Below are 72,089 nucleotides of genomic sequence, written 5' to 3' on the forward strand. Positions count from 1 at the left end.
GCTTGTTAACCCATTCCTGGGTTGGTGGGTATTTAGGTTGTTTCCACATTTTGGAGATTGTAAATTGAGCTGCAATAAACAGTCTAGTACAAGTGTCCTTATGATAAAAGGATTTTTTTCCTTCTGGGTAGATGCCCAGTAATGGGATTGCAGGATCAAATGGGAAGTCTAGCTTGAGTGCTTTGAGGTTTCTCCATAAATCCTTCCAGAAAGGTTGTACTAGTTTGCAGTCCCACCAGCAGTGTAAAAGTGTTCCCTTCTCTCCAAATCCACGCCAGCATCTGCAATTTTGAGATTTTGTGATGTGGGCCGTTCTTGCTGGGGTTGGATGGTATCTAAATGATTTGCATAAATGCCTATTTTTTAAGCCAGCTAGTCTATAGTATTTTGCATGAGCAGCTCTAGGCACCTATAAAGGAGAATTTGACCAAGAGTCACTTGAGCCTCCCAACTCTGCTAGCCTCCATCTCCCCAACAATATCCCTCTCCTCCTGCACTTGGTTCCCCTACCACAATCCGATGACTTCTAATAGGTTCCTCAGTGGTCCTTCCCCTGATGGTTCATCAGAGAGCTTTCTTTATGATTTCAAAAGGAACACATTTTGGCTGGGCTCACACCTGTAATTCTAGCACTTTGGGAGGCTGAGGTAGGAGGATCCCTTGAGCTCAGGCATTTAAGACCAGCCTAAGTAAGAGCAAGACCCCATCTCTGCCAAAAATAGAAAAACCATGGTGGGCACCAGTAGTCCCAGCTACTTGGGAGGCTGAGGCAAGAGGATCAATTGAACCTAGGAGTTTGAAGTTGCTGTGAGATATGATGCTATGGCACTCTAGCCTGGGCAACAGAGTGAGGCTATGTCTAAAAAAAAAAAAAAAAAAGAACACATTTTGAAAATAGAAAAAATATATAGCAAGGAACCAAAAAATGGTCATTCATAAGTCTCCCAAATAAACCAAACTACTTTTATTTTGCTCGTTCCTTTCAGTACCTTCTTCATGCACGTTGACTTATTCTATATAGTAACCACCAGAGACTGATTTCGTATTCTACTTTTGCTCTGGACAGAACATAGTAAGTATTCTTCACTTTGCTGTAGCCTGCTTGGTATGTTAATAGCCGCATAATAATCCTCAAATTTGTTTCACCATAATTTGCTTAACAAATAAGTGAGGTTTTCCCCAACTTTTTGTCCTTGTAACTAATGCTGCCATAAACATCTATGCATATTGTTTGTTTTTTTTGTTCTCGTACTGAATGTTAGTTTTAAAGCAGTCTGGACACCCGTGTCAGCTCTGGGCTGGCAGCTTGCATTGTCCTGTCCACCCTGAATCCCTAGGCCACCAGATGGAGAAGCTGCCAGGTTTTCAACTTCTCTCTGGTCAGACTCTCAGCTGACCACAAATGAGCTGGGAACAGCATGGTCCCCTACTGAATGACATGTCTGAAGAGAGAGGGTTGAAAATCCACCTCTACTTCTGGAAAAAACTAGCCAGTGTTCACCTGCCAGGAAATGGGATCAGGACAACCTGCATGGGCTTCCCCCTGCAGTAGAAAAAAAGCTGCCCTTGCCTGTCCAGTACCCACTGAGCTGTGTTAGCCCCATAGGGGGCACTATTCCTCCTCCAGTGGATGCTCCCTTGGCCAGGCTGATAGCTAAGGTAGTCCTACAGCCAAGGTACAGGCACCTGACTCAAGACAGGTGAGATACTTTCTTTCCAGAGCAATGCAATGCTGGCTTAGCAACAGCAGCATCCTACAGAAGTTACCCTCAGTTCCAGCTGCCCAAATCTCAAAGCCATCTGGATGCCATCCTTTCTGAGCCTAACCTGTTCCCTTCAGCTGCCCTGAAGCCTTCTAAAGGAGTGTGTTTCTGTGCAAGTTGGACCAAGTCTGTCTCTTCTGCCTGTGAGCAAAGGAACCTCCTGGATACAGCAGGCTGCCTGGTGGAGGGATACACAGGACTCTAGGGATCACTCCTGCAGGTCATCCTGAGTGTTAGCCGTCAGATGTGGTGGCCACTGGCCTGAGGCCGGCCTCAGCCCGGCAGGCATCTCTTCTCTCTCAGCATTTTGTGGCTCAGCCATTCATCATTCTGACCAAACAAATCTTGACAAAGAATAAAGCAATGCCTTCGATCTTGCTAAGAGGCAGCCATCCTGCTCAACATCCCCAAGGAGGGATCGGTTCTAAAGCCCCACCCAAATTCCTGGACAGAGCTGAGCCGTGAGCCTCTGGCTGGGCCAAGTGCAAGGAAATCCAGAAGTTGTTTGAATCCTACACCTGGTGCCAATCTGCAGTAGTGAGATGAGTGAGGGTCCTGAAGCCTCGCCCCCTGACACCTCTCATCAGCTGGACATAAGGCTTCAGTACTCTGAGCTTCAGTTCCTTGATCTGCAAAATGGGCATAATAGCCCCTAGGTCTGAGAATTCTCATGACAATCACATTTTGGTCTCTGGAACACGACAGCCTCTAAATCTGAGCCATTTTGTCTGTCACTTCCAGGTCTAGAGGGCTTTTCGCAGTGTCACCCCACCATACCGTCACTTGTGTGGCCTGTGAGCAGCGGGTAGTCTTCCCTCCCCATGTCCCTGCCCTCACCTTCCTAATGAGACCCCACAGGGAAGGGAGGAGGTACACATGTAATTTTAAATACTTGTTTTAAAGTTTTGGCTTTTTTGTATTCTGTGCTCAAACGTTTCCATACACTGTTGGAAAGCTCCTGGGCTCTAGGCCCAGTGACTGTCACCCCTGCCAAACAAATAGGATCGAGCGCGGGTGCAAAAGGTTAGTGGTCGCCTCAGACCCTCGTGCAGGCAGGCGGGAGCGGGCATGTCTTGCACGCATGCGCGCGGGGCGGGGCTGCGCCTCAGGCCTGCGCGTTGCCGTCAGGTCGGCTGGGCAGGGCAGCGGCCGAGCGGACCAGATCGTACGCCTGAGCCCAAGCTCGGGGCGCATCCTCACAGAGCTGCCCCTCTATACCCCGGCCGCATCCAGGCGAGGCGGCCCCCTCTCAGAGGGATGGAGAGGGCCACCCCCCTTAGTTCTTGCGGGACCCCGAGTAAACGACTGCGTGCGGCCTGAACCGCGGTCCTGGGCGAGAGACCGATGGGCGCGTCCCCGTAAGCGGACCGCGGACGTGAGGGCGGCGGGCGGCGGGGCCGCGGCGAGGAGAGCCGTGCTCGTGCTCGCGCCCGCACAAGACCCGGCCGCGCCCGCCCCGCCTCTCGGAGCCGGCCGCAGAGCCCCCTCCGCGAGCGGCCCCAACAGCTGCCAGAGGGACGATGAGCGGCGCGGCGCCGGCGCTCACACTGCTGACCTGCAGCCTGTGGCCGGCGCGGGCGGACAACGCGAGCCAAGAGTACTACCCAGCGCTCATCAACGTGACGGTGCAGGAGCCCAGCCCCGGTGCCCCGCTCAACGTTCCGCATTGACCGCGGGCGCTACGTGCTCGACTCGCCAAAGGCGGAGGTGCGCGGTCAGGTGCTGGCAACGCTGCCCCTGCACGGAGGTGAGTTTGGGGCCGCGGAAAGGGCAGCCTGGGATGCGGCGGCGGCCCGGCCCCCGGCCCGGTGCGGACTGGCCGCGGTGCGCCGCTCGGCAGACGGCCGGCAGGGTAGGGGTTCTGTGGTGTAGAGCCGGCCTGCTCGTGCCTGGCAATGAGGCTCCAGAGGCGGTATTGGGTTTTCCCCCTTCTTTTAAGAAAGACTTGGAACGTTCTTTTTTCGGTTTAAGTAGCTTGTTTAGTGGAGGGCATTGAACTGCGAGTTTGTAGGGACAGCTAGACAAAGGAGGTGGTGCAAGAGTGCAAAACTAATTCATGGTGGATGAGATCGCAACCTGTGCTTTGGAATCTGCAGTTTGTTCCCGAAATCAAGGACCTAACCCTGGATTGGCTCTCCAAGTCTGAAATCTTTTTCTGGTGGAAAAAACGTGCCATTTTTCTTAAATGGTCATGGGGCGGTGGGTAGGAGAAAATGGGCATCTTCCCTGTTGCTTTTGGCTCTTATTCTGCCCCGGTGGTTTTGTAATTTGACGCCTGAAATTTTCACATTATGAATAATCTGATGCTAATTGGAACTACTAACGAAGTCTTCGTTCGGTTTACAGTTGACAACCAAGAAGGAAATAGCTAAAATTTTCAAGAATTGTCTTTGAAACCGTTTGCCTTAACGTCGTGTTCCTTTTTTTTTTTTTAATAAAGCGGGGTTCTGTTTAATTATTTGGTGTAAAACATACATATATGTATATATATATATATATATTTTAAATTGCTGGTCATATTTTTAAGGAAATATTTTCCACGTTGTGTAATATGATTTTGGGGGGTTTTGGCCCACTTGGAACTTTTGGGGAATGTTCACCACCGCATTCTCATCCTGAGAAAGCTGAAAGATTTTTTTTTTCACTGCTGTTCATGTTAGGATGACCTAAACTAGGCAACCTAAATAAGGTAATGGTGTTTGTTTTTATACTCTAAAATATTAACATATCGTGCCCTTCTGAGATCTGTATCTGTGTGCTAAAGTACTAAGCTGTTTCTTCTTTGAAGTAATCGGGCTGGGAAAAAAGAATCACAGAAGGCTTTTTGTGTAGCTTGTCTCTAACATAGGCTAGGCTTTTCCAAGTTTTTCACCTTAATGTGCATTTTTCATCTCCACTTTGTTAAAAATGGCAGTCAGGATGCCATCTTGGCCATAGAAACAACTTTTGTCTTGGGTTCATTCAGTAAACATTTGTCTGCCTGCTCTATGCCAGTCACTGTGGTTGGGATGCATAATGTCTGCAAACTAGGGCAATAACAATGGTAGCCTATTTTCTGGTGGGGGAAACCATGGAGTCACGTGGAAGAGTAGAAAGAGGAAGAGAGGCAAGCAGTTCTGGAGCAAGAGCTGCTGGCCCTGTGCAGTGTTTTGAAATCTCTGGTTTGTCTTTGAGGGAGGCTTGGTTCTCTCAAGCACTACAAATCCATAGCCTTAACTTTGGATTGTTGCCTCCAAAGTGTTCCCAATATGCTTAAATTACTTGTTGCTTACCTCCCACCCCAAACAAAAACTCCCATATCTTTGAGAAAGCAAAGCTATTTTAGGTGTTTCGATAGAAGGGAATTGGAAACTAGCTGATGTGAACTGATGTGTGGGTGAAGGCTAGTCTTCATATGGGAAGAGCATTATAGGAGTAAAGGTTCTGAGTCACACCTGTGTTATATGCCTGTGTGACATTGGAAAAAGTAATTGTGCATAGCCTCAGTTCCTTCATATAAACTGGAATGATGGAGTACTTACCTCTTCAGGTTTTCGACTGATTTAAATGGTTGCTTAATTCTGAAAAGAGGAGATATGTTAACCTAAAGAAATCTCTATTGGTGGAGTTTTAGACACTGCGGCAAAATGAACAAATTTGTACAGTGTGTGGAGATTTGAGTGTGAGATCAGTTCCTCCGAGTTTCTTTCTTCCTTTCCTTGATTCTCAAGGGTGATCATTTTGTATGTTTCCCACCTGGTTCCAAAATGAGTTTGCTTCAGGTTTTCTCTTGGTGTTGGTGGTGGTATCTATCCTACAGGTCAGTGGTTCTCAACTGTCCTAATGTCGCAACCCTTTAATACAGTTCCCACAGGTTGAGAACCACTGCTATAGGTAATCTGAGTCTGGCTTTGTACCAAGGAGTATTCACACATGAGATCTTTCAGTTCAACAAATACTAATTGAATCCTACTGTCAGCACCAATCAAGAAACTACTGAAGAAGGAAGGGTAACAGCAGTGAGAAAACAGTGGTGAGAAAACATAAAAAGTTTTTATAAGTTAGACTACCTGTAAATTGTTTCTAAGCCTATGGGTTTATGTGAAATCCAAGGCGTTCTGCTTTTGCAGTAGGAACTTTGAAATGTATTTTAGAAGCAAGAATGGTGATAGAAATCTGTAAAATTATTCATGTATAAAGTAATGGTTTGAAATTTTAACAATATTTGGGTATTTCACATTATAGTATTGTTTTAGTGAGTTTCAAAGTTTCTTTTACTTTTGGGAAAAATATTTCATTCCTATGCTCTTTATGTGCTTATAATTTTGAATTGAGTTCTTGGTATTTATTGAGGATTTATTGTGTGTTGACATCAAGCAAAGTGATGTTCAAATTACACAAACATGAAAGTAATGAGGCAGATTCCTGGCTCAAAAACAGCTATAGTCAATAATGTGAAATTTATGAAACTTCATCTTGAGGTTAGGTGTTTGGTACAAATGTAAAAACAGAAGAACTTTATAGTTTTCCTAGAGCTTTAAAATGATGGCTCATTTTAAATCTTTTTTTTTTGAGACAGAGTCTCATGTTGCCCTGGGTAGAGTGCTGTGGTGTCACAGTTCACAGCAACTTCAGACTCTTGGGCTTAAGTGATTCTCTTGCCTCAGCCTCCCAAGTAGCTGGGACTAAAGGTGCCCACCACAACACTTGGCTATTTTTGTTGTAGTTGTCATTGTTGTTTAGCAGGCCTGGGCTGTATGTGGTCGCCACCCTAACCACTGAGCTATGGACCCAGAGCCTCATTTTAAATCTTGATTTGTGAAATTAGTAAGTTTTCTGTTTTGCAGCAAACTACTACATATGTGAATTACAAAGGTAGGCATGTGTGAATTATTGAATAAGATTTATTTGTCCTATACTTTTAAAGGGGCAAACTGGCAATTTTTTATTAGACTCTTTGATATTTTGGGTTGGGCAGGACTCAATCCTGTAATCCCAGCACTGTGGGGAGCCAAGGGGGGAGGATCCCTTGAGGTCAGGAGTTCAATACCAGCCTGAGCAAGAGGGAGACCCTATCTCTACTAAAAATAGAAAAATTAGGTTGGGAGGCTGAGGCAGGAGGATCGCATGAACACAGGAGTTTGTGAACTGGCTGACTCCACTGCACTCTATCCTGGGGAACAGAGTGAGACTCTGCCTGCCCCCCCTGCCTCCCCAAAAAAGTACATTTTGAAAAACGTCACACTTTACATAGTACACTTTATGGAGTACTTCATAAACAAGTGCTGTACTCTGAAAATAATATCTGTGTGCTTAGTGAAATGCTCTGGTGAGTGGAGATGCTTTTTTGAGGGGGCTTACAATTTTTGTATTTTTTTTTAACCAAAAAACAGAAATTTATTCTCTCTTAGTTCTAGAAGCTAGGAGTTGGAAATGAATATGTCAGCAACCTCCAGAGGTTCTAGAAAAGAGTCCTTGTCTCTTGCAGCTTCCGGTAGCCCTAGGCATTCCTTGGCGGTGGCAGCACCAACCCAGTTTCCGCTTCTGTCTTCACGTGGCAGTTTTCCTGTGTGTCTGTGTCTCCAATTCTCCTTCTCCTCATCAGGACACCAATATCTGGACTTGGGTCCACCCCAATCCAGTATGATCTCGTCTTTACTTGGTTGCATCTCTTTGGAGTGCCAGGAACTGGTGGTGAATGAGTTAAGCCACAGCAGTCATGTCACTTATAGTCATACCTCCATTACGCACTCATGTCACAGCAGAGACATCGTCACTTGTCAGGGAGCCTCTGGAAAACTGTGCAGTATATCCCTGTGAAGTGTTTCGGTGTTCTTGGACTTGGCACTCAGTTGAACTGCCTTGGGGAGAGCTTGAGCAGGAGTGTGGAGAACTTTGGGCATTGTCTGGGGCCCCAGACTGAGCCACTGAGCTGGGCGCAGGAAGCCATTGTGAAAGAACTGCCCCACAATTTTTGTATTTTAACTGTTAAAGAATTCATTCTTAGAAACTGAGTTTTGAAAAGAGTCTGTCTTGTGTTTATGCACAGATTTACAGTTGCTTTTTTACTACTTAAACAGTAAACTTAGAACTAGGAACAAATTTTTGAGACAGAGTCTCACTCTGTTGCCCTGGGTAGGGTTCTGTGGTGTCATAGCTCACAGCAACCTCAAACTCTTGGGGGTTCAAGTGATACTCTTGCCTCAGCCTCCTGAGTATCTGGGACTACAGGCACCTGCCACAAAGCCCAGCTAGTGTTAGAGACAGGGTCTCACTCTTGCTCAAGCTGGTCTCCAACTCCTGAGCTCAAGCAATCCACCTGCCTAAGGCCTTCCAGAGTGCTGGAGGAGTGCTAGCATTATAGGCGTGAGCCACTGGGCCCGGCCTCTTAGGTACAAAACTTTTAATACCTTTGCAGAGCACACTTGCTAGTGTCTGCTGTGGAGCAGATGTTGTAAATGTGCTTTTTATGTATATGCACACTAACTTCTTGTTTGGGCACAGAGTAGGGCTTGGGAGAGGAGAAGGCTCTATGTTGATGATGTGATTATGTATGTAGATGTTCTGGTGGAAAGAATTGCTTTGAATAGAAATGTTCAGGATTGGTTGTTCAGCCTTAGAGAATAATTTGACCCAACGATAAACCTTTTCTGCTAACTTGCTGACTGTAGGAATGCAATAAATTTCAAAAAAAAAAAATCTTTGTTCTTTATATTTTTAAAAAGTGATCCTATTAGATGAACCTGTAATTGGTTTTAGAACTTCTCATAAGCAGTGCAGAAGATTGATGCGAAATAGGAATTTGGATAAAAAGGGTTATGTTAGAATTCATAATGGCAAAAGCAAGGGCTTTCAGACACAGAGATTTGAAAATATTCAGAGAAAAAGTGTATATATGATCCTGGGAGCAAGAATGCTGAACATTCAGAAGGAGAATTCAGAAAGAGCTGGAGGCTCTCAAAACCAAATTTTGACGTAAGTTAAATAACCAGGAAAGAAGAAAGAGGAGATATATACAATAAATTATATTGAAGTTACAGCTTTGAAGATGTGTTACATAGTGTGTTTTTCCTTCATTCGTGGATGATTTCCATTAGCACGTAAATATTAGAATGTTTTTAAAAAGCCACTCAATCTCCCCACCAAATCCTTCTCTTGCTGTCATCCCATTTCTCTGTTAAGAGAAACAGAGGCTTCTCAGAAATGTTATCTATACCCCAATTTTTTTTTTTTTTGGCAGTTTTTGGCTGGGGCTGGGTTTGAACCAGCCACCTCCGGCATACGGGGCCGGCGCCCTACTCCTTTGAGCCACAGGCGCCGCCCTATACCCCAATTTTTCTTCCTGCTGTTCTTTGTATTGTGAAGATCTTTGATTGTCATGCGGGTGATTTTGGTAAAGATGTGGTATATTTAACTGATATAGTTGATGACAGGGTAAGGATTCCAAAGATCTCAACGTGTGGAATGGTGGACTAGAGCTAACAAAAGAAGTTCATGGGAAGAAATATATAGTACTGAATTTGGTTTAAAAAAAAAAAAATCACCTGCCTTGAGGGAGATGAGGCTTAGCTATGATGTCACTAGCTAAGCAAAGCTTATGTATGAGCTGTTTCTGACTTTGCCGTGTCTAGTCTTGTGCTGCATTTGGGAATCTGGATCGAAGGCAGCACTAGTCCCACTTCATGTAGGCTAAAACATGCACCTTCAGTTTATGTTTAGCTCTGAATACTAGTTTTAAGAGATGAACAAACCACAGAGAAAGCATCATTTTGATTGTTTAAAAGGAAACTCTTCATTTGAAAGAAGGTTAGACTAAATAGCATCTAAGATTCCTCTACCTAGTAACAAGACAAATCTTAAACAAATCTGCCAAAATATACCATTTAAAGATAGTGGTGACTATGGGGAAAGGGCCAAGGAAGGGGAAGGGAGGGGGGAGGTTTTGGTGGAGGGAGGGTAATAGGTGGGGTCACATCTACGGTGCATCTTAGAATGGGTACAGGTGAAACTTACTAAATGCAGAATACAAATGTCTACATACAGTAACTAAGAAAATGCCACGAAGGCTACGTTGAACAGTTTGATGAGAATATTTCAGATTGTATATGAAACCTGCACATTGTACCCCTTGATTGCACTAATGTACACAGCTATGACTAACAATAAAAATAAATAAATTAAAAAAATAAATAAAGATAGTGGTGGTCTTTTCAAACCAGTCATACTGGGAGAGTGTGCCTGTGTACATATTTATACACATAATATGCAGCAATGAAAACATTAAACATTGTTAGCATTCATTTTGTGAGACCTTTTTGATCAAACAATTAAAAGTATCTTCAGCATATTAAATCTATGTCTTTTCTAGATAGATTCGAATTTTGACAATAATCATGAGTTATTCAGTGGCTGTTGTGTTGAATAAGGTGCCTGCCTAAGCAAGGTAATGAGAGTTTTGTTTAAAACGAGAGAAGCTATAAGAAAAGGAATTTATTTTGATGTGCTTCTGAATCCTTTCTTTACACAATTCACAAAGGAGGAAATCCAGCCATGTCCACATCAGTGGGATGAATGAAGAGTCTTCAGGGCTAGTTCTCTAAAGTATAGTAATCTTGATTTATTTACAAAATGAAACTATTGGGTTTTTCGAGACCATTAGCATTTGTTTGTTTTGTCAGTCTTATGTTATTTTTCAATACTAGGCATTCATTATTTTCCATAAACTATAATAGTGTAGTTTCTTTACTGTTGGAGGCAATTTTGAATAAAACAAAAGGAGCTCTTCAGCTTCAACGTCAAATGAAATAAATTAAAAAATACTTAATAAGCACCTGCTCCATTCTTGTGTTTTGCAAGTCCTGTGGTGCATGCAGAAGACATGGTATATAATTTCCAATCTGGGAGAGCTTGGATGCCTTGAGATCAGTTTTGTCTGAGTAGTACGACTAGGACATGCTACTGTAAAAGTCGGTGGAAGCTGTCTTCAACTTACGGTGGATTTACTTCTGAAGCAGAGCTCTTTAGAACTAAAGGGGACCACAGCTTGTTATTGTAAGTAATTTTCTTGGAACACAGCTAGGCCCACTTGTTTATATGTTGTCTGCAGCTGCTTTTTGCTACAGCCACAATTGAGTGGTTGTGGGAGACTGCAAGTCTAAAAGATTTACTCTTTGGCCCTTTAAGAAAAAGTTTGATTATCTCAGTTTTAAATGTTCACTATACTTTTCCTTTAAAAACTATCTTAGGGAAGATTTGATTCCTAAATTATCCCAAACTGTGAACTTCTGGAAGTTAGATAGAATGTCGTCTTTGTTTTAGCCAAGCACCTAAGACTGTACCTGACACTAGCAAGCCACAGGAATGTGCAATTGCATTTAATCCTGTGGGACTTAGTCTGCTACTGAAACTGATGGCATTGACAAGTGGAGGGGGTGAGGGCAATAATGGACAGAGCATACTGTATAGGGCCTCTGTTTTTTGTGCTAAATTGTAAATGATATAGAAACCAAAGGAACAATAGCAACAAATTTGGATTTGTCTAGAAAGGTTTCTTAGAAAAAGTGGAATTTTAACTCAAAAACTTGGGAATTTCTGCTTCCACTCATAATAGAGTGATGAGCACTGGGTTACATTCCCACTTTAGTTGATGCAAAAACCTAAGTTGTTTATAGAAATCAGTTAATAAGCAGCACAGGACATTGATCCCTAAGAAAAGGGAAATCAACAAGGGAGTCCTATCAACACTGCAGGTTATTGCCTGAAATTTCCAGGCTGCAGAGGAGGATGGAGGAACCCTCCGTAGAGTCTGGTGGTCTTGCAGAGTTGAAGAGGGCATTCAGAGCTTCTGGAGGCTGATGCAGTATGCGTGTCCAAGATTAGGATACCGGAGAGCTGGGAGTTGCACAGGAGAGCCACTGTGGGGAGGGGGAAGTCCTGTGAAGGTTTGGTTTAGCATGAATCTGTGAATTTCATGAAGAAACTGCCAGAGGCTGGGAAGAAGAATGGCCAGAAGTTGGCAGGTGGAAAAATTTTTAGAGTTCTCACAAGGCTGGAATAGTTCTTACTGTTACTAATCAAAGTAGAAAGACCTTCTCATGCACAGTACATGGACTGAGGCCAAAATAACCCTGAGACTCTTCCTGACAAACCTTCAAAAGAAACCATAAAAATATCTGATTGCACTTAACTGGTCCCAGAACAAAACCCAATAATATTTCAAGGAATATATCAAAATTCAGCTGCCCCCTCCCGCCCCCCCCTCCATCAACCCCCACCCCCAGCATTCAATCAAAAATTACCAGGCATGGGAAAAAAACAGGAAAATATAACCCATAACTGTAAAAAGGTCCAGAAATTACATAAATGCCAGAATTCCAGATGAGGATGTTAAAACAGCCATTACGAATAACGCTAATTATGTTCACAGAGCTAAGCGAAAACGTGAATATGAGGGCAGAAATGGATATAAAAAAGACACATCAAACTTCTCAGCCTTGAGAAAGTGTGGGATTTATACTGACAGAAAAAAGAAGAAAGAATATAATGAGAAGATGATAATTCTTGTTTTGCTCTCAGTTTACATGGATTGGATACGTACTGTGTACCAGGAATGGTGCTAAATATTTCATATGGGTCGCATTTACTCCTCGTAACAGCCCTGGCTTGTTACCCTCCCTCTGTGGATAGACAATTCAGAGCACTCGGGTCTCCCATTTAGTGCCTTTTTTCTTTATAGCACTTAACATGATTGGAAATTAGATATCTACTTTCTTGTTTGTTTCTGAGGGTAGGGATCCTGTCTCTTGTGTACACTCTTGTTTGTATATTCAGGGATTAATGTGGCACTTGGGACATAATGGGGTGGTGCTGAGTCATTAGTGTTGGGTGAATTAAAGAGAGGGAGGTGACTCAGTGGCTGTGCAACCCTGGGGACTTGGCAGAGCTGGGCCTTCCTGCAGGTCTGACTTTAGTGCCCACATTGTAACCACTTGTTTATACTGCTTCCCAAGTGGGTTAAATAAATGATGATCTAGCCACTCAGTGACTGTTACACAGCCATAAAAGGGGATCATTGTGAAAGCTGTGCGTGTGCTGCAAAAGTAAAACAAGGTGATTGACCCATGACTGTGCTGAATTTATTTACAGTGGACAAGGACCCAGAGTAATATGCAAAAATGAAAATTATTATGTTATATAGATTAGGTCATGAGAAATATTTCTCTATTTTAAAATAATTATTGTTAATTTTCACTACAAAAGGGGGAAAGTTATGTTCTCTGAAAAGGATAACCATGAACAAGTAAGTCTTTGCAGGTTGACTCTTTTTTTCTTTTTAATTCCCTAGCTTTAAGTAAAAAAGAATGATTCCCAAGCATTTTTTAGGATAAGTAGGGAACTGGAAGATAGTAGGGATATATTGAAAAAGGCGTGTTTCTCTAGACCAGGGCTACTTGGTCCAAATAGGAAGCAAGCCAAAACATGGCATGAGTTTGAGCAGTTAGTGAATCCTAGCAAAGAAAATGGGATCCTAGTACAGGACTTGACTTTTTTGTAATATTTATTTGCTTATTATGTTAATGTTTTTACTGGTTTTGTTGGTTTTCCTGTTAGAATGAACCAGGAAAAGTAGTTTAGTTAAAAGTACTAAAGACTTAATTCTAGGTGCAGAGCAGAAACCTTGAGAATATATAAACATAAATAACAAAGGTGGAGGAATGGAAAAGAAAGAAGATTGTGGGGTAAGGAGATTTAAGGGATAGTCTGTAGTTGCAGAAACTAGAAAGGCTTAATTGGCCACAGAGGAAAACAATGAAATGCTAAAATGAGGAGAAAGGGGAGATGGAGAAGAATAATTGAGCAGAATTCTGACTTACGACATCATGTATCCACAGATAATGTCCAAAGTCAACAAGCCAAGAAATAGTGGCTATAGCCAGTGTAGAACTGTGGGGGCAGGCCACCAGAAGACCTATTAGTAGAAAGTAGTTGCCTATGGGAGTAGGGGCGGGTGGGATTGATGAGGCAGTTGCACTTCATTGTAGACATTGGATGAGATTACTATGCGTACAGTAAGATTCCCACTCTTTCTCCTCTGCTCACTGTAGGTGAGTCTGCTATATATTTTTTCTCCTTTGAAGAAGCTCCTTACTTTTCCAACATCTGAGCTCTTCTCTGCCTCTACTGACATGCTGTGGAATTTAGGATTCTGCACAAACTCAGGAGATCTCTTCCTATGGAATCAGGAAAGGCTACTGGTGAATTAAGTCATTTTGTTTCATTAACTTACTGCAATAGCTCCTGTGTTGTCTGGCTTGTAGCGTTTCTCTTTCCTCTGGCAACTCCCTCCCTCCTTTTTGTGGTATTCTTTGTATTGAACACAGTGTGAACCTGTTCCCTGATCTCCATCAGATAGCTGTGAGTTTCCTTTCTGCCTCCTTCTGCCTTCTCTCTTCTCTTCTTATTTGGTGTATGTAATTCCATGATTCTTACTGATAATCACCCCTTTTCCTTCGGTCCTCTAAAAATACTTTGTATTTACAAAAACATTTTATAAAATTCCATCCTGTGTAAACCATGCACCATTCACCTTCCCCATGCCCCCAAACTAAGCACCTGAATGTTGCTGGAACAAAGTTCTAGAACCCAGCTGCTTGAAGTTTGAGTTTATACACTTTAAGCAAAACGAAATGGGCACTTAACAATGACCAATAATCCAAAAATGTTTTCTTATGAAGAAATAAGACAACCCACAGAGACAATATTTTTTTCTCTCCACATGCCTCCTGTGATCTCTTTCTGTGCCTTTAATTTTGGCCTTGACCTGTCCTCTAAGCTCTAGATTTATACATTCATTTGCCTACTTGGTATCTTAAATATCTCAAAGACATCTCTAAATCCATAAGCTCCTAATGCAGCTTTGACTTTTTTTTAACCTTCCAGTCTATACCACTGCTCCCCAGTTTTTCCCACCTTAGGAAGTGGCATTGTTTGTTATTTAAACAAACTTAGTAGTCATCTTTTGCTGCTTTTCCTCACACTCAACGTGTAATCCATCTTCCACAATTTACCTTTAGAATATATCGTATCTTTCGTGCCATTTTCACAGCTGCCATCTTAGTTCAGGCAACTGTCATTTCCTACTCTTTCTTGGGCTCTGGCTGCAGCCAGAATGATCTTGAAGGTTCATGTGGGCATTTCGCTCCTTGCTGAAACCCCGTTAGTGACTTCCTGTCACCCTGAGAATGGGCATTTTCTGTGCCATCTAAGGTGCTCCCTGCTTGGGCTGGCTTCAGGCTCTGTGTCCCCCTCCCTCAAGCCATCTCCCTCTTGCTCACTTGAAACCATTCTGATATTCTTTCAGTTCTTGGACTTCTGAGTTTTCTTTGCAGTGTGTACCTTCTGGCTGGCATCCCACCCATCTCTACCTCCTTTTCCCCTACACAGTGTTACCAGTATTAGTGGAATCTTACAGAAGTTCTTTAGTTATATAAAATGGTCAGTTAAAGAGAGAGAGATAAGGGAGGGGAAATATAGAATCTTAGAATTTAAGGGTTATCAGTGATCAGTAAGTCTGGCCTCTCACCTGAGGCTTCAACATTCCTATCAGATGATTGTACAGCTTAAGCTTGAACAAATGCAGTGACAGAAAGCTGCCACATTTGTCTCTTGAGAACAGTGTTAGTCTTTTTCATCCGAAAAAGAAATTGGTTCAGGTATTTAATACAGTCATTAATTTCTTTGTTTGACTCAAGTCCTCTAGTGACTAACCTTTGGGCTTTGTATCCCTACTTCTTTTGATTATGGTAATCTATTAATATCCCACTTAAAGGATGTCTGTGGCCTGAGTATTGGTGTCCCCACCAAATTCGTATGTTGAAACTTAGTCACCAATGAGATAGTATTAAGAGGTGGGGCCTTTAGGAAGGGATTGAGTCATGAGGACAGAGCCATCATTAATGGGATAATAGTGCCCTTATACAGAGGTTGGAGGGAGGGCATATATTTACCCTTCCTCTCATATGAGGAAGGCACCATCTGTGAATAAGGAAGTGGACCCTCACCATACCCTGAATCGGCACCAGCCTTGATCTCACAGCTTCCAGAACTGTGAGAAATAAACTGATGCTATTTATAAATTACCCAAGCTAAGCTATTTTGTTGTAGCAGCTCCAATGGTCTAAAATGGGGTTGAATGGTGTCTTGCAAAAATTCATGAGTACTTAACAACCTCAGAATGTGACTGTATAATGTATACATGATCTATGTGTTCATGATTTAATAAAAAAAAAAAAAGAATGACTTTATTTGGGAATAGAATCTTTGAAGATGTAATTAGTTAAGGAAGATGAGATCCTGTAAGTTTCCAGTGGGCCCTAAATCCAATGACTAATGTCCTAATAAGAAGAGAGAAAGATTACAGAGAGAGACAGAGAAGCAGAGAAGGTGGCTGGGGGAAGGAGGAGGTAGACAGAGATGATTGCCACAACCGGGTAGTAAGTACCAAGGATTGCAATTACCAGAAGCTAGAGGACAGGTTTGGTTTCTTCCCTGAACCAGAAACAACCAGTCTTGCAAACACCTTGGTTTTTGGACTTCTGGCCTCCAGAACTGTTACAGTAAAAAGACTGTTTTAAAATGTTGGAAAATTTTTTTGATTTTTTTTTTTTTTCTTTGAGACAGAGCTTCAGTCTCTTGTGATAGGCTAGAGCAGTGGTTCTCAACCTTCCTAATGCTGCAGTGTATTTTCATTGTTAAAAAGGGGTCGCAACCCACAGGTTGAGAACCGCTGGGCTAGAGTGTTGGTGTTAGCCTAACTCACAGCAACCTCAAATTCCTGGGCTCAAGCAATCCTTTTGTTTCAGCTTTCCAAGGAGCTGGGACTATAAGCACCTGCCACGACACCCAGCTAATTTTTCTGTTTTTATAGAGATGGGGTCTCTTGCTCAGGCTGGTCTTGAACTCCTGAGCTCAAGGGACCTCCCACTTCAGCCTCCCAGAGTGCTAAAATTATAGGTGTGAGCCACCCTACCCAGCCTGTTGGAAGATTTTTTATTGCTGCTTAAATTTTGTTACATGACATTGGTCTGTTCAGTTGTTTCTTCCTGATTGAGCTTAGGGAAGTTGTGTGTTTCCAAGAATTTTTCCATTTCCTTAGTGTTTTCAAGTTGATATGCATAGAGACTTTCATAATCAGAGATGATATTTTGTATTTCTGTGGTATCAGTTGTATCTCCTTTTTTCATTTCTGATTGAGTTTATAAGGGTCCTTTTTTGTTTCTGGAACAAGAAGTTTGTCAATTTTGTTTATGTTTTCAAAGAACTAATTTTTTGTTTTATTAATCTTCTGTGTAATTCTTTTGGAATCATTTTCACTGAGTTCTGTTCTAATCTTCCTTTGCTGGGTTTAAGATTGGTTTACTCTTTCTCTTCTAATTCCTTAAGACAATTCATTAGATTACTGATTGGTGATCTGTCTTTGGACAAAGGCATTGAAGGCTGTGAATTTTTCTCTTAGGACTGCTTTTGCAGCATCTCACAGATGTTGGTTAATTTGTGTCCCCTTTGTCTTTTTGCTTAAAAAATCTTTTGATTTTCATTTTAATTTTTTTCCTTAACCCTGTGATTGTCCAGGAGTAACTTGTTTAATTTCCATGACTTTATGTAGAGTTAGTGTTTCTGCTGGAATTGATTTCTAATTTTATTCCACTGTGGTCTAAGAAGATATGTGGGTTTTTTTTTTTTTTTTTTAATTTTTTGAGACATGTTTTTTTTTTTTTTGGCCGGGGCTAGGTTTGAACCCGCCACCTCCGGCATATGGGACCGGCGCCCTACTCCTTGAGCCACAGGCACCGCCCTTTTGAGACATGTTTTGTGGCTTAGGATGTGATCAGTCTTAGGGAGGGGGGTGGGGCCTTGGTGTGTGCCACACCTTTTGGCTGCAAGGCACGATTGCAAGAGGGACTTTACCTAACAAATTCAATCAGTGTAACCTGGTTTATTGTACTCTCAGTGAATCTCCAACAATAAAAAAAAAAAGAATGTACATTCAGTAGTTTGGGGGTAGAATGTTCTGTAAATATTTGTTAGGCCTGTTCGTTTTAGAGTCCTGTTTATATATATATATATATATTTTTTTTTCTGCTTTGAGGTCTGTCCTATCAGTGTAGTATTGAAGTCCCTGGCTATTACCATCCTGCAGTTTATCATTTTATTTAGATTAGGTAGGATTTGCTTTATGAATCTGGGAGCACCTGTGTTAAATGCATAGATATTTGGGATTGTTCTAGCTTCTTATGAATTGAATTCATTATTCTATAATGACCATCTTTATCTGTCTTTCTTTTTATTGCTTTTAAGTCCATGTTAGCGGATACGAGCATGGCCACAACAGCTTTCATTTGGTTTCCATTTGCATGGAGTATTGTTTCCATCCCTTCACCTGGAGTCTGAATGAGTCCTTGTGGGTAAGATGTGTTTCCTGGAGACAGTAGGTACTTGGCTTGTATTTTTTTTATCCATTTAGGCAATCTTAAGTGGGGATTTCAAGCCATTCACATTTATTGAAAGAATTGATAAGTGAGATGGATTTCTATTCATCCTGTTGTGTATAACTTTATTGCTTTATTTTAGCTCTTGAGCCGTTGTGGTGTCTGGGCTCTAAACTTGAGCATTTGGATGGTTTTACTCTGCTGAGTGTTATTGTGTTCATCAGTTATAATGCTGATCTGACACTTTCCACAGGTCTGGTCTTGACAGTTTCCCTCAACATTTGCTATTCTGAGAAAGTTTTCATTTCTGTCTCAGATAAGGAACTTAGTTTTGCAGGATACAAAATTCTAGGCTGTCTGTTCTATTTGAGAAGACAGAGAATGGGACTCCAGTCCCCTCTGGCATATAAAGTCTCAGTTGAGAAGTCTTCAGTTTGTTGGATGGATTTTCCTTTGTTAGGCCACATGATGCTTTCACCTTACTGTTCATAGGAGTTCTGTTGTGTTAACTTTGTCCAGTCCCATGACTGTATGTTATGGTTATGTCTCTTGATGATGAATCCTATTGTGCTTCTAGTGCCTTAGATGTCCAGATTTCTAGCAAGACTGGGAAATTCTCCTCCAGTATTTCTTCAAATAGGTTTTGTGTATTTTCTTTTTGACCCTTAGGGATGTAGGCTTTGTTTGTTTCTCTTATTTTTTTGTTCTTTCTTTTTGACTGACTTGTTTAATTCAAAGATGTTGTTTCCTTGCTCTGAGGTTTTTTTCTTCTGCCTAATCTAGCCTGTTCTTAAGTCTTTCCACTGTGTTTTGTATTTCTTCAAATGAATTTTTCATTTCCAGAAGCTCTGCTTGATTTTTTTAAAATAATTGTATTTCTATATTCATTTCTTGCATTGTTTTTGTGGTTTCTTTGTGTTGGGTTTCTGTTTTCTCCTGTACTTCATTGAGCTTCCTTAAAATCCATGTTCAAAATTCTTTACCAGCCATTTAAATATTATTGTTTTGGTTGGTTTCTGTTGATACAGAGCTTTTGTGTTTTTTTTTTTTTTTGTGATGATCTTCCACTCAGTTTTCTGTGTATCTGGAGATCTTCTGTTGATTTCTTCTCATCTGGACCAGCTTTTACTTCTTATTTTTGGATTTTCTTTTTAAGTTTGTTACAATGTTATGGTAGCCACAGGAAACTAATATAAAAGGAAGACCCACAGTGAATACAGTATTGCAGGTTTCATTTTGCTAGTGCAAGAGAGAGTGGAACTACTTTTATCCATCTTCCTGGATATATGCCTAAAGTCATATAAGTTATTTTGGTATTCCTAACCACTGACTCATACTGAGCTTGCTGTTGATTAAAGCTTTGGAGTCTTTCGTAGAGGCTGCTCCTAAGCTATATAATTTTGTCTTTGTTAGATTTAGCCTGTTTGTTCAGCTTTTCAAGATATTTTTTGAATCCCAATGTGTCATCCACAGTCTTTACTTTCTAGCTGCTTGTGTCACTAATAAATGTCATGAACATGCTTTCTGTATCTTTATCCAAATTAGTGGTTCTTAACTTTCTGGGTTTTAAAAATCCCCTTTAAGACTTTTAAAGCTATAGACCTTTCTGCAGAAAAATACATATTAATATTTATGTAGGTGAACACAAAACTTTAATAAGGTTTAGAAGGTTCATTTGCCTCTTAAAGCCCTAAGTGGTCCATGGACCCAAAACTAAGAATCCCTGTGTTAAGTTATTGATTAAAGTACTGAAGAGTGAATGGACAGACCTTTTGTAGTGGGCTATTAAAAACCTAGGATGATAGAAGTTATTCCATTAATCAGCACCCTTGGGAGGTGAGCATTTCACAGTTTTTTAATTTATTTTACTGACTTGACATTTAATATGTATTTCTTTGTCTTATGATCTCATAAAGCGTGTAATCAAACACTTTGGTAGAGAAAACTTGAAGATATTTATTCTGTTCCTGCTTGACTAGGCCAGGAACCAGGGCAAAAAAGGAAATGAATGTTTCATGGCTTAGCCATAGTGTATTAGTTTCCTATTACCACTGTAACAAATGACCACAACTAGGTGGCCTAAAACAACACAGATTTAACTTTGTACAGTTTTGGAGGTCAGAGGTCCCAGTGGGTTTCACTGGGCTATAATCAAGGTGTTGGCAAGACTGCATTGCTTCTGGAGGCTCTAAGGTAGAGTCGATTTCCTTGTCTTTTTCAGCTTGTAGAAGCTGCTTGTGTTCCTGGACTGTGTCCTTCATCTTCACATCTCTCTTTTCAACTTTCTGCTTCTCTCGTCCACATTTAAAAGACCTGTGTGGTAACATTGGGCCCACCCAGATGGTGCAGGAAGAATCTAAAGCAGTGGTTCTCAACCTTCCTAATGCCTCTTAACGCTGCGATCCTTTAATACAGTTCCTCATGTTGTGGTGACCTCCAACCATAAAATTATTTTCGTTGCTGCTTCATAACTGTAATTTTGCTACTGTTCTGAATCGTAATGTAAATATTTGATACGCAGGATGTATTTTCATTGTTACAAAGGGGTCTTGATCATAGGTTGAGAACAGCTGGTCTAAAGACAGCTGATTATTCACCTTACTTTCACTGCAACCTTCATTCCCCTTTGGCATTCAATGTAACCTGGTCACAGGTCCTGGGGATCAGGACATGGACATCTTTGTGGGAACTATTCGTTTGCCTACCACACCCAGCAAACCTGTGCTAGCACCCTGTGATTATAACTTTCTCTTCACATTGTCTGTTCCTTCAATAATCATTTCTGAAATGTGGTTAAGGATTAGCTGTACCCCAGTGGCTTCATTGTTAGCACAGTTCACCTTCATTGTTTGGTAAATATTTGAGTGCTATTTATACAGGTTAGTTTCCTAACCTTCCTTTTCTATGACTCCTCAAAGGTCACTGTCAGTGATGCAGTTTCTCATTTACATGTTGTTGCCTGGATCAGAAAGCCTAAGGGACAATGTCTTCAAGTATTCATTTATCAAATAATTATTAAGTACCTACTGCATGCCAGGCAGGACAAGAGGATCTGATCAAGCAGCCATCTGGTATCCTTTATCTGACATCGGAAGAGTGCGCCTCAGGGAAGTGTGGAAGCGGTTAAGGTTATGATAAGACAATTAACGACAATTAAGGTTGTGGGGGGAGGGGGGGAAAGCAGAGAGAGGGAAGGAGGGAGGGGGGTGGGGCCTTGGTGTGCGCCACACCTTCTGGGGGCAAGACATGATTGCAAGAGGGACTTTACCTAACAAATGCAATCAGTGTAACCTGGCTTATTGTACCCTCGATGAATCCCCAACAATAAAAAAAAAAAAAAAAAAGATTACCAAATAAAAATGTTACAGTAAATTCAAAAAAAAAAAAAAGAAATCCTCTAAACTAAGTGTGTGCCACCTTCAAATTCACTGAACAGAGGTGGTACTAGAGTCTACAGTTCCATAAAAATTATAAGACAGGATCCTTAGCATGACTGATAAAATAACATCATCTCACTTTTATATAGCTTCTTCTTGTTCCCACCTCAGAGATAAATAAATCTTGATAGCTCCACATCAGCAGTGAGGGGACAAGTACTTTCCCAACTCTGTGATAAAGAGTCAAATTTTATCCAGAGTCAAAGAACAAGTAACAGAAGAAAACATAATTAAACCAACTTGATACTATCGGATAGAATTGACCATACTCCTGAAAAAACATCTTGAGAACACTTACCCGGCATCCTCTGTGTGAGGGGACCACTGGAGACACCGCTCACCTCGCCCTCTCCTTGTTGAATGCAGAGGTTGTTATAAAGGCTGGGACTAGAAAAGGGAGAATTGCACTGAATACAGGTTGCCAAAGTACTCAGAGCAGCGTTTCCCAGCCTTGGTTTAATATCGGTCTAAATATCTCCATTTCTAAATTCACAGCACACTATCAAGGGGTGAAATGAGGCTATATCAGTGTCCCCAGAACCAAATTTGATAAAGATTTGTGTGTGTGCAGATGGGGAGAGAAGGAACTGCAGGCTTTTGGCAAACAGGAGAAATGGAGCTCCACACAACTACCTTGAGTTCACATAGATGTGCAACAGCCTCAGACCATGAAGAGTTTCATGTCTGTGGCATCCATGCGTTGACAGAGCACAGTCTCAAAATTATACAGACTATCCACGACAGCTATACAGAAAAAATCACAAAGACAAACGATAACAATGTGTAACATACATTTATTACTAAGTAAAAGCCAGAAATGAGGAGCAAGGAATACGGAGTATAGATAACAGGAAAAGGGAGTAGAAGGGCGGAGTAAATGAACATGTTTCCAGGGGGTGTAAGGGAGTGGCAGGGGAGAGTAAATGAAGGTAGCTCAAAGGTGGACACAGTCCCAGGTCTCCTCGGCCTTGATGTTGTTTTTGGCCTATTCAAATGGTGGCTCCAGCTCCCAGGAGAAGTTGTGGCTGCAGGACAGAGAGGCAGCTATGAGGCCACCAGGAACAGAATTCAGATCCCCCGCCCAGGGTCTGCCTGGCAGGCCTGCACTCCTGGCGCCCAGCAGTCACCGTGTCCCAGGGACTGTTGGTGACCAGGGAACAATGGCCACAGGGTCTTTGCAGCTGGCCACCAGACACAGTCCTGATCAGAGATGCGCAAAGGTCCCCCTACCCTCCCTCCGCCAACCTTGTAGGCACTCACCTACTGTACCACTCCAGTGGCTTCATGCTTTGGAACCAGGACTGAAATGCTTTGTCTGGTTGAAAACCGAAATTACTGGCAGTCACCTGCAACAACTGCAGCTGCTGGAGGATCTTGATGGCCTGGAGCCAGAGAGAAGAATGGACGCTGACTGAGCCGGGGGGGAGATTCTGAAGGGGCCATGTTGGGGAGGGCAAGGGGCCGATCTCTGGGGCCTTTCTCTGGAGTGGTTCCCTTCTCCCCTCCCATCCTCCGAAGGCCCAGTCTGTCCTCAGAGTTGGATATAAACTGCCTTTCTGCAGGAGTTGGTTTTCATTCCCATCCTGCACGTTTCATGGGGTGGACTGCCCCTCCCAGGAAATCAAACCCTCCCAGGAAATCTACGATGTGGAGGATGCAGCCAGGGAATGTCCTTCCAGGGCAGTCTCTGACTTCCACATGTTGTGCTTCCCCAGAGAGAGGCCCCCAGTTGCCCACCTTCCCCTTTTTGTTATGTCGAGCACATTTCCATGCAAGGCACAGCCAATGCCCGGGAGAGAGGCCCCCTACCCAGGACTCCCCACTCCTTGGGCTCCCTTTCTGCGTGTCATCCAGGGTCACCGGCCAGGGGACCTGCACAGAAAAGCACTTACACCCACATCATGATGTGGGTTGTGATGTAGGGGGTGGGGGGAGCTGAAGCTGGGCCTTCTGTCCCAGAACTCCCTCATGACAAGTAGGAACACACAAACTCTCCTTGCACACAGAGTGGAGCCACATGGGAGCTGCCTGAGTGTGGAGGGGCCAATTTTAACTCCTCCCGTGGGCAGCACCTGAGGGAGAGGCTGAGTCCGGCTCAGCCAGACGCTCGGGCAGCTCAGCAGTCAGGCAGCTCTGCAGCATCTGCCTGGGGAGCAGGGACTGGAGGCTGATGTCCGGCCTGATACCCCAGCTCACAGGGTTGCCTGGGAGCAGTTTTGCTGAGTGCTGAGTGCTGAGTTCTCAGGGCTCCATCCAGGAATGTCTCCCCCCAGGCTTAGGATTCTGGGCCCCAGTGTGCCAGCCCCAGGCTCACTCAGCCAGATCATTGTGTGTCCACTGGTGCAGCCGGATTAGGTCATTGAGGAAGATCACAAGATAGGGAATGATGCCCTGTGTCATTGGGGTGGGAATGGTGATGAGCACCCACCTGCAGGTGGCCTTCCCAGTTCTGTTGCTCAGAATCTCACCACCCCTGTCTCCTAGACACCTACTAAAGATCTCTGACTTGGAGGAGCCATAGACCTTCAGCTCCTCCTTCAATTCTATCCGTCTCCTCCCCCAGCTGCACCCATGGTCACCTACAGCCCTGGGATGTTAACAGGTCACAATGTCTTGTGGTCCCTGATGCCACCCTTCCCAAAGGGCATGTTGAGCCCACTCTTCCAGGCCTCTGTCCTGGTCCCTCTGCTGAGGGCCTTTGAGGCACCAGCTATAGGAAGGAAGGCCTAGGAGGAGGCCCTTGCTCTCCTGATGGGGAGACTCCAGCTGGGAGGGAGGCCCTGCCCTCTGTCCCAGCGGCCCTCCCCACCCACACCAGAGGAGGCTCACCTTCTGTCTCCGCTGCCTCATCTGGGCTCTCTGGGGGTTTCTTTCCATGCTGGCCAACTTGGAGATGCTCCGCTGCCAGGGTCAGGACAAGGTCAGTGAGACTATCTTGCCCTCACTCAGCTACTCCCAGGACCCTGACCTCGCACCGTGGACACCTGGCCACAGTCAGCTGGTGAGGTGCCACAGTCATTCAGTGAGCTCTGGTTCTAGACCCAGCCCTGTGTCCTACACCCACTTGCTGTGTCACTTGGGGCATGCAGCTCAGCCCCTCGTTTGTCTGGAGACCCTGCCCCAGCTGCCCACGCCACACACCAGCAATAGAGGCCTGGATTTCTGAAGGATTTCTGGCTGGTTTCGGGAAAGAAAGCAGAGCACCACCACCACCACCACCATGACGTTTCCCCGTCACCTGGTGGAAGCTCCATAGCCAGAGGGACCAGTGCAGGAGCCAGAGCCCTGCTAATTATCCAGCTCATCCCTGATGAGCAGCCAGCAAAGCCCTACGGCCAGAGCCCCTGCCTGCACACACCTGCCCCCGGACAGACCCTTCTCTCTTCTGAACAAGACTGGAGACTGGTAATTTTCAGGTAAACGTTGAGTGAGAAAATTAACCAAAAACACCTGGCCCAGTACCCTTTCCAAATTCACCTCTTCCTGCCCCCATCTCCAGTCCCCCTTTACCTTTAGCAGCTTTCCCCGGCTCATGCCATCATCTTCTGCACATAGTTTTTCATACACCCTGGAGCTTTCCCTTTGCAGAGGGGAAAGGAAGTCGGATAAATCAGGGAGTAACGGGGAGGAGGGTGAGTTCACATTCCTTTAACTGGGAATGCCAAGGATCCAAACTGGCAGGATTTGTGTTTCCTCTGGGTTCCTGATTCCCGGAGGCTCTACAGGACCGGGGTGGGCGCTGACCTGCTGTTCATCTGGCCCAGCCCAATGTCAACTGGGCAGCTCAGTTTCTCAGTTTACATGTGCTGTGCACTAGACATGGGAATATCTCCAATGTGGCAAAAACCCGTGCTCCACAGTTAAGAAAACTTGGTGCTGAGTTAGACATTCAGTGCTAACACCCCAGTGGACTGAGAGACCCTGCCAGGTTGCCCATTCCTGTCTCCGGAGGCGCTGGGCTCCCCTCCCCTCCCAGTGCAGTGAGGGAGCATGGCAGACCTGGGAGAGGTGCTGGGTGCAGCTCAGGAGACAGACGCCCACCCACCTAGATACTGCCCTCCAGGTTCCCTGGAGCATAAGGATGGGCGCAGTCTTCAGGGCTTGGACTATGCCATGCGAAGATGAGTAGTTTTGCAACTTGTTACACTTCTGGGGAGGGAAGAGGATGCACCGTGAGGTGGGGGGTTGGAGCCCCACTGCCCCAGCTGTGCCCCCTGTGCTGACCTTTCCTCTGTGGGGACGCAGAGGCCCAGGGAGGCACAGGAGAGCAGTCTGGGCCCCAGTGAGTTTCACACTCTGGGAGGACAATTACAGTTCAACCCAAGGTAGGTGTTCAGGTGGAAAGGGCGCACCAACACTGGGCATGGAAGTCAAGGTCAGTGTGCCCCTGACAGGAAGGAAAGGCTGCGGGCTGTTCAGGGGCTTGGACTCTGTTCAGCAAATTTGACATCTGATAGAGGAGATAACGAGTGTCCTAGGGCCTCCCATGCTTTTCTGGGGCCACCTGGATCCAGAGCCCCAGCACCCTGGCCCTGTCCCGGGCCCTCCCATGGCTTACCCTGGCCATCTGTATCCAAAGCTCCAGCACCCTGGCCCTGTCCTGGTCCTTCATGTTGCGGGTCCCCAAGGATGTCGTTATTACAAAGTACACTACACTATCAAAGTGAAGGAGGGCAGCGTAGACTGTGGGTGCCACCTGCTTCAGGTCCATCCACTTCCACTCAGTCCAAATGGACCCCAGGCACTCCCAGGGCAGCACCTTCGTGAATTGCACGTGGGGAGGAAGAAAGATCCACATGGGCACGGCCCAAGGCAGCTCTGAGTCTAAAGTCACCCCTTGACTCAGGCAGGTGACCAGACTCTGAGCTTTGGCATTGGCTCTCCCAGAGTAGTCGGAGTCCCGGGTTTCATTCCCCTTTCTCGGACGGCACGAAACGCATAGAGCCGGGCAAGGAGAGAACAGCACGTGGTGTTTCCCCCAGGCTGGCCTCACGGAACCCACACTGCGCAAGATGGCTCAGCCCGGCCCTTCCTGAGGCCACCTATGTGTCAGGCCTTCTTTCTGTGGAGACGCACGTTGCCTGTGGCAGCCACCTCCAGGGTCTCAGTGTGGGTGACTGGTCTGATATAGAGTCTGTGTCAGATGTGTAGTAATTGCTGAGGCTGGTGAGGTCTCCTGGGCGGGGGGTTTAGCAGCCAGAGGGAGCGTGCTCAGTGGGCCATTCCTGCATCTTGTGGGCCAGGCCCCCACCCTGTGCTCTGTCCCCTCCCATGGGATGTGCCCAGCAGATGTGTGTAGCTGCCACAGATACAGGGACAGTATCTACAGAAAGAAACTCAAACAGCTGGACTGGCTCATAAGACATGCAGCAGGGTGGGACAAGATCATTGGCCTCTGCTCAGGGAATGGGGTTTGAGCAGATGCTCACCACATCCAGCAGCGTTAGTTGCTCAGCCACATGTTTCGCTGTGTATGCCAGGATGGGAGATGGCCCTGCCCTGTGCAGCATTTTTTCAGGCACAGTCTGCGGATGGCTGAGGCCTAGAATTGCCTTTGGTTGTGCCTTTCCAGCTGTCACTGGCTTTCCAGATGGCTCTGTCCAAGTTGGTGGTGCTGCCCTTGACCCTGGCCCTGGAGCTGGCTCCATAGACATTGGCAGATCCAGGGATGCAGGCGCCCCTGGCTCCAGAGCAGGCCTCTGCTCGCCCAGATCTGCCGGAGGCGCTGGTTCTATGGCCAGCGCTGGGAATGCCTGTTGTTCTGGAGATTGAGCAGGAGATGGAAAAGGAGATGAAGTCACCTGCGTCTGTCACTTCCTACTGGGTTATCCAAACACCCCATTACTCCCCATGACAAAGAGAATTTCAGCCCCAAACTCTACCTTTCTGAAGCTGGTAAACTGAGGCCATCCCACCCTCTGGGTTTGTGCCAAGGGGCCCGAGTTGGTACAGCCAGGCAAGGGCAATGGTGGCTAGATGCCCCAGGTGTGATGTGGACGCGGTGACCTGTATGTCAGCCACCTCAAACCTGAGCCCTGGAATGTTCACATACTTGTTGAAGACCACGGGGCATCCTTCTGGCCAGGAGATATAGATGGAAGAGGTGGTTCTGGGGATGACAAGCGGAAGCTGAGTCAGAGGCCTGGCTTTTCCTCCGACACCCTTCCCAGGACATTCCAGTGTATTTATGTGTCCCTGGGCCTGCTCCTCCAGTCTAGAGGACAGGCTGAACTCCCCGGCTGTCTCTGTTGCCCTGGCAGGGACAGAACTGGTCATGGATCAGGATTGGACACGCTATTGTGGGCCTCGCCCTCCCACTGCCATTGTCACCCCAGGTCAACCGCAAGGACCTCTGCACCCTTGGCCCTCAGGGCTGTGACTGGAGGCTGGAGGGTCAGCAGGGTGCTCATTATCACACCAGTCTGGGCTCCTGGTGCTGTGGTCAGGGAGGGGGTGTGGGCTGGAGGAGACAGGCAGAGCTGGGAAGGAACTGTGCTGAGGATGGGCCCCTCAGGGGCAGCTCTGAGCCCCGCTTCTCCTCTCTGCAGGGACCTGCCACCCCTCCAGAGCTCTAACCGACTCATTTCTTCACTGAAATCCCCTGACCTTAGCCCTCTCATGAGCATCCTCAAGAGATGGCTCAGAGACCCAGGTTCTGTTTTGTCTCCCCAGCCACAGTCCACAGAGCCCCATACTCTGAGTGGAAAAGGAGTTCTTTCCTTGGACCACAAAGCATGCCTTTTGAGTTACTCGTGGGGTTCGTGATGGAAAAATCCCAGAATCTGGGATCTTTCTCTGTGCATAGAAGATGCTGGGTGGTCCTCCAGGAGGAGGACGTTACCTCCTCGTGTCTGCTCTGACTTCCTGCCTCCCTGCACAGAACTGCAGCCCGAAGACTGTCACGTTCTTCGTTCATTAAATTAAGTTTCTAGCACATGCCTGCACAAGCAGCTGGTTACTGAATGACTCCGACAGAACCTTGGCAGATATCTAAGTGGTTCTCGGGACTCTATCCCCACCCCAGGAAACCCTGTTCTCTCAAGGACAGGGGCAAGGTGGAAGGAAACTCAAACCTCTGCGAGTGGGACCAGGTTTGCTCTCTCTGTGCTTTTCCCACAAAGGGAGAAAGACGTATGGGTTACTGAGGTGTGAGGCAGAGGGCGCCTTCTGTGAGGAGACAGATGGTAAATGTGAACAGCCACAGCAGCCCCTGAATGCTCTCCACAAAGCCAGCAGCGAGGGACCCACCTGCCTCCTCTTATTCTATTTGTTTTCCACCAAAACCTCATAAAGCTCATCCTCTGACCGCTCCACTTTTCAGAGGAGTGAGGCGAGGCTCAGGGAACTGAATGACACCCACAGACACAGATGGCACGTGGTGGGCAGCGCTGTCCCTTGGCCACTCACCTCCTGACCAGTTTCTCTAGGAAGCATGCCATGGTGTTGACATAGTGGTAGGGGCCCTGGGAGGTCAAGGAGCAGATGGTTTGTGCCATAAGGAGTGGCACCAGGGAGTTCATCAGCATGTCCCAATTCGCTGGCTGGGAGGTCCTCATCACTTGGAGCTTCGTAGAGCAGAGGGTCAACTCATTTCCATACTAGCTGGGACAAAGAGGGACACACAGTCAGTGACCCTGAGCCTCCAGAGAATGGGGTCTGATGCTCCATGCAGGAAGCTCCAGCCCTTCAGAGACTTGGGCCTTTAGAAGTCATGGGTGTCCCCAATTCTACACTTAGGACGTAAAATGTGATGACCACGAAGAGCTGCATGAAACACTGATACCCTGCAGGCTGCTTCAGGGGGCTTGTTAGGCAGAGCAACAATGCCCGCGCTCAGACACCCTATATGAAGAGCCCACTGCCCGTGAGTCCCCAAATGACCCTCACTGTGCAAATGAGAAAATTCAGGCTCTGGGATGTCACCTGGCTGTCACCCGGACGTGGGTCAGAGCTGTGGCCCTCCCAGGGAGGGCTGCATGAATTTTCCCCTAAGCTTGCAGCAGCTCAGCCCGCTCTCACTCAGGGAGAGGGTCTTGGCCCAGCCTGTTTTCCACCTCTCTGTAGAGACCATGTACAGGGCCATGCGTCCTAGAAGAGGACTCTCCACTTAGAATGGCGCAAGTGTCTGTCTTTGTTACTTTAAAAGACGTCTTGAGAGACAGCCTGAGCAACTCTCCGCTTGGCATAGGGGCAAATGCAGTGAGACCCCAGGGTGGAAGAAAGCTTGTTACAAGTCCACAGGGCTGAGGAGGTGACTCAGTGGGGAGAAATCTCAAATAGGTATGCAGAAATGTATAGGGAAGATTGAAATATGACTCCCAGGTGTCAGTTGCAAAACTGGAAATGGAAGCAATGATGTGATTGCATTTCCTACCAAACCTACATTGGAAAACACTTCAAACAATATTAAAACCAGGGAGGCTGGCTACACAGCAGCAGTGACATTCAAAGACCACTGCTAACCAGTCAGTGCCCTAGGAAGTCTGGAAGTTATACTGAACAGTTGCCAAGCACCCGCTTCCTGGGAGCCCACCTGAGCATCTATCACGGGCTGAAATTCATAACTTCATGTCTGATGTCCCCAGAAGATGACTGTATTAGGACAAAGGTCCTTGTAGTTACATGTCCCTAATAACATATGACTGGTGTCCTTCTAAGAAGAGGTGCTAAGGACACAGACAGGCATGAGAGAGGACCTCTCTGTGAATGCGGAGATGAAATGTGGCCACAGAAGCCGAGGAGAGAGGCCTCTGAGAGACCTCCCCAGCCGGCAGTGTCACGTGGGACTTCCAGCATCCAGAACTGAGAGGAAGTCAATTTGTATTGAAGGACCCCTTCGGCCTTGGGGCTAAGTTCTGCCAGCTCCTCGAACTGTCCCAGCCACTTGGTACACAGCAGGTTCCCTGCAGCATGGCTGACTGAGAAACAGGACTGTGTCCAGTCAGGCTCCATGGGCATTGAAAGGCTGGGCAGCAGCGGGAAATGGCCTCCCTGATGGAAAATGGACAAGACCGGAGGGCAGAGCTCCTGCCCTCTGGGGCTACAAGGATCTATTCTAGAGATGGCACTTTGCAGACAAGAGCAGGCAGCAGCTTTTTCTCCTTCTGTATGTGACCCCTCCCATTTTTTGGCTTATAAAGGCAGCATTTAAAACTGAAGAAAGGATTTTCTTCTAACCTTTAAAGGTTTTTTGTGACTGGATGCAGTGGCTCATGCTTGTAATTCTAACACTCTGGAAGACTGAAGCTGGTGGATCGCTTGAGCTCAGGAGTTCAAGAGCAGCCTAAGCAAGAGTGAGACTCCATCGCTACTAAAAGTAGAAAAACCTAGGCAGGCATTGTAGCAGGTACCTGTAGTCCCAGCTACTTGGGAAACTGAGGCAAGAAAAGATCCCTAGAGTCTGAGAGTTTGAAGTTTGACGATGCTGTGCACTGTGACTCCATAGCACTCAACCCCAAGGTGAATGAGTGAGACTCAGGCTCAAAACAATAACAACAATTTTCTTTTCTTAAATGCTAAGATGCAGGCACACACATTAGCCTAGTCCTACACAGGGTCAGGATCATTGCTACCACCTTTTCAGCACCACATGTTGTCCCCCTGGAAGGTCTTCAGGGAAAACAACATACAGACATCTCCTACAATAGCAATGCCTTTTTCTAAATTACCACCTGAAAAACAAACCGAACATACCAGGGATAGAGTTTTGGGGCAAGGGTCTATAAAAGGAAGAGGAGGCCAGTTCATGGATTGGGAACACTTTATTAGCAGAGACAGGAGAGAGAAAGGGTAAAGTGCAGTGAGCCCATGATCCAGCTGGGCTCTCACACAGTCTCAGGAGACTTTTATTATCCCGTATCAGTAGGCCTGAATGTGGCAGAGGGTTCAGGGAGTCATTCCTTCCACAGAGACACTAATTTTTAAACTCCAGGAAAATCTAGGAGTTGTTCCCTTAATGGGCCACTGGAGTCAACGAAGGTGTAAGAATAAAGGTTACTGCTCAGGAAGATGCCTGACTGCAAACCTCGGCACAGGCTCCTGACCAGAGGAAGGAAAAGTGGACAGAATCGGATACTATGAAGCCAACGGTGGAGAGCTGAGCCAAGAAAGAAGTTCAGCAAGCTGTACGTTCAAGGAAGAATATTAAAAAAAAAAAACAAATTACAGATACAAAGCCTACTGACTGGAGGACAGGAGAGCCCTCCCCCACGTAGGAGGCCCACCACAGCCTGCGAGCAAGTGGGGAGCAAAAGTCCTCTCATTTTTACCTCGCTGGATAGAGCCACTAAAAACCAGATTTCTTTCTCCAGATAGGTCCCACTTATGAACCCAGACACAACACCACCACACATAAAATTGAACAGACATTTTCCCCCACAAGTCCAAACTCCCAGTCTACCCTTCCCACCTAGCATGACAGTCTGAAGTTCTGCCCCCTGCAGAGGGCACAGTGTTTGGTCTTTTCCTGAGTGATTGGGGCATAGTGTTGACCACCAAACATCAGGATGAAATCTGTGTGTACCAGGGGAAAAAGAGGTTATGAGAATAAAGGGATACTCGATGGGATGAGGAACAGTGCCCTGGTTATGACTATGCACAGCCAGTGGTGGTATTGACCCTGAGTTCGGGCTATGCCTGGTGGGATGGGGTGCAGAACCCACAGTGGGACAGTGGATGCCCCGTGTGGACTGAGTTTGGTAGGCAGGGCTGGGCCTGTGAGCAGAGTCTTGCCAGGAATGGACTGAGACCTGAGGGCAAGAGCATGTTCCCTGACACCAACAGAACCCTCCAGCAGAAGCTTGCTGGGTGTGACGCAAGACCCGAGGGCTGGGGCGTGGTCCCCTGTCTACAGGAGGGCAGTGAGCAGAGGATTTCAAGACCATCCTGAACAAGAGGGAGATCCTGTCTCTTCAAAATAGCCAGGCATTGTGGCAGGCGCCTGTAGTCCCAGCTACCAAGGAAGTTGAGACAAAAGAATCACTTGGAGCCCAAGAATTTGAGGTTGTGAGAGAATCACTTGGAGCCCAGTAATTTGAGGTTGCTGTAAGCTATACCATGGCACTCTACTAAGGGCGAAAAAGTAAAATTCTGTCTGAAAAAATAAAAAAATTAAAAAATAAGCAGGGTTGAGTTGCCAGATCCACCATTTCTAAAACTCATTTCATCTCTGGACTATTATGTCAGTCAATAAATGCTCTTATTTATTGACTGAGAGAGAGAGAAATACTTGAAGCTTCATTGAATTTCAAAAAATTAAAGCGTTTGTGGGCAAAATCTTAAAGATTACAAAATAGGGGCAGCAGATGTATAAAAAAGAAATGCAATTAGTGAAATCATGGCTTCTGCATTCCAAGGAAGCCAGATACGGGACAGTGCAGTGAGGTGAAGGTAAACAAATATCTCATCTAGGGGCAACTGGGTTCAATCAAGAAAAATCGCTAAACCCAATGTTCCTAAATCTAGTCCCTCCAACTAGCTGCCCAGCTACAAACCTGAGAAGTCAAGAACATTATTATGTTAAGATAAATTGAATAAATTGCTTCACACTTTGTGATTCACACATAAAGAGAAATCAACAGGAATCTATGGAAAAATAATGCATAACAAGTAGAAGGAAATACCATCGTGATGATCGAAAAGGTGGAACGATGTTTGAAACAACATTATCATTGAAACCAGAAGCAAAATCATTGTTAACCTTTGACATCATCTATAAATTATAAGTAGACATCTCCATAAAGAAATGTAGAGAGCCGTCCCAGCTGCTCGGGAGGCTGAGGCAAGAGAATCGCGTAAGCCCAAGAGTTAAGAGGTTGCTGTGAGCTGTGTGACGCCACGGCACTCTACCGAGGGCGTTACAGTGAGACTCTGTCTCTACAAAAAAAAAAAAAGAAATGTACAGAGCCATCCGGGTACAGTGGGGTGATGTTATTGAAAGGCAGGATCAGGCTAAAACAATAAGATATGAAAAAAGAAGTGGAATAGGCCAAGATAAAGATGGATTTAGAAGGCATTCAATTTTTAAGCTTCAACCTACATTAGAAATTGTTTGAAACAAAACAAAAGAAAGTCAAATCAATTTCATAGAAGGCAAACTTTATAAGTTTTTCAAAAGTATAAAGAACAAGGAAATGGAGATATCATAGAATGAAAGAAAATAATGGATGTTAAGGAAAATGGCTAGAGCAACTGAAAAAGAAGGAATAAACAGAAATGAAAGTGAAAGTAAACCTTAGACTATAGTTCAAGTGTTCAAATGGCTCACCGAGCGATTAACCTGGTGGATGTGAGCTGCACCAAGAGAGAAGGTTGAAGAACACACATCAACCCCACTGAGGCGAGCTGCGACCACAAGGATACAAACCAAAGGTACCAAATCCATCACCAAGAGGACAGGAGTCCCCTCCCCCATGAGAACAGCTCAGAGTGCCCCACAAACAAACAAGCAGAGTTCAAAGGTCCTCCCACTACACTCTACGGGAGAAACCCTCTAAAACCTGGACCTCCCTCCCCTACTAGGGTGCCACGGCATTCTCCTGCCAGGCATAAAACTGTATAAAACTGTGTATATTCCCTACCTGCAACTCTGAGCTCCCAGCACTCCCCTCCACTCGCACTCTGAGGTCTGGAGGCCTGGCCCCCAGGAGTCCAGATACTTGGGTGATTTCTCGAGGGATGTGGACAGTGCCTAAACTGCAGCTGGTCAGTGCTGACTCTGGGGCACAAGAGTGAGTAGAGGATGGTAGGCTGAGAGGGAACCACACCCAAGCGGCAGTGCCCTGAGGCACAGAGCAGCAGCTGTCTTTTAGCAACAATACGGCTCACTCCCAGATATTCTGAAGCCACATACCCTGTCTCCCTGGGCAAACAGAGGAGGCCTGGCATCTACTCAGGTGGCAACCACCACTGAAGAGATCTGGGACGGAAACGCAGGCCCCGTGAGTAAAGGATTTGCCTGAGGGGGTACCGACCTGGGTGGTGCGCAGGGACTAGATACGCACTCACAGTACCGGGAAGATCCCAGGGTGGGGCTGACCCAGAGGACCGCTTTACTGAGCCAAAGATGCACCCGGCTCTCAGGGGATCATCAGCCTATAGACAAAGGAAGGCAGCAGGATAGAACTGACAGGTAACCAAATACAAACCTGCAGGAGCAAAGACAGCGCCTGAGGCACAGGCTCTGGGAACTCAAAACAACTTCTCTTCTACAGGGGAATTTAGTAGGAACGGAACAAATTCCCACAAAGTTTTTCTGTTCTGTTCTGTCAGTAACATCAATCAGGGGCGGGGCTGGAACTAAGTGAACACTCCCCAGCCTCCATCAAGCGCCCGAGGTTGTCAGGCCTCACCTCCTCCTGCTAGATAGAGGCAGAGCGCAGCAGAATGACAGCAGAAATAGATTTCCTTGTGATTCAGGCAGGTGCAAACCCCTGGAGTATCTGTTCACTACAGGAAACTGGGTCAGCCAACTGCAGGGCTATCAGTGACTGGGTGTGACAGAGGTACAAGGTGGGGAAGGAGGCATCAACCTTCCCAGACTGATCTATTTGCTGGGTGGCTCCTCCTGACTCCACGCAGCACTGGAGCAAGCCATATCAGAGTAGTCACCAAACCCCTGTGATCCCCTTGTCACAGACCTTTTCAACTCCCAACGGAGACAGGTGCTGACTGAGACAATTGATTTGGACTTTTTGAACTGAGCCAATCAACTATTCAGGTCGTGCCCTGGGTGTGTGGTTGTAGGAAGGTTTCCTTTCCCAATTGTTGGCTGTGTGGGGTGGGATGACTTAACTGCTGGTATTTCTCCACAGCTGAGACTTCAACCCAGAGTAACTGTATCACTAGGGTCAAACAGAAACCAGCTGAAAACAAGAAAGAACCACTTAGCCCCACCACACCAGACAGGGCCCCAGTTTCTCAGGCCATAGCACTGTACGCGTCCTCGACAGAGGTCCAGGGGAAAAATCAAAAGGTGCAAAACAATCATGGGGTGGAATTGGCAGAAAAACTCTGGTAACATGAATAACCAGAATAGATCAACACCCCCAGGAAAGATATGGCAGATGTAACTGAAGATCCCATTCATAAACAACTGGCCAAGATGTCATAAATTGAATTCAGAGTTTGGATTGCAAACGAGAGTGATAAAGTGGACGAAAATTTGGAATTAGAAATTCGAGCAGGAATTCAAAACTCGGAATTAGAAATTCGAGGACAGGGCGGTGCCTGTGGCTCAGTCGGTAAGGCTCCGGCCCCATATACTGAGGGTGGCAGGTTCAAACACACCCCGGCCAAACTGCAACCAAAGAATAGCCGGGCGTTGTGGCAGGCGCCTGTAGTCCTAGCTACTTGGGAGGCTGAGGCAAGAGAATCGCTTAAGCCCAGGAGTTGGAGGTTGCTGTGAGCTGTGTGAGGCCACGGCACTCTACCAAGGGCCATAAAGTGAGACTCTGTCTCTACAGAAAAAAAAAAAAAAAAGAAATTCGAGGAGAAATTCAAAAGTTGTCTCAAGAATTTAACGAATTTAAAGACAAAACCACCAAAAATTTTCACCCACTGAAGCAAGAATTTGCAGTCTGCCAAGATCTGAAAAATGCAGTAGAATCCCTCAGTAACAGAGTGGAGCAAGCAGTGGAAAGGATTGCTGACACTGAAGACAAAGCCTTTGAACACTCCCAAACTCTCAAAGAGGAAGAGAAATGGAAAGTAAAAACAGATCATTCTCGATGGGAGGCAGAGCAACATGGCGGCCGAGTAACAGCTTCCTTGCATCTGGGCACCGTGAGTCTGGGGAGATAGGACTCCAGGCATCTCTGGCTGGTGGGATCTGCCTGTCATCACTCCTATGAGGATACAGGGAGTCAGCGAGAGACTTCTGGACCCCAAGAAGAGGACTAAAACAGTGGAAAAACGGCAAGTGGTTGCGTGTGTTCAGTGCGTCTAAACCCGCCCACAACTGTAAGTTCAGTAGCAGCAAGACTGCAAACCAGAAAGGCCTTACCTGTGAACTGTTTTGGTGTCCTTGGACTTGGCACTGAGTTGAACTGCCTTGGGGAGGGGCTGAGCGGGAGTGCAGAGAACTTTGGCCGTTGTCTAGGGCCCCAGTCTGAGCCGCTGAGCCAGACGGAGCTAATAGTGTTTGGCGGTGGGTCACATGGAACCATTGTCAGTGATCTGCCCCGGCAAGCTCAGCCCTCAGGGTCGCAGAGCTAGAAACGGTGGGAGCTGGTAACCCAGCAACCAAGTAGTCTAAGGGTGGGGTCTGAGCCGCCTTGCAGCCCTAACCCTCAGGGGCAGAGTGAGACCGGTTTTGGCACACTGGGTAAGTGGATAGCCACTTCAGCAGTGATTTCAGCCAGAAAGCTGGGAAAGCTTTTTCTCAGCAAGTTTACAAGTTCAAAGTGCCTTTTAAGTGGGCTGAAGAGAGATTTAGGGTGTCTACCTGCTGGGGTTTGAGAAATCAGCAGCCTCCAGTCGTATCAGAACTGTGATTAACATCTCATACCCCAGAAGACCACTTGTTGCCCAGACAATATTCAATCACATATACAAACTGCTTTGTTTTTGCTTGTGTATTTTTTTCTTTTTTTTTTTTGTTTTTTTTTGTTTATTTTAATGTTGTTGATGTTCTTTTGTTTTCTAATTTCAATCTTTTCCATACAGATCCCTTTTTCTTTCACATTTTTTCTAGTTTAATTATAATTTCCCATTGCTGCCTTTTTTAATAACTAGAACATCATTTTTGCTAGTGTTTCTACTGCTATCATTTGGTTTTTCACCCAATTTTATCCGCATAAAGTTTTCTGTTTGCTTGTTTTGGTTTGATTTATAGCATTTTTGTCTTTCCTCTCTACTTGGTGGAGGTGGGGTACTGTGTCTGATCAGGTAAGAAAAGAGCTGCTGACCTCAAGGGAACCACCCAACTGGGCACCCCCAGAAGGTGGGGTTTTTTAAGGTTGTGTGAAAGTACCCTACTGTACACCTATTTTGCCCTGTCTCCCTCTATCTGTGCCTCTCTTCTTTTTGTCAATATTCCTTATACCCACCCCCTCTCCTTTCTCTATCTTTCTTTTTTTTTCTTATCACTCGGTCTTCCTTTCTTTCATCCCTTTTTTGCTCTTCAACCTTCTCACCCTTCCGGTCCTGTAACCCTTAGTCCACAGGCACAAGAACTTGAAGAGCAAGAGGAAGTGAAAGGAAAATTAGGGCAAGGAAACAGATAAAAGAAATCACTCATGAGGAAGAATCAGCAGAAAACTCCAGGCAACATGAAGAACCAGTCTAGAACAACCCCACCAAGGGACCATGAGGTAGCTACTGCAGATGAATCCACCTGTAAAGAAATGTTAGGAATGACAGAAAGGGAATTTAGAATACACATGTTGAAAACAATGAAAGAAATGATGGAAACAATGAAGGAAATTGCTAATAAAGTAGAAAATAACCGAAAGGAAATCCAAAAACAGAATCAAATAAGAGATGAACGATATGAAGAATATTAAAAGGATATAGCAGAGCTGAAGGAACTGAAACAGTCAATTAGGGAACTTAAAGATGCAATGGAAAGTATCAGCAACAGGTTAGACCATGCAGAAGAAAGAATTTCAGAGGTAGAAGACAAAGTTCTTGAGATAACTCAGACAGTAAAAGAGGCAGAAAAGAAGAGTGAGAAAGCAGAACGTTCACTGTCAGAATTATGGGACTTTATGAAGCGTTCCAACATACGAGTTATAGGAATTCCAGAAGGGGAAGAAGAATGCCCCAGAGGAATGGAAGCCATACTAGAGAATATTATAAAAGAAAATTTCCCAAACATCACCAAAGATTCTGACACACTGCTTTCAGAGGGATATCGGACCCCAGGTCGCCTCAACTCTAACTGAGCTTCTCCAAGACACATTGTGATGAACCTGTCCAAAGTCAAGACAAAAGAAAAGATTCTGCAAGCTGCCAGGAGTAAGCGCCAGTTGACCTACAGGGGCAAATCCATCAGAGGGACCGCAGACTTCTCTAATGAAACTTTCCAAGCAAGAAGACAATGGTCATCTACGTTTAATGTACTTAAACAGAAAAATTTTCAGCCCAGAATTCTGTACCCTGCTAAGCTAACCTTAAAAATTGATGGAGAAATCAAATCATTTACGAATATACAAACATTGAGGAAATTCGCCACAAGAAGACCAGCTCTACAGGAAATACTTCAACCTGTTCTGCACACTAACCACCACAATGGATCAGCAGCAAAGTAAGAACTCAGAAATCAAAGGACAGAACCTAACCTCCACACTGATGCAAAAGATAAAACTAAGCAATGGACTCTCACAAAATAAGACGAATAGAATATTACCACACTTATCAATTATCTCAATAAATGTTAACGGCTTGAATTCCCACTGAAGAGACATAGATTGGCTGACTGGATTAAAAAACACAAGCCATCCATTTGCTGTGTGCAAGAAATACACCTGGCTTCAAAAGACAAATTAAAGCTCCGAGTCAAGGGTTGGAAGACAATTTTTCAGGCAAATGGAATTCAGAAGAAAAGAGGAGTTGCAATCTTATTTTCAGATACATGTGGATTTAAAGCAACTGGAGTCAAAAAAGACCAAGATGGTCACTTTATATTGGTCAAGGGAAAACTACAACAAGGAGACATTTCAATTCTAAATATGTATGCACCCAATTTAAATGCTCCCAGATTCTTGAAGCAGACATTACTCACTGTGAGCAATATGATATCTGATAATACCATCATAACAGGGGACTTTAACACTCTTCTTACAGAGCTGGACAGATCCTCTAAACAGAAATTAAACAAAGATATAAGAGATTTAAATGAGACCCTAGAACAACTATGCTTGATAGACGCATATAGAACACTCCACCCAAAAGATAAGAATATACATTCTTCTCATCACCCCATGGAACATTCTCCAAAATTGATCATATCCTGGGACACAAAACAAATATCAACAGAATCAAAAGAATTGAAATTTTACCTTGTATCTTTTCAGACAATAAGGCACTAAAGGTGGAACTCAACTCTAACAAAAATGCTCGACCCCACCCAAAGGCATGGAAATTAAACAATCTTCTGTTGAATAACAGATGGGTGCAGGAAGAAATAAAACAGGAAATCATTAACTTCCTTGATTATAACAACAATGAAGACACAAGCTACCAAAACCTGTGGGATACTGCAAAAGCAGTTTTGAGAGGAAAATTCAACGCTTTAGATGCCTACATTCGAAAAACAGAAAGAGAGCACATCAACAATCTCACAAGAGATCTTATGGAATTGGAAAAAGCAGAACAATCTAAGCCTAAACTCAGTAGAAGAAAAGAAATATCCAAAATCAAATCAGAGATCAATGAAATTGATAACAAAAGAATCATTCAGAAAATTAATGAAAGAAGGAGTTGGTTTTTTGAAAAAATAAATATAATAGATAAACCATTGGTCAGAGTAAATAGAAATAGAAAAGTAAAATCTCTAGTAACCTCAATCAGAAATGATAAAGGGGAAATAACAACTGAACCCACAGAGATACAAGAGATCATCTCTGAATACTACCAGAAACTCTATGCCCAGAAATTTGACAATGTGAAGGAAATGGATCAATATTTGGAATCACACCCTCTCCCTAGACTTAGCCAGCAAGAAATAGACTTCCTGAACAGACCAACTTCTAGCACTGAGATCAAAGAAACAATAAAAATGCTTCCAACTAAAAAATGCCCTGGTCCAGATGGCTTCACTCCAGAATTCTATCAAACCTTCAAGGAAGAGCTTATTCCTGTACTGCAGAAATTATTCCAATAAACTGAGGAAGAAGGAATCTTCCCCAACACATTCTACGAAGCAAACATCACCCTGATACCAAAACCAGGAAAAGACCCAAACAAAAAGGAGAATTTCAGACCAATCTCACTCATGAATATAGATGCAAAAATTCTCAACAAAATCCTAGTCAATAGATTACAACTTATCATCAAAAAAGTCATTCATCATGATCAAGTAGGCTTCATCCCAGGGATGCAAGGGTGGTTTAACATACGCAAGTCCATAAACGTTATCCACCATATTAACAGAGGCAAAAATAATGATCACATGATCCTCTCAATAGACGCAGAAAAAGCATTTGATAAAATCCAGCATCCTTTTCTAATTAGAACACTGAAGAGTATAGGCATAGGTGCCACATTTCTAAAACTGATTGAAGCTATCTATGACAAACCCACAGCCAATATTTTACTGAATGGAGTAAAACTGAAAGCTTTTCCTCTTAGAACTGGAACCAGACAAGGTTGTCCTCTGTCACCTTTACTATTCAACGTAGTGCTGGAAGTTCTAGCCAATACAATTAGGCAAGACAAGGAAATAAAGGGAATCCAAATGGGAGCAGAGGAGGTCCAATTCTCCCTCTTTGCTGATGACATGATCTTATACTTAGAGAACCCCAAAGACTCAACCACAAGACTCCTAGAAGTCATCAAAAAATACAGTAATGTTTCAGGATATAAAATCAATGTCCATAAGTCAGTAGCCTTTGTGTACACCAATAACAGTCAAGATGAGAAGCTAATTAAGGACACAACTCCCTTCACCATAGGTTCAAAGAAAATAAATACCTAGGAATGTACCTAACGAAGGAGGTGAAGGACCTGTATAAAGAAAACTATGAAATCCTCAGAAAGGAAATAGCAGAGGATATTAACAAATGGAAGAACATACCATGCTCATGGATGGGAAATATCAACATTTTTAAAATGTCTATACTTCCCAAAGCTATCTACCTATTCAATGCCATTCCTATCAAAGTATCAACATCGTACTTTCAAGATTTAGAAAAAATGTTTCTGCGTTTTGTATGGACCCGGAAAATAAACCATATAGCTAATGCAGTTCTTAGTAATAAAAATAAAGCTGGGGGCATCAGCATACCAGATTTTAGTCTGTACTACAAAGCCATAGTGGTCAAGACAGCATGGTACTGGCGCAAAAACAGAGACATATACACTTGGAATCGAATTGAAAACCAAGAAATGAAACTAACATCTTACAACCACCTAATCTTCGATACACCAAACAAGAACTTACCTTGGGGGAAAGACTCCCTATTCAATAAATGGTGTTGGGAGAACTGGATGTCTAAATGTGAAAGACTGAAACTGGACCCACACCTTTCCCCACTCACAAAAATTGATTCAAGATGGATAAAGGACTTAAATTTAAGGCATGAAACAATAAAAATCCTCAAAGAAAGCATAGGAAAAACACTGGAAGATATTGGCCTGGGGAAAGACTTCATGAAGAAGACTTCCATGGCAATTGCAACAACAGCAAAAATAAACAAATGGGACTTCATTAAACTGAAAAGCTTCTGTACAGCTAAGGAGACAATAACCAAAGCAAAGAGACAACCTACACAATGAGAAAGGATATTTGCATATTTTCAATCAGACAAAAGCTTGATAACTAGGATGTATAGAGAACTCAAATTAATCCACATGAAAAAAGCCAACAATCCCTTTACATCAATGGGCAAGAGACATGAATAGAACTTTCTCTAAAGATGACAGATGAATGGCTAACAAACACATGAAAAAATGTTCATCATCTCCATATATTAGAGAAATGCAAATCAAAACAACCCTGAGATATCATCTAACCCCAGTTAGAGTGGCCCACATCACAAAAGCTCAAAACTGCAGATGCTGGCGTGGATGTGGAGAGAAGGGAACACTTTTACACTGCTGGTGGGACTGCAAACTAGTACAACCTTTCTGGAAGGAAGTATGGAGAAACCTCGAAGCACTCAAGCTAGACCTCCCATTTCATCCTGCAATCCTATTACTGAGCATCTACCCAGAAGGAAAAAAATCCTTTTATCATAAGGACACTTGTACCAGACTGTTTATTGCAGCTCAATTTACAATTGCCAAAATGTGGAAACAGCCTAAATGCCCACCAACCCAGGAATGGATTAACAAGCTGTGGTATATGTATACCATAGAATACTATTCAGCCATTACAAAAAATGGAGACTTTACATCCTTCATATTAACCTGGATGGCAGTGGAAGACAGTATTGTTAGTAAAGCATCACAAGAATGGAGAAGCATGAATCCTATGTACTCAATCTTGATTTGAGGACAATTAATGACAATTAAGATTATGGGGGGTGGAAGAGAGAGAGGGATGGAGGGAGGGGGGTGGGGCCTTAGTGTGTGTCACACTTTATGGGGGTAAGACATTATTGCAAGAGGGACTTTACCTAACAATTGCAATCAGTGTAACTGGCTTATTGTACCCTCAATGAATCCCCAACAATAAAAAAAAAAAAAAAACAGATCATTCTCTCAGAGAGATGTTGGATAATTCGAAGAAGGCTAATATCCCCCTCATCGTAATTCCTGAAACTGATGAAGTGGCTCTCCTAGGCACATAGGCCCTTCTCCATTAAATTATGAAAGAGAATTATCCAGACATGCCAAGAGATTCAGAAATTCAGATAGCAGACAGTTTCAGAACCGCAGCATTACTCAATCTCAATAAAATATCCCCCAGGCATATGATAATTAACTTCACTAAAGTTAACATGAAGGAGAAAATTCTCAGAGCAGCCAGACATAAGAAATCCATTACCTACAAAGGGAAGATTATTAGAATGACTGGAGATCTCTCTGCTGAAACTGTTCCAGCCAGAAGAGGGTGGTCATCGACTTTTAATCTCCTAAAGCAAAATGATTTTCAACCCCGGGTCCTGTATCCAACTAAACTGAGTTTCATATATGATGGGGAAATTAAATACTTTCATAACATTCATATGGTGAAGAAATTTGCCATAACCAAACCAGCTCTTCAGGATATTATCAGACCTATCCTCCATAATGACCAGCCCGATCCTCTACCACAAAAGTAAACTCACTCAGAAACTTTGGATGAAACTCCAACTTCCACAGTGGCAAAAGGATTAAAAATGTCCACTGGACTTTCAAAAAACTCGATACCCAAAATTTTACCAGACTTATCAATATTCTCCATTAATGTGAATGGCTTAAACTGTCCTCTAAAGAAGTACAGGTTAGCTGACTGCATACAAAAACTCAGGCCAGATAGAATAGGGTTTAAACCAACAAAAGTAAGGAAGGATAAGTGTGGTCACTTCATATTTGTTAAGGGTAATACTCAATATGATGAGATTTCAATCATTAATATCCATGCACCCAACCACAATGCACCTCAATTTATAAGAGAGACTCTAACAGACATGAGCAACTGGATTTCTTCTAGCTCCATAATAGTTGGAGATTTCAACACTCCTTCGGCAGTGTTGGATCGATCCTCCAATAAGAAGCTCAGTAAAGACATTTTAGATTTAAACCTAACCATCTAACATTTGCATTTAGCAGACATCTACAGAACAGTTCATTCCAACAAAACTGAATACACATACTTCTCATCAGCCCATGGAACATACTCCAAAATCCATCACATCTTGGGTCACAAGTCTCACCTCAGTAAATTTAAAGCAATAGAAATTATTCCTTACATCTTCTCGGACCACCATGGAATAACATTTGAGCTCAGTAACAACAGGAATCTGCATACTCATACAAAAACATGGAAGTTAAATAACCTTATGCTGAATGATAGCTGGGTCAAGATGAGATTAAGAAGGAAATTGCCAGGCTTTTGAACAAAATGACAATGAAGACACGAATTATCAGAAACTCTGGGATACCGCACAGGCAGTCCTAAAAGGGAAATTTATAGCACTGCAAGCCTTCCTCAAGAGAAAGGAAAGAGAGGAAGTTAACAACTTAATGGGACATTCAAGCAACTGGAAAAGGAAGAACATTCCAACCCCAAACCCAGTAGAAGAAAAGAAATAACCAAAATTAGAACAGAATTAAGTGAAATTGAAAACAAAAGAATTAGACAACAGATCAATAAATCAAAAAGTTGGTTTTTTGAAAAAGTCAATAAAATAGATAAACCTTTGGTCAACCTACTCAGGAAAAAAAGAGTAAAATCTCTAACCTCATCAATCGGAAACGACAAAGAAAAAATAACAACAGACTCCTCAGAAACTCAAAAAATCCTTACTGAATATTACAAGAAACTTTATTCTCAGAAATATGAAAATCTGAAGGAAATTGACAATACTTGGAAGCATATCACCTTCCAAGACTTAGCCAGAATCAAGTGGAAATGTTGAAGAGGCCCATATAAAGTTCGGAATTAGCATCAACCGTACAAAACCTCCCTAAAAAGAAAAGCCCGGGACCAGATGGTTTCTCGTCAGAATTCTACCAAACCTTTAAAGAGGAATTAGTACCTATATTACTCAACCTGTTCCAAAGGTAGAAAAAGAAGGAAGACTACCCAACACGTTCTATGAAGGAAACATCACTCTGATCCCCAAACCAGGAAAAGACCCAACAAGAAAAGAAAATTATAGACCAATATCACTAATGAATATAGATGCAAAAATATTCAACAAGATCCTAACAAACAGAATCCAGCAACACATCAAACAAATTATACATCATGACCAAGTCGGTTTTATCCCAGGGTCTCAAGGCTGGTTCAATATACATAAATCTATAAATGTAATCCAGCACCTAAACAAATTAAAAAACAAAGACCATATGATTCTCTCAATCGATGCAGGAAAAGCTTTTGATAATATCCAGCATCCCTTCATGATCAGAACACTTAAGAAAATCGGTATAGAAGGGACATTTGTTAAACAGATAGAGACAATCTACAGCAAACCCACAGCCAATATCGTATTGAATGGAGTTAAATTGGAATCATTTCCACTCAGATCAGGAACAGACAAGGCTACCCATCGTCTCCATTGCTTTTTAACATTGTAATGGAAGTTTTAGCCAATGCAATGAGGGTCAGAAGAGATCACACCTTAGCTCTTTGCAGATATGTTTGTATATCTGGAAAACACCAGGGATTCTACTACAAAACTCTTAGAAGAGATCAAGGAATACAGCAGCGTCTCAGGTTTCGAAATTAACGTTCATAAATCAGTAGCCATTATATATACCGACAATAGTCAAGTTGAATAAATAGTTTAGGACTCTATTCCCTTCACAGTAGTGCCAAAGAGATGAAATATTTGGGAGTTTATCCAACAAAGGACGTGAAAGATCTCTATAAAGAGAACTATGAAACTCTAAGAAAAGAAATAGCTGAAAATGTTAACAAATGGAAAAACACACCATGCTCATGGGTGGGAAGAATCAACATGGTTAAAATGTCCATACTACCCAAAGCAATATATAATTTCAATGCAATCCCTATTAAAGCTCCACTGTTACACTTTAAAGATCTTGAAAAAACAATACTTCGTTTTATATGGAATCAGAAAAAACCTCGAATAACCAAAACATTACTCAGAAAGAAAAACAAAGCAGGAGGAATCACGCTACCAGACCTCAGACCATACTACAAATCGATAGTGATCAAAATAGCATGGTACTGGCACAAAAGCAGAGAAGTAGATGTCAGGAACAGAATAGAGAACCAAGATATGAATCCAGCTACTTTCCGTTATTTGATCTGTGACAAGCCAATTAAAAACATTCAGTGGGGAAAAGATTTCCTATTTAACAAATGGTGCTGGATGAACTGGCTGGCAACCTGCAGAAGACTGAAACTGGACCCACACCTTTCACCATTAACTATGATAGACTCTCACTGGATTAACGATTGAAAGTTAAACGTGAAACTATAAAAATACTAGAAGAGAGTGCAGCGGAAACCCTTGAAGAAATCGGCCTGGGCGACTATTTTATGAGGAGGACACCCCGGGCAATGGAAGCAGCTTCAAAAATACACTAGTGGGACCTGATCAAATTAAAAAGCTTCTGCACAGCCAAGAATACAGTAAGTAAAGCAAGAAGATAGCCCTGAGAATGGGAGAAGATATTTGCAGCTTATGTCTGACAAAGGTTTAATAACCAGAATCCACAGAGAACTCAAACCTATAAGCAAGAAAAGAACAAGTGATCCCATCACAGGCTGGGCAAGAGACTTGAAGAGAAACTTCTCTGAAGAAGACAGGTGCACAGCCTACAGACATATAAAAAAATGCTCATCATCCTTAATCATCAGAGAAATGAAATCAAAACTACCTTGAGATATCAGCTACGTCTGGTAAGATTAGCCTATATCACAAAATCCCAAGACCAGAGATGTTGGCGTGGATGTGGAGAAAAGGGAACACTTCTACACTGCTGGTGAGAATGCAAATTAATACATTGCTTTTGGAAAGATGTTTGGAGAACACTTAGAGATCTAAAAATAGATCTGCCATTCAATCCTGTAATTCCTCTACTAGGCATATACTCAGAAGACCAAAAATCACATCATAACAAAGATATTTGTACCAGAATGCTTATTGTAGCCCAATTCCTAATTGCTAAGTTATGGAAAAATCTCAAGTGCCCATCGATCCACGAATGGATTAATAAATAGTGGTATATGTACACCATGGAATATTATGTAGCCTTAAAGAATGATGGAAACTTTACCTCTTTCATGTTTACATGGATGGAGCTGAAACATTTTTCTTAGTAAAGTATCTCAAGAATGGAAGAAAAAGTATCCAATGTACTCAGCCCTACTATGAAACTAATTTATGGCTTTCACAATAAAGCTATAACCCAGTTATAACCCAAGAATAGTGGGTAGGGGAGGGAGAGGGGAGGTGGGTGGAGGGAGGGGGATTGGTGTGATTACACCTGCAGTGCATCTTATAAGGGTATAAGTGAAGCTTAGTAAATGTAGAATGTAAATGTCTTAACACAATAACTAAGAAAATGCCAGGAAGGCTATGTTAACCATTATGATGAAAACGTGTCAGACGGTTTATAAAACCAGTGTATGGTGTCCCATGATCACATTAATGTACACAGCTATGATTTAATTAAAAAAAAAAATACTTTTCGTTTGAAGCATGAAAAAAAAAAAAAATGGCTCACCGTGTTCCAGAGAAAATTAATGGCTAGAAACACCTATTTTGAAGTTACATTTTAAAAAATTGAATTTTAAGAATAGGAAAAACTCTGCAAATATTCTTTATCGAGAAAAAAGAATTATCCAAAACCATGAGATACTTTTTAGCATATCAGATATGCAAGTTTTTTGATTCCCTAGTTAAGGACATAACTTTGGTGGGACACAGATATGGATTTAAGTACTGGCTATATCATTTTTAAGCTGAGTGTCTTGGACAAAGCAAGTTAGGTCTGTGTCCTTTGACTTTGTCATCTAAAAGGTGGGTAGTATAGTAGTCCCAATTTTATAAAGTTTTTGGAAGGATTACTTTGCTTGTAGAAAGTGAGGATGCCCGTCTCTCATAAGCACTCCATAAAAGATAGCAATTATTCTATTTATGCCTGGTGAGGCTGTAGTAGAACAAACCTTTCATACACTATTGGTTAATGTGTATCGTGAATCTCAATGTCTTTGCATTCTTAAAATTGAGTTTTTTAAAAATTCATTTCTGGGAAATAATAGAAAATAGGAAAATTCATGTACAAAGATATTTATTGCAATATCTTTATTTTTTATGTAGGAACATGCTAAAAATACAAAAAATAATTTAAATCCTGCTTTAACAAGGATTTAAATTACATCATCTTTTCTAAAGGGCTTTCTTTTACTTTTTTATTTCAACAGATATAATACAGGAGAGCCTCTGCAAGTTGACCTCCCCCAGCAAGGGACTGTAACAAGCTGGTCAACATACAGAGGTGGTCAACATAAAGAACTAGGCCCACTGTACATACACGTGGTGCACGTGTGGTTGTGACAATTAGCTCAGCTTAAGAAGGGGGTCAGTGTAGGGTTGTGGTCAACTATGGAGGTTCTACTCTATTGTGAATAGCTAGAGCTCCCTGAGCTTTCCCCTTTCCTATGCCCTCCAAGGAGCCCCTCTTCTGAAGTTGTTGATCATCATACCTAGGATGTATCCATGATTTTATGGTCTGTCATTTGCCAGCCTTGGTCAACACCTTCTTGTTTGAACTAGAGCTTGTTCCAGGTGTCTGGGCTACATCGCTGAACAAAGAGACAGCAATCCCTGCTCCGACGCAGCTGAAGCTTACTTTCCAGTTAGGGGGAGATGTACAATAAGCAATACACTTAATGATATACTCTGTAGTATTTTAAAAGGTAATAAACAAATACAGTGGGACGAGAGGGATTTAGAGAGTTTTGGTTTTGCTTTTTAAATGATTGGAAGTTAGTCGTCCGAGGGAACAGGAAAAATGGACAGTGCAGAAGATGGTGGGGAGAGTCATTGGAGCACAGCCCCTGCGGAGGATAACGAGCTCTGACCTTGTATACAAAAGGAGGACTCGCCTTAGATAAGAACATGGATATTTTGGCTCTAGCATCAGTGGGGAAGGCTGCTGGGTGGGGAGATGTGCTGCTGAGACGTCCATGAACAATATATGTATGGTAAATTTATGTTTTAAAATTTTTTGTAAATGATATACTATGCATCCTTTTGCCCCTTTCTTCTGGATCCTAACCTTAAGTTATGGGGATTCATCCACATTGCCTTGATATAGATGTAGTTTGTTCAATGCACACTCAACTGTACTCTACTTACTGTGTCCTGTGCTCACTGTGCAAGACTATATATTATTGTATGGTATAAACAAACCACAATCTATTATATAACACACTGTGACGCACAGTGAGCTGTGTATAAACTAGTCCAGCAACGTACATGTCTCCTTTAACAGCACAAAGGGAAGAGCTTCTCTCAAATACATAAATCAAAATACCCTTCTAGGTTATATGACACACACAGCTTCAACTCTAATATATGTTACCAAATTGCTACTAAAATAGAAACTAGGGTGTTTTTTCATTTAGTTTGTTAGTGAATTTTGTTAAGTTTCCCAAAACAACGAAATTGAAATGTTATATGTTCTTAGGATACAATACAATGTAGCCATTGTACTTCTTGTTGAAAAAAGTTTATTATGTCTTTATATTTAAAAAGCAGAAAAGGAGGTCAAGGCAATGTCAACCATTTTGATGTAAGCAATACAAATTGTTTATAAAATCAGCACATTGTAGGCCCTCCACCATTCCAGGATGCGGCAAGAAGGCATCAGGCAAGAACCTGGAATTGGGCTCTCACCCAACACTGAATTCCCCTTAAACTTGGACTTCCCAGCCTCCAGAACATTGAGAAATAAGTTTGCTGCTTATAATCTAAAAAAAAAAAAAAAAACAAAAACGGCACATTGTACCCCATAAATGCATCAGTGTATACAGTTATGATTTAATTAAAAAAATTAACAGAAAAAAATTAAAAGCAGAAACAACATGAATGCTACTTTCTTTGCATCATCATTGTTATCATTATTATTGTTATTGCTTAATATTTCAATGTAGCAATTGTCTGATTCCTTTCTGATTGTATTTATGTTTCTTCATTCTTTACGAGGTTTTTGTTTCTAGTCCTTATCTGAAACGTTGTTGTTATTAAACTTTAGCCTTTTTAATTTTGTGAAGGCAAAAAAATGGAAACCTAATAAATACATGTCTATGTAATTTTTTTTTAAAAAAGCAGAACAGGAAATAATGCCATAATATATAGGATTAACAAATTGATTTTTTAGTGTACTTTTGCATAGAAAAATGACTAAGAGTAGATATTATCGATCTTTCAACAATCATTATTTCTGGATGATGAGAAAATGAGTAGTATTGTTTTTCTCATTTTTAATTTTCTGAGTATTCTAAATTTTTTACACAAACAGAAATTCCTTTAATAAAGCTAGACTATTTGCATTGGTATTAAAACAACTTCACAATAAATATTAAAACATTGAAAAACAAAAAATACAAGTTAAGGCTTATGAGCAGAAAAATCTCAATTAAAGTTTTTCGTTTGGTTGTTTTTTAAAAAATCTCATCAGTACCTTCACTTACTTTCTTCCAACATCTCAGGGCCCTCGTCTGACTGCAGTGTGTGAGGATAGAACAGCCATTCAGCCTCCAGATTTTACAGTACTAGGAATTAAAATACAGTTTTCTCTTCTAGGATATAAACAGTATCTACCACCCACAACTGTACTAGATTCCACTGTTAATTCTTTCTGTTGTAAGTGATTCTCCAACATGTAAAAATTCAGGTAACAGAAATCACAAGTCACCTCCCCATGCTAGCACTTCCTTAGAAAACGGGACCTGGTCAAAGTGGACTTGTTGAAAATCCTGGGTGCTAATATTGCCCACTGACATTTTGAGAGCTTTTTTTCCAGAATCAATTGATTGAATTTCATTGAGTCCTCAACACTGAATAACAACTAAATATAAAATGATACTAGGGAATCAGTATAGTCCAGCTGTATGGATACCTACCTCTATTTAGAAGTGTTCCATTCATTAGTCCTGTATAGAAAGATCATACAAACTCACCATTGACCAAAAAAAAAAAAAAAATTCCTACTGCTTATGTCACAATTCTACTTTGATTCACAGAATTTAAACTATTTTTTAAAAGTATGTTTGGTTTATCTGGCAACTTTCTCCCTTCACCTTCTTCCCCCCAACTTTCATGAAATAATAAAATGAATACTGCCCCCCTCCATTTATACGAAAACATTTATGTACAATCTAAAAGTGAACAAGGCCACAAAGTCTATTTCCATTAGTGAAAGAAACAAAGAGAGGCTTGCAACCTAGAAATGTCAGGCACCATTACTTTCTGTATGGTATGAAAATGCTCCTTCTGTTGATGTCAAAGATGGCAATGTGTCTCTCTCCATATAAACACTGATGACTATGGTATGCTTCAACAGACTCCTGGCAGACCACAGATAATAACTGTTTTCATAAATGGCCAGTAAAAAAAGCCAGCACAAGATAAAAACAAAATGTGGGCTTTTTGTGAGAAAAATAATCTAAACTGACTTTGAAAGAAAACACCAGTGAGCCTTTATCATTAGAACATGTTGCAAAAAGCCAGTGATTCAAGTGGAGATAGTCTTAGTGTCACTCATGGCAAATTGCATCCTCCGGGTTCCAGTGCAGGCATCTTTGTGTGTACGTGTGGGTGAGATACAATGCAGTATATGCTTTCTGTTTCTACATGACAACAAATATATGTGGCTCAATAAAAGTGCTCAGATATAGCATAAATCCTTGTTGGTTATCAGAGCTGGAAATTCTCTTTATAAAGTTATATAGAATGAGAGCTAGCCGTACAAAAATATACACTAAAAAATTTAAAGGTCATATTTTAAGCTGCCTTCCTAGAGCTAGTTAGTTTGCAGTCCCAACTCTTGCCTAAGATGTCTACTACAGACACAGCTCATGGGAATGCACCTGAATGAAAGATAAACGTAAACAAGCTATTTTAAAGCATATTAATAAACACAACTAAGTAATTTAAGTTTTAGACTCACCAGAAGACAATAAACACATTTGGGGGCTTTCCAAGGTTTTGTAATGAATGTGGAATACATTATCCAACCTCAATGCTGTCAGAGATACAATATGACAAAGACCAAGATCCTAGGCCTCAGTCATTTCTGATCTCAGCCCAACGGACAGTGCCAGGACTACTGGAAAGAATAGGGATAGGATTAGGTCTCAAAGGACAGCTGGAACCAAGGGCCAGTTCAAGTTAAGGTCTCCCGCTCTGCTTCTCCTCTCTCCCACCATTCACCTCCTTGTCTACTATGCAGCCCTATTGCTTCCACACAGACACCGGGTTCCTATAACTTCTGGCCCCCAAGAAGGACTACAATTCTTTTATTAGCTCCAATTAAAAAAGAATTATGGGGAGGGCACAGTGGCTCACACCTGCAAGCCTAGCACTCTGGGAGACTGAGGAGGGTGGATTGCTTGAGCTAAGAATTCCATACCAACCTGAGCTACAGCAAGACCCCATCTCTAAAAATAACTGAGTGTTATGGCAGGTGTCTGTAGTCCCAGCAACTTGGGACGCGGAGGCAAAAGGATTGATGGAGTCCAAGAGTTTGAGGTTGCTGTGATCTATGATGCCACTGCACTTTACCAGGAACGATGGAGTGAGATTCTGTTCTGTTTAAAAAAAAAAAAAAATTATGGAGGAAGAGTCTTATTTTGGTCAGTTGGGTCATATGTGTATATTTTCAACCTAATGCCTGTTGTTGTGGAATTAGGTATCATGGCTGTCCCAACTCAGGTAGTTGCCTGTTCCCACTCCAGGAACTTTGGCAGGGAAGACAAGGTCCCAAGAATGTAGGAAGGGGTACCTTCCTAACGAGAAGGAGAGTGCTTTTACCAAAGGCTGGGGGCAGGGGAGGAAGGTGCTGGCAAGACTGATAATATCTTCAAATAGACAAATACATCCCTCCTCAACTTCAGCTCATCAGAATACATGTTCATACAATATGCTGAAATACACTTCCCTCCAATTAGACTTTTAACAAAATGTAAAGAAATTGAAAAATCTCTAAAATTCAGCAAACACAAATTAGTCTCACCTAGGTAACGTATAAAGGACCAATTTTCATAGAGACCAATTTAACTGATTTAGGTCATAATTGTCTGGTCTAGAAAAATATAAATCTCATATATTCCATTCTACTTAATGTTATTTATTTCAATTTTCTTCTTTATCAATCTATTTCAACAAATCTCATTCTCACAGTTACCCTGAAAATCAATGATGCATTAGAAACTCTATATTTCATAGACATTACTAATAAATGCAGTTATTTTGAAAAAAATAAACTATGATTTCAGAAATGTTTTATTCCCATTTGTTGCAATGTATTGAATGAATATAATTGCCACCATGACCATAGTCATAGAAAAGATTGTTTATAGCTGTGAAATTCATCCTTGTCAACTAAATTATAGAATTTTTTTTCACTTCAAATATACTCTGTACTCTGAAAATTCCTGTGACACAGTTGTGACCAGTCAATAGATTGTTTCATAGGTAAGGAAAATGGCCAGAGAAATATAAGTGGGCTAAACAACAAAAATATAGAGTAATGTTGAACTTTATGTGTTAACTTGACTGGGCCACACGATGCCCAGATATCTAGTTAAACATTATTTCTGGGTGTGTCTGTGAGGTTGTTTCCAGAAAAAATTAGCATTGAACTGGTGGGCTGAGTAAAGCAGGTAGCCCTCCTCCGTGTAGATGGGCATCACCCAGTACAGTGAAAACCTGAATAAATCAAAAAGATAGAGGAAGGTTGAATTCTTTCTCTCTGCCTGGCCATTTGGCCTGGGACATCCTTCATCTCCCACCCTTGGAGTGGGACTTACACTATTGGTATTCTTGCTTCTCAGGCCTTTGGACTCAGACTGGAATTTACACTACTGGCTTTCCTGTGTCTTCAGTTTGCAGATGGTGGATCATGGGACTTCTCACCTTCCATAATCCTGTGAGCCAATTCTGTATAATAAATCTCTTTGTATACATGGCCTATGTGGTGTTATATATAATGAGATGTTACGTGTTTCTTACTTTATGTGTGTGTGTTTGTGTCTCTCTCCTGCTGGTTCTGTTTCTCTGGAGAACCTTGACTGACACCTGTGGTACTGAGGGACACAAAGGATGACATTAAGTTCAGGTTGAGGAGGTGGCCTGAACACCTCAACCAGCAAAACTCAAAACTAGCCAGTGATGGTTAAATGCCTTTCAAAAACAAATGAAAGGAAGGACAGAAAAGCCACACGTAGCTTCACAGCTGTTTTTTGTTTACTTACTGTGTATCATGGGAGTTTTTTAAATTATTGTTTTGAATAGCAAATGCTCATTTGCGCACATCTCTAACCTTAATTTTCTGATTTTCTCAGAGATAAGTGGAGCTAGTTCAGAACAGCTGTGAACACAGAGGCAGTGGAAACTTCACCTTCAACATTATCAGCCAACTTCTCTCTCATTACAATTCTATCTCAAGATCAAGGTCATGCAAGAAAACCGGCAGGTGTGATTCTTTCCCTCTGATCAGCTCACTTTGTTTTTCTATTTTTATGCTCTCTTGAGCACTATATAATTAACTTCCATAATGACTCTAATACTACTAAGTAAATATATTTAATGAGCTCCTAGCCTTGTTGATAGAGAGAAAATATGATAACTATCCTTTTTGCTTTTAGGAAAGACACTAATACAAATGGGTTATTGGTAAGAATATCAATCCTCTGCACTGCAGATTTCAGGCCACCATTGACCACCCCTGCCAGCTTTTGAAAGAAATGATGACAGTGATGCACAAGTGTTGAGCTACTGCAGGCATTTCTGGGAAATTCGGAGGATTTCACACACTTTGTAAATATCGTAACATAAAGTGGCCATGACCCTGATCCTTCCTGCTCCTGCTTAAGGTGGAAGAAGGATAAGAACAAACCAAATCTATATTTCAAGTAGCAAGCATTTATTGAACACCTGCTACATGCCAGAGCTGGTCTAGGCACAATAAAGGCAGGTATGGCAAAACCCTCGAACAGCTTCACATCTTAGCTGAAGTAAAGGCCAAAGACATCGCAGGGACCTAGAAAGGTCTGCCTTGACGTTTCCCCCATCATACTACACTCCAGCTAGGAATGAAGCCCTTTCTATTCCTCCAGCACACGGTACATGGTCCCTCCTAAGAACGTGGTCTCACATTGTTCCCTCCACCTGAGAAACTTCTGTCCCAGATACCGGAATGATGTGGCCTCTCCTTTCTTCCAGTCTTTCCCCAAATGCAGCCTTCTCAGTGAGGGCTTTCCTGGCCACATTTCCGAAGTTGAAGCCCTCCTACACACTTCCAAATATTTTTTTCTTTTTTTCATTTTCTTCCATAACACTTGTCACTTTCTTACATAGGGTTTACCTCGCCCATTGTGGTCTGCCCCCAACGTTGGACTACAAGCTTTAGGAAGGTAGGGGTTTGAGGTTTAGTTCCCTGCTAGCTTCCAAAAAAATGCCTCTTATAAAATGGTCACTAAGTAAATATTCTTGAATTCATTCACTAATAAATTTTTGTCACATGACAACTCTAGGAGGTTGGTATTATTCATTCATTCCAATGAACACAAGAGGCTCAAGATTAAGTTTCCTAAGTTTCTGAAGCAAGTAAATGACAAAGCCCTTCTTATCTCCAGATTTCTCATCTGGGAACTAATCCTGTCTGCCATAGCTACCTGGGAAGCACAGTCCAAAGTCAAGGCAAGATCAGGTGGGAAGATGTTAGAAATGTACCATGGGAGCAGAGTCTACAACTTAAAGCACAGGTGGGCGAGTGGGGCATTTGTAATGTGATGAGTTGCACAAGTCAGAAGGCCCCTGGATCAGATCTTGTTCTTATTAGCAAGGGCTCAGGATGTTACCCTAAAAATATATAAATAAAAATATTTTGAAAGTTATAAATATGACCTTCTTAACTTATCAATAAATATCTATAGACAATCTAGGGGTTCTCCCATAGAAAAGAAATTGCTTTTCCTCTCATCTACCTTGTGGAGTATGAATCCCACTGTGATATAAATGATGATGTTGGCAGCATCATGACTGCACCTAAATTCTTTTAAGTTCCTCCGATTGAGATGTTCCACGTAGCAGAATGCGGAAGAGAGAAAGCTAAATGAACAAAACATCAATCACATGTGGCAGGATTTTTATGTATCCTATACAATAGGTTCACATAAACGCTAATCGGGTTCTAATCACATTCTCACGGCGGGTCTACTACTTTGCAGAGTAGCGCTGCATTCAAACAGGTGGGGCAGCTTTTTTGAGTAAGGCAAGGTTGTTTGATTTAATAGAACCAACTTGCTTTTCCCAGTCCCTAAATACTTCTCCCTGGTTTTTATTTTTTCAGACTCCATGATTCAAGACTCTTACACGAAAGTGGCAGCAACCCAATAAACCAGCTTGAGCAAAAGAGGAATCTGTTGGAAATTGGACGTGTGACAACACCGGGGTCTAAGTCCAGCGAGATCTTAGGTACAAATGGAAAGAGGCATTCGTAGCCTCTGGGACCCTCTTTTATCTGTGCTTCTCTCTAACCAACTTCTTCCACAAGTTGGAAATATGCCCACGAGCTGTCTTATATGTCACAGCTCTGCCACCATCTGTGGACTCTCTTTCTCCTCCTTCCTTTTGAAAAACTCTCAGGGAAGAATTCTAATCGGGCTGGACTGGAAGCCCATGCCTGGATCCCAATCATCCATGGCAATAAAATATCTGTACCATTCACATCCCAGGACTAGAGTGTGAAAATGAGCATCTCCTAGAAAAAGTGTTGTGGGTGCTATAACTAGACCTCGGAGAGGAAGCAGGAGAAGGGAAGGGTGACAACTCATGATTCCCACACGGGCCTCCCTGTCGGGGTCCTAGCATATACTATGCACCTTCTCTTGTTAAACTTTCCCTCCAAATTCATGTCAGTACACTAACCTTCTTGTCTTGATCCATTTGGTCTGCCATGACCAAATACTATAGAGAGGATGATTTATAAACAACAGAAATTTATTCTTCACCATTCTGGAGGCTGGACTTTACATGGAACTCAAACAAATCAATAAGAAAAGAACAAATAGTCCCTTTGCTATGTGAGCAAGAGATATGAACAGAAACTTTTTGGATTAAGGCAGGCTCACTGCCTACAAACAGATGAAAAAATGCTCATCATCCTTCATCATCAGAGAAATGCAAATCAAAACTGCTTTGAGATATCATCTAACTCCAGGAAGATTACCCACGTCACAAAATCCCAAAACTACAGATGTTGGAGTGGATGTGGAGAGAAGGGAACACTGCTACACTGCTGGTGGGAATGCAAGCTAATACGACCTTTTTGGAAGGAAGTTTGGAGAACACTCAAGGAACTAAAAATAGACCTACCATTTGATCCTGCAAATCCTCTACTAGGTATATACCCAGATGATCAAAAATTATTTGACAACAAAGACATTTGCACCAGAATGTTTCTTGCAGTCCAATTCATGACTGCCAAGACATGGAAACAGCCCAAGTGCCCATCGACCCATGAATGGATTAACGAATTGAGGTATATGTACACCATGGAATACTACGCATCCATAAAAAGATGGAGACTTCACATCTTTTAAGTTTACCTGCATGGAACTGGAACATATTCTTCTTAGTAAAGTATCTGAAGAATGGAAAAACACTATCCACTGTCTTCAATACTACTATGAAATCATTATATAATCACCTACACACTAATATGAATGGAAAAACATTCCAACTGTAGTCTAGAAAACAGAAGGGAAAAGGAGATGGGGGAGGAGGGATATGGGAGGAAGAAGGGTATTTGAGGGGACCTCACCTAATGTGCATGATGCAATAGTACATTTCAAAACTATTAAGAAATGAGTGTAATTGTGATGGCTGTGCTATTTAGTTGAATTTCACATTGTATATCAAAGCAGTACACTGAACCTCATTCATGCATCAAGGTACAAAGTTATGATTTAATAAAAAAAATTAAAATATAACAGAATGGAAGCTAGGAAGCACTATTAAAAATATATAAAAATACAGCATTGTGTTGCCAATTGATGAAGCACACAATGTATAGAAGGAATTTAAAAAGAATTCTATAATTCTTTCAGAGATCTTTGTGCTAAATTAGATAATGCATGGAAAATAAAGCAAAAGAAATATGAGTTAATTAACATATATACACAAAACAATCAATGTCCATGTTGAGTAAGGATAATTTTGAATCCTTCACTATCAATTGTGGTTAATATTGTCTTTAGTTTGTGTCCTGTTGGGATTTGTGCAAAATTTCACAAGAAGATAGGAGAATGATTAAACATTAAATTGAAATACTAAATCAAAGCATGAAAGCACTAAACACGTACATTACTTACTGAAAACAAAACAAAACCCTGATTTCTGTTGTATTCTTAAAGAATTCTTCACTCTGTGGAGGGAGTCTTTCCATAACCTAGTGCCACAGTTTTAAATAAGTTGACTTCCATAATACCTACTGGGCCAGATCTGCGTTTATGGGAGGATTGACCATAAAGCAACAGCCACTCACTAAGGCAGCAGGTGAGCCTGCATCACCTGGAGAGATGGCAGGAGAGAGGACCACGGCCACAGGGAAGGGAACAGGGATGGCCAAGGTCAGTGATCAGAGAACTCACTGGCTGTGGTGAGAAGGTTTTACTAATTCAAAAACTTCAACCAATGGAAGGAGGGAAGCATAACAAAGTACTACGGGAGCCTAGGAAATAGGGTTGCTTTTAGAGTATAACCCATATGCTTTAGCTTTTATTTTACATTAGTTGGGTCACACTAGGATAGGTGGTTAACACGATTATTACCGAGAAATATCACGAAGTGCCTTCTTCCTGCATAACGGTGCTGTCCTATCTGAGGATATGAAGACGTATCTATACTTAAGTACATGGATTTGACTTACAAGCAATTTATTTTAGTACTAATAAAATAATTCTCATTTCTAATTCTGGGAGTCTTGTCCATTGTTTGCTTTCCTTGGGGAACCATTTCACTTCCAGCCCATTGGCTCTTTGTAACTAAAATAACAATATGGTTGTGATATTTCTCTCTTTGGCTAACCTTATGTGTGCATTCCTCTAGATATTCAAATTCATACAATTGCAATATTCCATAAAATAAAATAATTTCAAATTTATTGTGTCCTGAGATTTCCTTACAGTGCATTAGTCATAGATTCCTGTCATAGATTTCCTTACAGTGCATTAGTTCAATCATCGATGAGAGAGGATTAGAGATCATTGATAGCCACTATTGTCAGAAATATTTACAAGAAGGAACCTTTACAATAACCTTACAATTGGCTCTTATGAAAACAGAGGGGTGAGAAAATGGCCATTACAAATGACTTTTTAAAAAACAGAGGAAAGGAGCAAGTGAAATATTTTCTAAAAAACCTTATATGCAATGATGCTTCTAAAAAGTTATGTGTGTGTTGAATGTTGTCTTAGGAACTCTTTATCTTCCATTCCTGCTGATTCCTGTGAGGGATGTTGTATAATTCATTGAATAAAAAACAAAACAAAACTGATGTTACTGTAGTGGGTTTGAAATGCTCAAAGCACCACAGTATACAACCTTAAAGTTAAGCTCCCTTTTCACAGCAACCACTGTATAGCTCCTCAAGCGTCTTTGGACCCAACTGCATGTACACACTGAGGCCCCCTGGTCTTTGATGCACCGTTTAGAAGTTTTGTTGGTTACATAGGCACAAACTTGTGGGTTTTTTTTCCTTCATTTGAAAACTCAGGGATAATTTTGCTGCAAGAGGTGAGCGGCAGTACCCCCTAGGAAAGCACTAGTGGGATTCCGATTATTTCACAAGGTAAAGCAGGGGTGGTACCTGTAGCCACAAGGTCAACTAAACTGAAAGATTGCATAGGCTTTGACATGGCCATAAGTTCTGGGGTAGCCGCTAGGCTGTGTTAGGGAAGAGGTGGCAAGTGAAAAGAATGCATGAGGTGGTGCACTGAGGATGGCACACGTCTGTAGGTTTTCTTGTTTTTTAGACAGTCTCACATGGTTGCCCCAGGCTATAGTGCTGTGGTGTCAGAGCTCACAGCAACCCCTAACTCCTGGGCTTCAATGATCTGATCCCCTTGCCTCAGCCTCCCCAATAGCTGTGACTACAGGTACCTACCATTTGCCCATCTAATTGTTCTATTTTTCATAGAGACAAGGTCTCCATCTTGCTCAGACTGGTCTCCACCTCCCCAGCTCAGGCAATCCACCCACCTCAGCCTCCCAGCATGCTAGGATGACAACCATGAGCTATTGTGCCCAGCCAAATCTTTGTCTCACCTGAAGCCTCTCACTTTTTTATTTTTATTTCTTTCTTTCTTTATTTCTTGCAGTTTTTAGCCAGGCCCTGGTTCGAAGCTGCCATACCCATTATGTGGGGCCAGCACCCTACTCCTTGAGCCAAAAAAGCCTCTCCCGTTTTTAAAGAATCTATTCTTATGCCTCTCTGAGCTTACAAATAGGACTCATATTTTTAAAACAACATTACTATTTAACAACCACAAATTTTAAATGAGAACTGCTTGTATGACTGTATGTAATTATAAGGGTGACACAATGTGCCAACCGCATTATAAAGCACTTTACAAATATAAACCCTTTTAATGCCCACAGCAATTTTATTAACACAATCTTCATTTCATAGTGAAGGCAAAGGAGCCATTGCTTAAATAATATTCCCGAGGACTCACAAAGAGTAAGTCACAGAGCTGGGAGAGAATCCGGAGAGTCTGGTGCTAGAATCCCGCCTTACCATTACCTTCCATTACACATTTCAGAAAAAACTTGAAGGAAGAAATAGAACAAACCACGGGAGTATGTACTCTCCTCCAACACTACCACGAGCAAGGAGACTAAGACTTTCTTTAGAGAATCTAAAATTTTTTTTATCAAAAGTGAAGTTTCTCCAACCCACATTCCCTCAAATTGTGGTGATGAGGAATTAAAATCATTAGTACTCTAAAGTCAAATGATAACAGAAGATGCTTCAAGCACATGGAGGAGCTAGTGAGAAACACCAGGTAGTGTAAGTTGAGGGTAGTGCTGCTGCTAGCAAACTAATCAATAGGAATAGAAAAAAAATTACTACTAGTCTAATCCAGACCATCTGAGCCACGATAGTGTAGGATGGTCCTCTGGTCCAGAAAATGTGGCTTGGGCAGCACCAATTAAGCTGTTATTGATGGTCATCTCCTCCAAGTCTATTGTTGTATGACAACTGAAGTCTAAAAAACACATCCGTGCTGGCATTTTCATAACCCTTCAGGCCGTCTGCGTCTCCAGAGTGGAGTCGGCAGGACAAACTCTACCACCATAGAGAAACCTGCGTGCACCCCTTTTGCCAGCCACCCTTTTGCCAGCCACCCTTTTCAGCTGGACCAACCTCTCCTCTTCCTCCCCCTGCTCAGCCAGCATGAGTGGAGAATGAGGATGAAGACCTTTGTGGTGAAACACATCCACCTTTAGTAGTAAAGATCAAGTTGTGTTTTGTCCGGTGTTGGTATCAGGGTGAAACTGGTGGCACGAAGTCAGTTTGGAAGTGTGCTAAATCCATGCCACGAAGTGTAGAAGGACAAAAAGAATTAGGAAGGCTTTTGAAAGCAGATACGAGACAATCCTCCAGATGTCATTCATGAGGTGGTCTTTGCAGAAACTCTATACAGGAGAGATGGAGCTCCACACAGCTCCCTTGAGTTCACATAGATAAGCGACAGCCTCAGCTCATGAAGAGTTTCATGTCTGTGGCATCCATGCGTTCACAGAGCACACTCTCAAAATGATACAGACTAGCCACGACAGCTATAGAGAAAAATCATGAAGAAAACTGATAACAATATGGAACATGCATTTATTTAAGTGAAAGCCAGGGATGAGGAGCAAGGAATAAGGAATATAGATGACAGGAAAAGGGAGTGTCAGGGCGGAGTAAATGAACAGGATTCCAGGGGGGTGTAAGGGAGTGGCAGGGGAGAGTAAATAAAAGTAGCTCAAATGTGGACACAGTCCCAGGACAGGTCTCCTTGGCCTTGATGTTGTTTTGGCCTATTGAAATGGTGGCTCCAGCTCCCAGGAGAAGTTGTGGCTGCAGGACAGAGAGGCAGCTATGAGGCCACCAGGAACAAAATTCAGGTCCCCCGCCCAGGGTCTGCCTGGCAGGCTTGGACACCCGGCGCTCAACAGTCACCATGCCCCAGGGACTGTTGGTGACCAGGGAACCACGGCCACAGGCTCTTTGCAGCTGGCCACCAGACAGAGTCCTGAGCAGGGATGCACAAAGGTCCCCCTACCCTCCGCCAACCTTTGCAGGCACTCACATATTGTACTGGTCCAGTGGCTTCATGGTTTGGAACCAGGACTGAAAGTCTCTGTCCGGTTGAAAACAGAAATTATTGGCAGTCACCTGCAGCAACTGCAGCTGCTGGATGATCTTGAAGGCCTGGAGCCAGAGAGAAGGATGGATGCTGACTGGGCAGGGGGGAAGATTCTGAAGGGGCCATGCTGGGGAGGGCAAGGGGCCGATCTCTGGCGCCTTTCTCTGGAGTGGTTCCCTTCTCCCCTCCCATCCTCTGAAGGCCCAGTCTGTCCTCAGAGTTGGATGTCAACTGCCTTTCTCCAGGAGTTGGTTTTCATTCCCATCCTGCACGTTTCATGGGGTGGACTGCCCCTTCCCTGACGTCAAACCCTCCCAGGAAATCTACGATGTGGAGGATGCAGCCAGGGAATGTCCTCCCAGGGCAGTCTCTGACTTCCACATGTTGTGCTTCCCCAGAGACAGGCCCCCAGTTGCCCACCTTCCCCTTTTTGTTATGTTGAGCACATTTCCGTGCAAGGCACAGCCAATGCCCGGGAGAGAGGCCCCCCATCCATGACTCCCCCCTCCTTGGGCTCCCTTGCTGCGTGTCATCCAGGCTCAGTGGCCAGGGGACCTGCGCACAAGGCACTTGCACCCACATCACGCTGTGGGTTGTGATGAAGGGAGCGTGCGGGCTGATGCTCAGGGGCCCTGTGACCCAACACTTCCTCATGACAAGTAGGGGCACACAAAATCTCCTTGCACACAAAGAGAGTTTGGAGCCACATGGGAGCTGCCTGAGTGTGGAGGGGCCAATTTCAACTCCTCCCGTGGGCAGCACCTGAGGGAGAGGCTGAGTCCAGCTCAGCCAGACACTCGGGCAGCTCAGCAGTCAGGCAGCTCTGCAGCTTCTGCCTTGGGAGCAGGGACTGGAGGCTGACGTCGGGCCTGATACCCCAGCTCACAGGGCTGCCTGGGAGCAGTTTTGCTGAGTGCTGAGTTCTCAGGGCTCCATCCAGGAATGTCTCCCCCCAGCCTTAGGATTCTGGTCCCCAGTGTGCCAGCCCTAGGCTCACTCACAGCCACATTATTCTGCGTCCACTTCTGCAGCAGAGTTAGGTCATCGACAAAGATTCCAAGAAAGGGAATGACGCCCTGTGTCATTGGGGTGGGAGTGGTGATGAGCACCCACCTGCAAGTGGCCTTCCCCGTTCTGTTGTCTGGAATCTCACACCCCACCCCGGTCTCCTAGACCTCTCCTCAAGATCTCTGACTTGGAGCAGCCAGACACCTTCAGCTTCCTCCTTCCATTCTATCCCTCTCCTCCCCCAGCTGCACCCATGGTCACCTACAGCCTGGGATGTTCACAGGTCACAATGCCTTGTGGTCCCAGACCCCACCCTTCCTGTAGGGCATGCTGAGCCCAGCTCTTCCAGGCCTTTGTCCTGGGCCCTCTGCTGAGGGCATTTCAGGCACCAGCTACAGGAAGGAGGGCCTAGTAGGAGGCCCTTGCTCTCCTGATGGGGAGACTCCAGCTGGGGGGAGGCCCTGCCCTCCGTCCCAGTGGCCCTCCCCACCCACACCAAAGGAGGCTCACCTTCCGTTTCTGCTGCCTCATCTGGGCTCTCTGAGGGTTTTTTTCCCGGCGGGCCAGCTTGGAGATCCCCAGCTGCCAGGGTCAGGACAAGGTCAGTGAGACTATCTTACCCTCACTCAGCTACTCCCAGGACCCTGACCTCGCACTGTGGACACCTGGCCACAGTCAGCTGGTGAGGTTCTACAGTCACTCAGTGAGCTCTGGTTCTAGACCCAGCCCTGTGTCCTACACCCACTTGCTGTGTTACTGGGGCATGCAGCTCAGCCCCTCGTTTGTCTGGAGACCCTGCCCCAGCTGCCCGCACCACACACCAGCAATAGAGGCCCGGCTTTCTGGAGAATTTCTGGCTGGTTTCGGGAAAGAAAGAAGCCACCCCCACCACCACCACAACATTTCCCCATCGCCTGGTGGAAGCTACATAACCAGAGGGACCAATGCAATGGATATTAGCCAGAGCCCTGCTAATTATCCAGCTCGTCCCTGATGAACAGCCAGGAAAGCCCCTTCTCTCTTCTGAACACGACTGGCGACTGGTACTTTTCAGGTAAACGTTGAGTTAGAAAATTAACCAAAAATCACCCGGCCCGGTACCCTATCCAAATTCCCCTCTCCCTGCCCTCTAAACGTTTTCCCCCAGCCCCAGCCCCCCTGTACCTTTATCAGCTTCTCCCGGGTCATCCTGTCATCGCGTGCGCACAGTTCTTTATACGCTCTCGCGCTTTCCCTTTGCAGAGGGGAAAGAAAGTCGGATAAATCAGGGAGTAGCGGGGAGGAGGGCGAGTTCACATTCCTTGAACTGGGAATGAAAAGGATCCAAACCAGCAGGATTTGTGTTTCCTCTGGGCTCCTGATTCCCAGAGGCTCCACAGGACTGGAGCGGGCGCTGACCTGCTGTTCATCTGGCCCAGCCCAATGTCAACTGGGCAGCTCACTTTCTCAGTTTAGATGTGCGCTAGACATGGGAATATCTCCAATGTGGCAAAGGCCCGTGCCCCACGGTGAAGAAAACTTGGTGCTGAGTTAGACGTTCGGTGCTAACACCCAGTGGACTGAGAGACCCTGGCAGGCCACCCATTCCTGCCTCCGGAGGTGCTGGGCTCCCCTCCCCTCCCAGTGCAGTGAGGGAGCATGGCAGACCCGGGAGAGGTGCTGGTGCAGCTCAGGAGACACACGCCCACCCACCTGGATACTGCTCTCCAGGTCTCCTGGAGACTATGGATGGGCGCAGCCTTCAGGGCTGTGACTATGCCATGCAAAGATGAGTAGTTGCTCAACTTATGACACTCCTGGGGAGGGAAGAGGATGCACCGTGAGGTGGGGAGTTGGAGCCCCACTGCCCGAGCTGTGCCCCCTGTGCTGACCTTTCCTCTGTGGGGAGGCAGAGGCCCAGGGAGGCACAGGAGAGCAGTCTGGGCCCCAGTGAGTTTCACACTCTGGGAGGACAATTACAGTTCAACCCAACGTCGGTGTCCAGGCGCAAAGGGCGCACCAACACTGGGCATGGAAGTCAAGGTCAGTGTGCCCCGGACAGGAACGGGGCTGGGGGCTGTTGAGGGGCTTGGACTCTGTTCAGCAAATTTGACATCGGACAGAGGAGAGAACGAGTGTCCTAGGGCCTCCCATGCTTTACCGAGGCCACCTGGATCCAGAGCCCCAGCACCCTGGCCCTGTCTCAGGCCCTCCCACAGCTTACCCTGGCCACCTGTATCCAAAGCTCCAGCACCCTGGCCCTGTCCTGGGCCTTCATGGTGCGGGTCTCCAAGCACGTGCTTATCACAAAATACACCACAGTATCGAAGTGAATCAAGGCAGCGCCGACTGTGGGTGCCACCAGAGCTATGTCCATCCCGTCCAGCTCAATCAAAAAGGTGTCCAGGCACTCCCACGGCAGCAGCTTCTTAAATTGCTCCTGGGGAGGAAGAAAGATCCACATGGGCACCGCCCAGGGCAGCTCTGAGTCTAAAGTCACCCCTTGACTCAGGCAGGTGACCAGATTCTCAGCTTTGGCATTGGCTCTCCCAGAGTAGTCGGAGCCCCGGGTTTCATTCCCCTTTCACGGAGGGCGCGAAACGCATAGAGCCGGGCAAGGAGAGAACAGCACGTGGTGTTTCCCCCAGGCCGGCCTCCAGGAGCCCACACTCCGCAAGGTGCTCAGCCCGGCCCTTCCTGAGGCCACCTGTGTGCCAGGCCTTCTTTCTGTTGAGACGCACGTGGCCCGTGGCAGCCACCTCCAGGGTCTCAGTGCGGGTGTCTGGTCTGAAATGGAGTCTGTGCCAGATGTGTAGTAATTGCTGAGGCTGGTGAGGCCTCCCGGGCGGGGGGCTTAGCAGCCGGGGCGGCATGCTAAGTGGGCCACCCCTGCATCTAGTGGGCCAGGCCCCCACCCTGTACTCTGTCCCCTCCCATGGGATGTGCCCAGCAGATGTGTGTAGCTGCCACAGACACAGGGACCGTAAATACAGAAAGAAACTCAAACAGCTGGCCTGGCTCATAAGCCGTGCAGCAGGGTGGGACCAGATCGCTGGCCTCTGGTCAGGGAAGGGGTTTGAGCAGCTGCTCACCGCATCCAGCAGCGTGAGCTGCTCAGCCACTTGTTTCCCTGTGTACGCCAGGATGCTAGACGGCCCCGCCCTGTGCAGCATTTGTTCAGGCACAGTCCTGGGCTGGCTGAGGCCTACGATTGCCTTTGGTTGTGCCTTGCCAGTTTTCACTGGCTTTCCAGATGGCTCTGTCCAGGGTGCTGCCCTTGAGCCTGGCCCTGGAGCTGGCTCCATATACATTGGGAGATCCAGGGATGCAGGCACCCCTGGCTCCAGAGCAGGCCTCTGCTCGCCCAGATCTGCCGGCGCTGGTGCTGGTTCTATGGCCAGCACTGGGATTGCCTGTTGTTCTGGAGATTGAGCAGGAGATGGAAAAGGAGATAAAGTCAGCCGCATCTGTCACTCCCTACTGGGTTATCCAAACACACCATTACCTCCCCATGACAAAGAGAATTTCAGCCCCAAACGCTACCTTTCTGAAGCTGGTAAACTGCTGCCATCCCACCCTCTGGGTTTGTGCCAATGGGCCTGAATTGGTACAGCCAAGCAAGCGCGATGGTGGCTTGATGCTCCAGGTATGATGTGGACACGGTGACCTGTATGTCAGCCACCTCAAACCTGAGCCTTGGAATGCTCACATTCTTGTCGCAGAACACAGGGCATCCATCTGGCCAGGAGACGTAGATGGAAGAGGTGCTTCTGGGGATGACAAGGGGAACCTGAGTCAGAGGCCTGGCTTTTCCTCTGACACCCTTCCCAGGACAGTCCTGTGTATTTATGTGTCCCTGGGCCTACTCCTCCAGTCTAGAGGACAGGCTGAACTTCCCTGGCTGTCTCTGCTGCCCTGGCAGGGACAGAACTGGTCATGGATCAGGATTGGACACACTATTGTGGGCCTCGCCCTCCCCCTGCCATTGTCACTGCAGATCAACCGCAAGGATCTCTGCACCCCTGAGCCCTCAGGGCTGTGACTGGAGGCCGGAGGGTCAGAAGGGTGTTCATCATCACACCAGTGTGGGCTCCTGCTGCTGTGGTCGGGGAGGGGGTGTGGGCTGGAGGAGACAGGAAGAGCTGGGAAGGTACTTGTGCTGAGGATGGGCCCCTCAGGGGCAGCTCTGAGCCACGCTTCTCCTCTCTGCAGGGACCTGCCACCCCCCCACAGCTCTAACCGACTCATTTCTTCCTTGAAATCCCCTGACCTTAGCCCTCTCATGAGCATCCTCAAGTGGCTGAGACCCAGGTTCTGTTTTGTTTCCCCAGCCACAGTCCCACAGAGCCCCATACTCTGAGTGGAAAAGGAGTTCTTTCCTTGGACCACAAGCATGCCTTTTGAGTTACTCATGGGGTTCGTGATGGAAAAATCCCAGAATCTGGGATCTTTCTCTGTGCATAGAAGATGCTGGGTGGTCCTCAAGGAGGAGGACGTTACCTCCTCGTGTCTGCTCTGACTTCCTGACTCCCTGCACAGAACTGCAGCCCGAAGACTGTCATCTTCTTTGTTCATTAAATTAAGTTTCTAGAACATGCCTGCACAACCAGCTGGTTACTGAATGACTCCGACAGAACCTTGGCAGATATCTAAGTGGTTCTCGGGACTCTTTCCCCGCCCCAGGAAACCCCTGTTCTCTCAAGGACAGGGACAAGGTGGAAGGAAACTTAAAGCTCTGCGAGTGGGACCAGGTTTGCTCTCTCTGTGCTTTTCCCACAAAGGGACACAGACGTATGGGCTACTGAGGTGTGAGGCAGAGGGCGCCTTCTGTGAGGAGACTGACGGTAAATGTGAACAGCCACAGCAGCCCCTGAAGCCTCTCCACAGAGCCAGCAGAGAGGGACCCACCTGCCACCTCTTATTCTATTTATTTTCCTCCAAAACCTCATAAATGTAATCCTCTGACCACTCCACTTTTCAGAGGAGTGAAGCGAGGCTCAGGGGAACTGAATGACACCCACAGACCTAGTTGGCAGGTGGGGGCAGCACTGTGCCTTGGCCACTCACCTCCTGACCAGTTTCTCTAGGAACCGTGCCATGGTGTTGATGTCGTGGTAGGAGCCCTGGGAGGTCATGGAGCAGATGTTTTGTGCCGAAAGGACTGGCACCAGGGAGCTCACCAGCATGTCCCAGGTGGCTGGCCGGGAGGTCCTCACTTGCAGCTCCGTAAAGCAGACGGCCGACTCATTTCCATACTAGCGGGGACAAAGAGGGACACACAGTCAGTGATCCTGACCCTCCAGAGAATGGGGTCTGATGCTCAATGCAGGAAGCTCCAGCCCTTCAGAGACTTGTGCCTTTAGAAGTCATGGGTGTCCCTAATTCTACACTTAGGACGTAAAATGTGATGAGCACGAAGAGCTGCATGAAGCCCCTGATACCCTGCAGGCTGCTTCAGGGGGCTTGTTAGGCAGAAAAAGAATGCCCCTGCTCAGACACCCAGTAATGAAGATCCCAGTGCCCGTGAGTCCCCAAATGACCCTCACTGTGCAAATGAGAAAATTCAGGCTCTGGGATGTCACCTGGCTGTCACCCGCACATGGGTCAGAGCTGTGGCCCTCCCAGGGAAGGCTGCATGAATTTTCCCCTAAGCTTGCAGCAGCTCAGCCCGCTCTCACTCAGGGAGAGGGTCTTGACCCAGCCTGTTTCCCCCCTCTCTGTGGAGACCATGCACAGGGCCATGCGTCCTAGAACAGGATTCTCCACTGAGAACCGCGCAAGTGTCTGTCTTTGTTACTTTAAAAGAAGTCTTGAGAGACAGCCTGAGCAACTCTCGGCTTGGCATAGGGGTAAATGCAGTGAGACCCCAGGGTGGAAGAAAGCTTGTTACAAGTCCACAGGGCTGAGGAGGTGACTCAGCGGGGAGAAATCTCAAATAGGTATGCAGAAATGTATAGGGAAGACTGAAATATGACTCCCAGGTGTCAGTTGCAAAACTGGAAATGGAAGCAATGATGTGATTGCATTTCCTACCAAACCTACATTGGAAAACACTTCAAACAATATTAAAACCAGGGAGGCTGGCTGCAGAGCAGCAGCGACATTCAGAGACCACTGCTAACCAGTCCGTGCCCCAGGAAGTCTGGAGCTTATACTTAACAGTTGCCAAGTACCCCCTTCCTGGGAGCCCACCTGAGCACATGTCATGGGCCGAAATTCATAACTTCATGTCTGATGTCCCCAGAACATGACGGCATTAGGACAAAAGGTCCTTCTAGTTACATGTCCCTAATAACCTATCACTGGTGTCCTTATAAGAAGAGGTGCTAAGGACACAGACAGGCATGACAGAGGACCTCTCTGTGAATGCGGAGATGAAACGTGGCCACAGAAGCCAAGGAGAGAGGCCTCTGAGAGACCTCCCCAGCCGGCAGCGTCACGTGGGACTTCCAGCCTCCAGAACTGAGAGGAAGTCAATTTCTATTGAAGGAGCCCTTCGGCCTTAGGGTTAAGTTCTGCCAGCTCCTCGAACTGTCCCAGCCAATTGGGACACAGCAGTTTCCCTGCAGCATGGCTGACTGAGAAATAGGATTGTGTCCAGTCAGGCTCCGCGGGCATTGAAAGGCTGGGCAGCAGTGGGAAATGGCCTCCCTGAGGGAAAATGGCCAAGACCGGAGGGCAGAGCACCTGCCTGGTGGGGCTACAAGAATCTGTTCCCGAGATGTCACTTTGCAGACAAGAGCAGGCAGCAGCATTGTCTCCTTCTGTGTGTGACCCCTCCCATTTTGTTTAGACCCCCTGGTTTAGTGTTGGCTGTTAGTGTTGGAGAGGCCTGGCTGGGAAGGGAACTGCCTGCCTATTCCGGGAGACCCCCTGGGCCATATTAAAGCTGTGAGAGCAGCAACCACATGGGGAACTATCCCTGGACTAGTGTAAAGTGAAAACTACAGGAAGCATTTTCTCTGACATCCCCACAGCTACGTGAGTAGTGAACGTGCCTCTTACCAAGTTGCCACTGGGGAGACACAAGGCCGGAATATTTAGGGAGTGGATTGTGGGTCACTCAAGGGCTAAAACAGCCAAGGACAGAGCCCGGGGCATCCCTCTTTGGGTCTGTGGAGACCCCTTTGCGCCCATTCTCACCCCAGGCTGGCGCTGGCCACGGTCAGGGGCCTGCTGCATCAGTTCTTTATCCAAAGAGAGAGCCGCGGACTCCTCCAGCGGCTCCTCCTGGATTACCTCCAGGGAGCTCTGGAAAGAGAGGCCCCGACGTCGGGCCGAGAGCCTTCGATGGCAGCCAGGTGCTCTCCTCAGGGAAACCACCAATCGAGACTCATCTCTATTCTAGCATGGACAAAGAGAGACACACAGTCAGTGACCCTGACCCTCCAGAGAATGGGCTCTGATCCTCAATGCAGGAAGCTCCAGCCCTCCAGAGACTCGTGCCCTTCGAAGTCAGGGGTGTCCACGATTCTACGCTTTTCACCTACAACGTGATGGGCACAAAGAGCTGCATGACACCACTGACACCTTCCAGGCTGCCTCAGGGAGGTTGTTAGGCAGAACAACAATGCCCTGCTCACACACCATGGATGAGGAGCACTGTGCAGTGAGTCCCCAAATGGCCCTCCCTGTGCAAATGAGAAAACTCAGGCTCTGGGATGTCACCTGGCTGTCACCAGCATCTGGGACATGGCTGCGGCCCTCTCAGGGAGGCCTCCATGATTTTCCCTCTAAGCTCACAGAGACTCAGCCTGCTCTCACTTGGGGCGAGTGTCTTGGGCCAGCCTGTTTTCCCCCTCTCTGTAGAGACCATTCCCGGGACCAGACGTCCCAGGAGAAAGCTCTCTACTGAGAACAACGCCAGAGTCTGTCTTTGTTACATTGAACGGATTCCTGAGAAACAGCCTCAGCAACACTGGGCCTGGCATAGGGGCAAATGCTATGAGACCCCAGATTGGAAGAAAGCTTGTTACAGGGCCACAGGGCTGAGCAAGTGACTCAGGGGAGAGAAATCCCAAATAGGTATGAAGACACTGAAATGTGGCTCTCAGGTGTCAATCACAAAACTGGAAATGACAGCAATGATGTGATTGCATTTCCCACCAAACCTACATTGAAAAACACTTAAAACAACATTAACACCAGGGAGGCTGGCTACAGAGCAGTGTGACATTCAAAGACCACTGCTAACCTGTCCGTGCCACAGCAAGTCTGGAAGTTATACTGATCGCAGCCAATACAACTCTCTAGTGTAAACTGTTGGCAAGCACCCCCTTCCTGGGAGCCCACCTGAGCACATGTCATGGGCCGGAATTCAGACCCTCATGTCTGATGCCCTCAGAATGTGACTGCATTAGGACAAAAGGTCCTTGTAGTTACATGTCCCTGATAACATATGACTGGTGTCCTTATAAGAGGAGGTGCTAAGAACACAGACAGGTTTGACAGAGGACCTCTCTGTGAATGCGGAGATGAAACGTGGCCACAGAAGCCGAGGAGA

At 44.5% G+C, this 72,089-nt stretch overlaps 1 protein-coding gene across 1 annotated transcript; it reads left to right on the forward strand.

Moving 5' to 3' along the window:
- The first annotated feature begins 2,844 nt into the window (after window positions 1-2,844).
- Window positions 2,845-59,292, forward strand: LOC128563313 (uncharacterized). Its single transcript, XM_053558652.1, has 4 exons — window positions 2,845-3,510; window positions 54,014-54,108; window positions 54,524-54,654; window positions 56,533-59,292. The coding sequence occupies exons 1-3, from the start codon at window positions 2,845-2,847 to the stop codon at window positions 54,537-54,539; spliced, it is 777 nt and encodes a 258-aa protein (XP_053414627.1). The 3' UTR covers window positions 54,540-54,654; window positions 56,533-59,292.
- Window positions 59,293-72,089: the final 12,797 nt, after the last annotated feature.

Source organism: Nycticebus coucang, chromosome 13 (genome assembly GCF_027406575.1).
Source record: "Nycticebus coucang isolate mNycCou1 chromosome 13, mNycCou1.pri, whole genome shotgun sequence".
Taxonomy (NCBI): domain Eukaryota; kingdom Metazoa; phylum Chordata; class Mammalia; order Primates; family Lorisidae; genus Nycticebus; species Nycticebus coucang.

What these genes read in the sequence shown, in the direction of transcription:
- LOC128563313 (XM_053558652.1), top strand. Translation starts at nt 2,845, where the DNA reads ATGCGCGCGGGGCGGGGCTGCGCCTCAGGCCTGCGCGTTGCCGTCAGG. An exon ending in AACGCTGCCCCTGCACGGAG is followed by an intron (nt 3,511 to 54,013) that starts GTGAGTTTGGGG and finishes CTTGCTTCTCAG; the next exon opens with GCCTTTGGACTCAGACTGGA.